General features: G+C 34.0%; 1 protein-coding gene across 1 annotated transcript; it reads left to right on the forward strand.

The window, feature by feature from the left end:
- Positions 1 to 29,238: 29,238 nt before the first annotated feature.
- LOC125823300 (uncharacterized) lies at positions 29,239 to 60,526 on the forward strand. The gene is made up of 9 exons (XM_049502693.1): positions 29,239 to 29,403; positions 30,275 to 30,380; positions 34,127 to 34,320; positions 34,985 to 35,130; positions 40,447 to 40,538; positions 41,810 to 42,135; positions 45,292 to 45,358; positions 54,871 to 54,930; positions 60,045 to 60,526. Exons 1-9 carry the CDS (start codon positions 29,270 to 29,272, stop codon positions 60,228 to 60,230), a joined length of 1,311 nt encoding a protein of 436 aa, XP_049358650.1. The 5' UTR covers positions 29,239 to 29,269; the 3' UTR covers positions 60,231 to 60,526.
- Positions 60,527 to 70,341: the final 9,815 nt, after the last annotated feature.

Here is a 70,341-nt window from a genome sequence, read left to right on the forward strand (position 1 = left end):
TCTCAAATCACTAACTTTCATCTCAAGAATTCATCAAAAACCCAATATAACAAGATTTAGAATGAACTTCAAGAACACTTATCAAGAACTCAATATATGTAAACTAATGGATGAAATTCGTAAAAGGAACTCATGATTGACGTGTGGGTGAATGAACCCAACACTATGACAACTTACATACCTCTTAGGGATCAAACCCTTGGAGAAACGATCCTCGATTAGCAAAACAACTCCAAGAACACCTTGACTTTTCTCCTTTTCTCCTCTTCTTGAACTCTTCTCAAAACCCTAAGCGTATATTGGTTTGGGAAAACTGAACCAAATCAGTTTATACCCCTAATTAATTACTAAAAATGAATTAACCTGATTGGGTAAGGAAAAGACCAAAATACCCCTCTTAAATCCGGGTAAATTTCCTTAATTGAACAATGTGACTTCAAACAGTTATATCTCCCTCGTACAAGCTCGAAAATTTGGTGGCGTTGGGAAGACGATTCCAAGACTTTTCATTTGATATCTCATGGGCCACCCAACTCATCATATGGTCGTTTGAAGTTGACCTAAAACTTAAAGGAACTTGGGAATGAATTCTCTTTAGTTCGTCTTGGAACTCAAGATGCTACATCTAGTGACCTTAACACTCAAGAAATTTTAAATTCCTTCATAAAATCCTACTCACAATGAAGGATAGTTCGAGTCTTAGTTAAAAAAAATCAGGGTTGTCACATATATGGACATGAAGTTTTGAACAAGATAGACATAAGGTGAGACCCCCAAAACACATAGCATATGCTTGGTTTTATGCAAACTCTGCAATACCAAGAAAGTGATTTTTATGGTCATACACACACGCTGGATATCATGAGTTCTCTTGAAATATGTCCCAAGCCTGTCAGAAAAAGCGACCACGTCTTTACACTCACATAGGTGATTCCATCAAGTCGATCCCAAATACACCACCTTAAGTCTATGGAATTGTTAAGAGCAAAATAAGCTCAACCTTATAAAATATTATTATACGTCATAGGGATAAAAAATGTAATATATATTAAGAACTTATACGTAATGCTAGGCATAATATGGTTCGAAACAAAAAAACTGACTAAATCAAAAAAAGATTTAATTTCAATTACGATTTTTCAATTTGTTCTGTCTGTTTCAATTTGGAATTCTAAAAGTTCAGTTATTTGGTTCGATTTTTGGTGTTTAGCTTTTTTAAATTGGTTAACCAACAAACTAAAACTGTTTATATACTTATAGGTTGTCTTATTCAATTACTCACTTATTCTCTAGTAGAGGCTTAATTTGCCTAGCCCAAATATTAAACTTCCCAATTTGCTCGACCCAATTGGCTAATTCCTAAATGTGAGATACTAAAATCCCTAAACTCTCGATAGTTGACACTCGACAGTCGACAACAAAATATAACTCACATGTCATCAACTTTCACCGTCTCACTGTCGTAGGCTACATCTTATCTCTCATAGTCGTTGGCTCGTCGCGTCATTGACCATCGACTTCTCAAATTGCAACTCACCTCTCCAGTCTCACTCAATAGTTAACACTCACCATGTAGCTTCATATTAATTTATCTTATTTTCTATTATTCTGCTCTTTTGTTCTTGGAGTAGTTTTTCCTATTTGATCAAGGCTTATTATGTATGCAATTTGGGAGATGTTGGTGCAAAATTTACTTTGTGTTATAGTTGAAGAGTTGATGAATGGTAGATTTGCACTCATATAAGGTACATTTATCTCAATAATTAGTGTCCTGAATACCTAATTTTTTCCTATTCTGATAAAATGTTGATGATTTGCAGTTATGAAGGCAATTGGACAAGACAAGGATTTATCTTGGAAACTATGAACAAAAATGCAAAAAAAAGTGCAAACTATACATTGTTGATCGCTTAATGAGAAGGGCAGGTCACCAATTGACCACGACCTCACCCAAAATGACAGTGCATAACATTTGTGTATATCAAGTCAGGTTGGCAGACTACAGTAGATAAGGCGATGCGTTGAATGAGAAATGCGGCCTTGAAGAACATCACCCAAAGAGATAGTGTAAAAAGTAAAGATCACTCAATTGTATGGAGCACAATCTAAAACAAATTGGACCATGGCCTACCTGAAAGTTGAACTGCAATCTCGAATCATCCACAAGTTTCCTGCCTCATGTCTATGTCCTCTAAATTCCATGATACTACCAACATCATAAAGTATGCGTTACTATAAGAACAATGATACCAATATTGGTATAGTATAACTCAGACCTAAATCGGGTAAAAATAGGCATTTTGAACTTGTTAATGAAATTATAAAATTAAACCTATTACTAGGACCCTAATATCACAAGTAATTTGTGCCCAAAAGTTGAGCACAATCCATTCAGAACCCCAAAAAAAATAGTCCCACAAGATTAGAAGTCAAGAATCACCATTAAATGGCAAAGAAAGGTTTAGGGGACAAGATTTACCTTATTTAAGATCCCCCCCCCCCAACTCAATCCTAATGACCCGAATGTGAAGCTCCGGTAATTCCCAACAATATACACAAAAAATGAGCTCAAACGAAGCTCTAGAGATCAAGATATTGAATTTATAATGTTGGACATTGCACTAATTTCGGGATTTAACTACCAATGATGGCACCTGATTTGGCGCCCCTACCACTAAAGAGGCAAGGCTCACACTAGAAGCTTGTTAAAGCGGATCCCTGATTGCTTAAGTGGTCACCGCCTAAGCTAATCCACGTCCGCTAAAGCGATAAGCCCTTAGCTGGCAGGCCTCGCTTAAGTGGCACATTTTCCGCTAAATCGGCTACAGCTTAAGCGGTGCTAAAGCCGCATGAGTAACTACCCCAACATAGTGCTCCAGCTAAATGTGCTAAGTCCCAATAAAATCTTCTTGGGTGCTCGGGATTGGTTTGAAAATTAGTGCATGAAAATAAAATATGCCACCCCCACTAAAATTGAACAATGAACTAATTTCGAGATTTAACTACCAATGATGGCAACTGATGCGGCGCCCCTACCACTAAAGAGGCAAGGCTCGCAATAGAAGCCTATTAAGGCGGATCCCTGACCGCTTAAGTGGCCACCGCCTAACCTAATCCATGTCCGCTAAAGCAACAAGCCCTTAGCTGGCAGACCTCGCTTAAGTGGTACCTTTTCCGTTAAAACCGCTACAGCTTAAGCGGTGCCAAATCCGCATGAGCAACTACACCAACATAATGCTCTATCTAAATTAGCTAAGTCCTAATAAACTCTACTTGGGTGCTCGGGATTGGTTTGAAAACTAGTGCATGAAAATAAAATTTGCCACCCCCACTAAAATTGATATTCTGGACTCAATGGAAATGTCAAAACTTCCAAAGAAGGTTGTCTCAACAAAAAGTGGGTCCCACACCTAAGCTATTTTTTAAGCAAAAATCTACAAAATAGCTCAAAATAAGCCTGGAAGCCTTATAGCCCACACCAAAAGTCCTTTCAGTTTAAACTTGACATTCTAGATCTAGTAGAACCATCAGAATCGCATTCCGAGGTCGTTCACATAAAATTTTGTCTGGAGTCAATCGTTCAAACTTTAAAAGATACAAAATAGGAAAACTTGCATCACAAGATTAAAATGAATTGTCTGATGACTAGACCATTAATCTCAACAAGTCATAAATGACTTGGGCTCACTATAAAAAAGCTCTTAACGCTGAATAAGCTAGATAACAAGGGATATGACTTGAAGAGTCATTAAATATATATGCTAACAAATAAGGGGTTGAAAGTTAAACGATTATACCTAAGTTTACAAATAGTCTTATAATAGAAAATTGATTGGATTGACTATATTAAATGAATTTCCACCATTATCGACCTTGGAAGGTCTATAATCATCATGACGTGGTACATTCAGATTCTAGTGTCTTAATTTAAGAGTATATATAATTGAATAATATACTATAATTAATGGCCCTTAAAATAAGTCCTATTGCAATTTGTTTGTCTCATAACCAATATTTGATTCCTCAAACACATGTATCTCAAAGTTGTGATATATGTTTGACTTGTAAATACACTCATCTCATTGAAACAAAATAAATTAACAATGGTCGCCAAGAACCAAATACCCAAAAGCTCTAAGCTTTTCAAGGGAGATTACAAAAGAAGAAAAATCTTCAATGTCATTATTATGGACTTTCCAAATGTGATTATGGTGGAAATTTTTTCATGATCGTCAATCAAACCCGTTTTTCGATGTAAGATTGTTTGGAAACTTTGGTATCATCTTTTAACTTCCTATCCTTTATTTGTTAACATGTATCACACAACATCACCTAATTTTCCCTAATTATGGTTTCGTATAATCATTCCAACCCTTGGCTTCTAGAACACAAAGCAATATATGATTATTATTCTTTCTCAAATAACAGAGTCATTGAGTTGAGGCCTAATTACTACCTCCCTACGGTGGAATCAACAATGTATTTAATTGGTTCACACAATGGGTTCATTTGTTTGTTGAATAGTCATTTAGTAACTTAAATAAACAATCCTCTTTTGGGTGAGTATTTCATAAGTACATCTACATTTACATTATATATAGGTTCACTCCAATGGATAGCTAACGGCTAGTTAGTCTTTCATTAATTACTAAATATTAAGTAGGTACTAAATGACTATTCAACAAACAAATGAACCCATAATATTAGAAAAAAAACTAATATTATCTAACGGCTAGTTTGACTTCAATAATTGCTTTTAATTAATGACTCTGCCTAGTTACTTGTGGAAATTAGAGTAGCCCCTATAGTCATTTTAGCTTGAAATAAATTTCCACAATCTTGGAGCACACTATATATGAAAGTCCATCCATTCCATAAGACCAAAACCCCTAAAACTAGCTAGCTTCTTTTTTGTTCAAACTAACTGACAGCCATGGACACCAAAAGCTTTGAGATTTTCATGGGACATTGCAAAGGATAACGGATATCTCATGCCACGAGGATTATGGACCTTCCAGTGCAGATTATGGTCGAAATTCTTTCACGATTGTCAATCAAGTCCATTTTATATTTTAAGATTGTTTGTAACTTTGGTATCATCTTTTAACTTCCGACCCTTTGTTTGTTAACATGTATCACATGTTAACAAATAAATGGTCGGAAGTTTAAAAAATTTACCATATTTTAGAAACAGTTTTACAAAATAAAATAGACTTGATTGGCAATCTTGAAAGAATTTTGATCATAATCACCATTAAAAGGTCCATAATCCTCGTTACATAAGATATGCTTTATCCTTTGCAATGTCCTTGAAAATCTCAATGCTTTTGGCATCCACGGTTGTCAGTTAGTTTGAACAAAATGGAAGCTAGCTAGTTTTTGGGGTTTTGGTCTTCTGGAATGGATGGACTTTCATATATAGTGTGCTCCATTGTGATGTGTATATTCAGATTTGACGATTTAATCCAGGAGAGAGTGATAGATATAATGTTACTTGAATAAGGGATGATAATTAATAGCCCTTAAAATAAGTAGTTATTGTGATTTTTTACCTCCGAATCAACAACTAATTCCTCAAACACATGTCTCTCCATGTTGTGATATGTGTTTCATTTATAAATAAACTCATCTCACTGAATCATAATTAATTAATCATGAACTCCATGAACCATTATAAAAAAATCTCTAAGCTTCTTGAGGGAGATTGTAAAGGAAGAAGAATCTCAGATATAACCATTATGGAACTTCCAAATGTGTTTATGCTAAAAAATTTATCGTCAATCTAGCCAATTTTCTGATGTAAGACTTTTTACAAGCCCTGGAATAATCTATTAACGTCCGACCCTTTATTTGCTAAGATGTATCACACTAAATCCCCTAATTTTCCCAGCATATTTCTTTTCAATGGACACTCGAACCCTTCGCTTCTAGAACTCAAACAAAATTATGATTATTATTTTTGCCCTAGTAGTAGACTCATTAATTTGATCCCTAAATTTCACATCTATCCAATGGCATTGAACATATCTTTAATTGTTTTGTGTAATAGGTTCATTTGTTCATGGTCATTGTGTTTACATCAATAATCCATTTTTGGGTGACTATTGTTTGGAAAATTACTATAATATTGATATAGGACAGGAATTAAAAATAATATATAAATTATCACAAATATTGTGTCGTGGCAAGACACAGCCTTGAAAGCGATTACAGCTACTCTCCGATGCAAATAGTTAAGGCCAGTCAATCCCCAAGGTTCCACAACTCTTTCAAATACATGCACTCATGGCTAGAAGTTTGGATTTGCACAAATACAAATGTCGAGAGTTTGACAATAGAAATGATCACTATTTGAGATAATAAGAGAATTGGTGAAAGAGAGACTTTTGTTTCTCTTCTGTATATTTAACTCACAAATAATACTCCTAAAATAGACAGATCATTTAAGTTTTTATCCATCATAAGAACGTAAGAATTTAAAGTAGAATAAATGAAATGAAACATTACTCTTGCTTTAGTGATAAATTTGTGATAATGCAAAGTAACTTCAAGTCTTTTGAATAGGATAATATTTTTTACAGGGCTAAGGAATTGTCACTTGAATAAATGTGAATCATTTATAAGGAAGTAACTCTCCTATTTCACATATACTTATAGCTTAGGAATGTTCATATAGGTTATTTAAGGAGAGTTATAAGATGTTGTCATTTGCCTTAAATAAAAAGGAATGATATCCATAATCCCCCTCTCTGCACTAATGTAAAGATAAAGAATAAGAATAATTTCAGGGTAAAAGAAAGGAATGTGTACTTAAATATCAATGTCTTTCAATTTGAATTGACACGTAGTGAAATGAGGCAACAAAAATATCCATTAAGTGAAGTACTCTTGAACTATATTGTCACGACCCGAGCCTACACCCTGGACGTTGCCGACACTCAAGAATCATTGTTAGTCCCCAAGCGAACCCTCATCCTGGCAGACTACAAGCGGAAGACTAACTCAAACATACAAAGCTTACAACTTAAGAGAATTCATTGAACTCAATTACAAAATCTTTAACTCAAAAGATTAACTCTGAATAAAATAGTATATTCAACTCGCTAGAAATTAGCAACTCAAGTCTTTAAAACATTTAACAAGATAAATACAAACAGACTTCTCAAACTCTATTTTCTATCTATGAAGCCTCTAAATGACAAATATGGAAGTTGGGACAAGACCCAGGACATTCTGACAAAACTAAAAGTACATTTGGAATCCTTCAGAAGCAAGGAGGCTCACCATAGCTATCTCGAACTGCAAGTGGTATCAACGAAGCTTCTGTTGATGTGCCTGAATACTTTTATCTTCATCATAAAATGATGCAGGACAAATGGATTCAGTACATGGAATGTACGAGCATGTAAAGGGAATTCTAACGCATAAACATAAGCTTGAACTGATGGAAAAGAAACATACTTACCTCTTCTCAACTCACTCAACTCAACTCAACTCAAAGAAACATAGTTCAACTCAACTCAGAGAAAATAGGGGCTCGACTCAATGATAAGATTTTCAACTCAGTAAAATAAGGCTCCACTCAATAATAAGATATTCGACTCAGTGAAATAAGGGTCAACTCAATAATAAGATACTCGACTCTAAATACTCAAGAAATAAGAAACAATAAAATATGCAATATATGGAAATCTTTTAAAACAACCGGTCACAACTCAATGCATTGATAAATACAATAATAACTCAGTTTGTATATAAAATACAATATAACTCTGTGTGGGAGGTTCTCTAACCGACAACCATCACTATGAGTTATGTGATGATACATCGTCTCGCCCACGCTGCCAGAACTGTCCTATACTTTGCCAGGGTATAGGATCTACTCACTAAGTGTGTAACATCCGACAATTTGAAATGAATATGAAGAAGCTTGAAATTGGAAGTAGTCATTTTTGGAAAAAAAATTCAGAATCTGTAAATTCGGCCAAGTGTGGAAATCAGTGAGTTTTTGGCCAACTTTGAGCAGTCATAACTCCTAGCTCAGGATGATCCAGGAGTAGTTCCATTTATGTTTGGAAAGCCCTTGGAACGATCTTTCCAACGCCACCAAGTTTTCTCGATTCCGAGTTCGTATGAGCGAGTTATGCCCTTTGAAAGTTGGGCAGTTGGCAGGGAGTCCGTCCGGGAATTTAAGGGCATTTTGGTCTTTTCACAAATCATTTCTTTTGAGGTTATATTATTGTGTTAGGCTGATTGTGGATCATTTTTGTTCCATTTTAAAAGAGTAAGAGTTAGGGTTCTTGAGTGAAGAAGAGAAGAAGAGAGAAAGAAGAGAGGAAGAAGAAGTGGGAGCTAGGGTTGTGGATGCAAGACGTTTTCTTCATCAAATTTCTTGGGGAATCTTAGTAAAGGTATGGGAGTTCTTTATCTAGGGCAAGCTATCACCCTAGAGCCAATTTCAAATGGTTTTCAACTTTTCCAAAGTTTGTGAAAAAGCCTAATTTCTACTCAAACTCATGGGTTCTTGCATGAAATGATTTCAAATGATAAGTTATGATATTATTGATGTTTATTTGATGTCTTAAGATGAAAAACTCCATGAATCCTTGTATTCTACAAAACCCCAAAATGTGTTTATGAAGTGGGTCTATTTCTATAAATTCAAAGTTGATGGAATTATGTGTAAAGTGAATTGTATTGATATCTCTTGTGTTGTTTAATGTTTATTCATGATTAATTGTTGATAATGGGTGAATTAAGGGTGGTAAGCCTTATGAGTGAAGTATTGGTGATTGCTTGGATTTTTGGTGATTTTGGCTATGGCTTTGAATTATGGTAAGAAAGCTTGAACTCTCTTTATTGAATTAATTGTTGTTGGTAGGTTGAATCCACCTTTGGTGGAAGTGTTATATCTTGTTCTTGTGTGGTATTATTGTGAATTGTAGCCATGAAGGCATTGGGGAAGTTGTTGCATAATGTTGGAATATTGTATTATTGTGAATTGAGGCCGTGAAGGGCATTATATGAGTGTTATTGTATTGTTATATTATTATATATGAATGAGGCTATATGTAAAGTCCTATATGAAGCTATATGTAAAGTTTTATGTGAAGCTATATGTGAAGGTATGATGTGAATGAGTTTTATATGAAGCTATATGTGAAGGTATGATGTGAATGAGTTTTATGTGATCTTGTGATGATCCTATGTAAAGTGGATAGCATTGTGAGTTAAAGTATGATTTCTCATGATGTATATATGAAATGATGTTGGATTATGAAGTATCCTTAAATGAAAATGTTGTGACTTGGTTGGTAGACTAAAGTGTCCCTCCTTGTTACTTAAAGTCTTGAATGCAAGAATGTGTGAAATGGGCAGAACTAAGAAATGGTGCCCTTTCTATAAATGCTAAAAGAGGAATTCTAGGCCAAGACTTGAATCGGCAAAACTAAGAAATGGTGCCCTTTCATAAGTCTAGCTTTCCTAATTAAATGTAAAACCATGAAATCGGTAGACCTAATGGTGGTAGCCCTTCTCATGTGTGAAATGATGAACCTTGGACCGGCAAGCTTAAGGCACCCTTAATGAAAAATCGGTAGGCCTAAGGCACCCTTCCGGGGGGATTTAATGAGCTATCCTTATGAAACTTGATTGGCCATGACTAAGAAATGGGGCCTTTCTTGGGAAGAGGTACTATGAGTTGGTTGAACTAGAAAAGGAACCTTCTCTAAGTACATATGTGATTGAATACTCTATGGGAAACAAGGCTAGCACCGAGTGGATGTGGTTAGGAAGGTGGCCTAGTTGAGTATGAGATTAGGCACAATGAACTTCCTTGGACATCCCCTAAACCATGTGCCTACATGGGTTGCTTACTAGTTCTACCTTTGGCAAGTAGAACAACCTCCACGGAGTAGGATAGACTCCAGATTCCATACCTAGCTAGTATGGTCTATGTCGGTTATGCCTATTCCCATCATGTGGGATGCGCACTCTAGTTATTGGATAGGTTCTACAACGTGTAGGTAGTAGTATGGGATGCTATCTACACATGGCACGAGTAGGCTTTGAAGATACTAAAGTGAGTTCCCTAAGTCTAACGACTATTATGTGAAAGTCCCCTTATGTGCTTGAATGTCTCCAAAAATGGTTTCTTAAAGAATGCTGGTCTATTGATGTTATATTGTAATGGTAAATTTCCTTATTTATGGTAACCCTTAGGAACACTTAGGTGTATATGAAGAGATTGTATGAGCGGTCACTTCATGTTTCACTTAAGTGTGGTTTTGGGTAACTTGAGATAGAGGTCAAGAAATTATGAAAAGGCTTACTTGTCAATTATGTTCATGTGTTGTACATTGGTACTAGTTGTGCATGATGGCTTGTGATATGAAGCATGATAAGTGGTAAGTTCACATTTGGTGGCCTTAGGATGATGCTTTAGTGTGGATGGTGGTATGGGACGCTATCCATACATTGCACAAAGTGTTGTCCAAGGGTTACTTGAGGTGGATGGTTTAAGGTGAAGGAATGGGTTATGTGTGGAGTATGTGCTAACCCCTTTCTTTCCCTTTTTGACTAAAGTGTAGGGATTTGGAGATGGTGACATGTCATGGCTATTTGATAGGTTTCTAAGTGTTGAAGATGAAGACTTGGTGAGTCCTCATATATTCGAGGACAATACCCCATATGTTCTTTTATGTCTTTTTAGTATTGTTTAAGTTGTGTATGGGATTGGTCCCGAATTTTGTACTCTAAAGTATTAGATGGTTTTGAGACATCATGTATAAAGTCTAGAAAGTCTTCCGCTTGCTATTGTTTCTTTTTATGAAATGTTTTCTTGGTAAAGAAAGTTTTAAATTCCTTATGGTTTTAGTGTCTATGCGATGAATGAATGCTAAGAGGCTTGTATTAGACCTCTTCGAGGTCGAGTACGCCAGTTACGACTAGGGGATGATCCCGGGTCGTGACAAAGTGGATCTAATAGTCTATGCTAAAAATCATTAAGGAATCATCTAAAAAGTATGACTCTTTCTACCCACGTTGGCTACATGGTTTATGGGGGCTGTGAGTTATCTGAACTCTCCCCCATATCGGTGCTCAATACTACTCCCAAAATATAACTAGCTCATATGTTTAAAAACATAACTCTTTATCTGGTTTGAGATTATTACTCAAAAAAATTTCTCTTAAAAGAGGGGGTACTCAAAGATGCTCAAAAGCTCTTTTGGAAATCTCAGTTTCCTCATCTTTTAAATGTGAAAACATTTACTCTTGAGAATACTAAGTTCCCATATATTCATTTTGGAAAAAGAACTCAACTCTACTCTTTCTCAAACTCAGCTGCTCAAGTCTTAAAACAAGTTTAGAAAAATTTGTAAAACACTTCTCAAAATAGGGTTCATGCCGAATTATGGACACGAATGACTCAATTTGAGGTTTTCAATAACCATACATAGAACTCAATACTCGGAACTCAACAAATCAGAACGCAAGAACTTCAGTGAGACTACTCATTTTTTGAATGCTTAAGTCAGAGGGTTCATGAGGAATTATGGGCATGAACAACTCAACTCAAGGACTTCATGGGTAACATGTAATAGTTCCATGATTAGGAATATAATCTCAAGATGGTTAAAAGCTCAATACTCAAGACTTAGATCTTGAAGATACTACTCCTCTCAAAGATACTCATCTTATGGAGTTCATGCGGAATTTATGGGAATGAACGACTCGACTCAAGGGTCTACCTAACAATATGGAACTCGTGTATATGTCACTTCTCATTCTCATACTTACTTCCTCAAAACTTAGCTCAAATCAATAGTTGATCTCAAAGAATTCACAATTGAACTCAAAGACTTTCTTGAACTCTACTCTTAACTCTCTCTTGAATTTAAATTATGGATTCAAGAGTTATGATTCATGATAAGAAGGATCTCTTGATGATAATGTAGACTCATGAATACATTCTCCTCATTCTCATACTCACTTGCTCAAGTCTTGAAAAAAGTTATTTAAAATTATAGAAGACTCCTCAAAAAGACTCAAAGGGACTTTCTCAAAATGTTCTAAAGAACTCTCAAGACTCGAATTTGATAAGTGGTAGATTTTCACTCATTTAAGGTACATTTATCTCAATATTTAGTGTCCTGAATACCTGATTTTTTCCTATTCTGATAAAAGGTTGATGATTTGCACTTTGAAGGCAATTGGACAAGACAAGGATTTATGTTGGAAACAATGAACAAAAATGCAAAAAGAAGTGCAAACTATACATTGTTGATCTCTTAACGAGAAGGGAAGATCACCAATTGAGCACGACCTCACTCAAAATAACAGTGCATAACATTTGTGTCTATCAAGTCAGGTCAGCAGACTTCACAAAAGATAGCGATGCGCCAAATGAGAAAGGTGGCCTTGATGAACATCACCCAAATCGATAGTGTGAAAAGTAAAGATTGCATGCTCAAAAGGTGAACTAAGGTGGTACTGGTGATTCACCGAATGGGAAAGGCTGACTCAATCAAGTTCGCCAACTAAGGTTCAAACACTCGAAGCCTAGAGTATCAAAAGGCGAGCTGAGGAAAGAGAGGCGATTCGCCGAACGAGTTCGGTGAGCCCAACTAATGTCACCGAGTTAGTCGCATAATGGATTTTGGGCCAAATTTTGGGAAAGTATAAATAGCCCAAAGGGGAGAGAAATGATATACAATTTTCTAGAATAGAAAAATACCAAAATAGAGTGTGTGAAGAGTAGAGAGAGAAAACACTTCACCTTTGAAGAACATTTTTCTAGCTTTTGGGGTTTTACAACTTGGTGTTTGAATTTGATAAATTGAAGTTGAATCCAAAATGGATTTACTTGTAATTGCTTGATTTTAAGTTTCCCATTGTTGCTTTCATGGAAGGTATAATCTATTTACTTTCTATAATGAGTGGCTAAAACTCCAAGATTTAGGGGTGCAAATATGGGGTTGAGTGTTGATTTAATGTAGTGGGTATTGTGATATGCTCTGTTTTGCTGTTTTTCTTACATGAATTTGGTCTAATTATCATAGGGTTAACTTATGGGTTAAGGTTGCAAACTTAATTCCTACTTCCGATCTCCGCTTGATGCTCGAAAGAGATTGAATGAAGTGGGTAATTAGTCTGATACTAGCAATTTAGGTTTGATGTTAGAAACTTGCTTGAAAACAGAGGTTATGTGTCGGATTTATTTGCCCTATTCTTAAAAGAGAGAATAGAGTAAGGTATTGAGTTGTTTAGGTTGGAATTTAGATGAGACCGAAATGATATTCTATGCATAGATGCTTCAATATCAAACGATGATTAGCGTCAATGAAGATTACTTAGCCTATTTATGAATGTTCATCACTATAGAGCAACACAATTACCCTTATGTGGCATTGATTCCCAATCCCCGCACCCCTTGATTGTTTGTCAACTCTTGATTTCTTCGTTATTTTAGTTTAATTGCGCTAATTGATAACCAAAGCTTTATATTAAATTGGTGGAATTATCCACCCACTTGCTCTTACTATTGCAAATGAGTGAATTTAAAGTCCAAATTTCTTAATAGGAATTCTGCACGATATACCATTCTCTGTGGGATTTGACCCACACTCTTCGTTGGGTTTTTTATTTACTACGACTGTTGTCCCATTTAATTAGTTTTAATGAGGATATTTGAGCGTTATCAAGAGCATATGGTGGAATTGTAGTCTTTATAGTTAATTCTTTGTTTAGTGAGGATATTGTCATCTTGCTAGTTTTTCACAAAGGTTTAGGACGGAAGTCAGTTGTGCAATTGTGCTTATGCTTATTCCATGTTGATGGCTTGTGTTGTGCATTTGTTCAATTAATCTCACAAACCAAAAACCGAACTGAAATAAACCAAACCAAAATTTTTGAAACTGAACCGAACTGAATTTATTTTAGTTTGGATTAACATTTACCAAACTGAAACCCAAAAAATCAAATCGAACAAATCGAATACCCAGCCCTACATAAAAGGATTTGTTTGACCACAAGTGGTATTCACCATATTACCTCAATCTGTGGGCATTAGTCACATCCACCTCGACGTTTCAAGGGTTACTTTCCTTGCCAAACCCTTGATTAAAGGATCCGCTAAATTTCTATCGAACCTTACATATTCCAAGGAAATAACACTCTGTTTTAATAACTATTTAATTGTACCATGTGTGATGAACATGTGTCTTTTTTCGATTGTACACATTATTTTTGGCAATCCCAATTGTTGCATGTGAGTCATAATGACGAGAGACTGATAAAACTTGTATGCCCCATTATTATACATCTACCAAAGGATTTCTCAGCCATTCAGCTTCTTGCCCTCCAACTTGGGAGCAATGAATTTAGATTTCATGGTAGAATATGTTATACAAGTCTGGTTAGAATACTTCCATGAAATAGCACCTGCACCGAAAGTAAACACATAGTCACTGGTGGAGCCAACTTAATCATTATCAGTTAGTTTGCATCACAAAACCCTTATATTTCAGTAGGAAAATTATTAAAATTCATATACCAATCCATAGTACATCTCAAATACATTATTCCAGTGCTCATTACTAGGATTATGAGTATATCTACTCAATCTGCTAATACCATAAGCTATATTAGGCCGAGTATAGTTCATGAGAAATATTCTACTACCAATTATTTTAGCATATTCAATTTGAGAAACACTAGATTCTTTATTCTTTCTCAGGTGTATGTTAGGATCATAAAGAGTTCTAACCAGAACTACATCAAAATAAACAAAAAAATTCAACATATTTTCAATACAATGAGACTATACAAACAGAAACTATTAATAGTTCTTTTAATTTATATCCCCAAAATCACACCCATAACACCTCGTATCTTAGAAAAACCAAAAATGCAAATTTCAGAAGTTGCAGGTGCAACCCACGGTTTCCACCCACGGACCATAGGGTGACCCAGGCCCATGCTAGTGGTCCGTGGATGGCCACCTGCGACCCTTCCCGAGAAACTCCCAGAAATCTTTCTAAGTGTCGACCCACGGTCAGACCTACAGATCGTAGGTCGGGCCACGGACCGTGGTCCACTTTCGTGGATCAGACCCCCAGCTACAGCCTCTCAGTTGCCAAATGATGGTTGACCAGCACGGACCGTCGGCCCAGCCACGGTCCATCGGTCCCGTCTGTCAGTTACCCCGACAACAGTTAAGTTAGGGGTCTTTTGGTCTTTTCCTTATGTGTTGGACCCCTAAACTACGTCGTTTAACCCCTAAACTACATAGTTTTGGTCAGTTTAAGCCAATCAACCTTATTAGAATCTACCCTAACCAAATTATTCACCAAACCTTAGAAAAAATAGAACGCAGAAGAAGAAAGAGTTGACCAAGCCCTAGTCCAAGAACACAGCGAGTCTTCATCAGTTTCATCCACAAAATCGAAAGATTTCTCCGTGGAATTCGTCACCAGGTATGTGGGTTCCTTTCACCCATTAGGTCCCTAGATTTCAGTCAAAATCTTAATTCCCTTAATATTATCTAGACACAGGGTTTCTTAAATGTTAGAAATTGTTGGGTTTTAGTTGTTATAATGATCCAAATCAGATTATCATGTTATTGCTCAGTTTTTTTGTATGATATTCAGAACCCTGGTTGTATATATTCGTTTAGTTCATGAATTATACATGCTAGGTCAAATTATTCAGATTATTCAGATATACACATGCTTCAGTTTACAAATGACACATTATCAGTCATAATTGTTAGATTCTCAGAGTTTGCATGACAGTAATTGAGCTATACATTACTTCATCATTTCAGTCATAACATTGCTTATTTAAATTCTAATTGGGAGTAGATTAATACCGAGTGGACTAGGGTCAGTCACCCTCAAATCCTAGAACTATGTGCCCTGTAGGTTGTAAGTCCCTTCTGTGGGCATCATTTTAGTGATCACGCCAGCATGCCTCTATACCTCTGGTTGTGTATATTGGGTCCTCTCGATAGGGTGTATACATCGGACTCCACATTTAGTTCATGTGGTTTGATGTCAATTATTAGTAGTTCCCACGGTTCAGCCAGATTCGATTGCATTGGCCATGTTATCAGCTTTAGTTCACACTTCAGTTTCAGTATGCTATAAACTTGGTCATTGCATTCAGTTATTTCATGTTCAGTATTCTCAGCTTAGTATCATGTTTATCTCTTATCATTGATCAGATATATGTTTTGATTCAGTTATGATTCTTGTTCAACTTTATTCTATCATGCATGCTTAGTACCTTTCAAGTACTGATGCATACTTTGCGCTACATCTCTTCGTGATGTAGGTTCAGGTCCGCAGCAGTCAGATCACTTATAGATCGATTATCGATCTTTAGTTCAACAACATCAGTGGCAAGTCTTCATTCCTTGAGGACAGTTGACATGTTATCTTCCTTTGCTTTTAGTCTTTAGTTTTCAGTATTTTCTAGACTTAGCTGGGGCATGTCCCAGCACTTCTAGTCAATTAGAGGCTTATTTCAGACATAGTTAGATTCAGCTATAGTGTTAGAGTTTGACTTTTCATATTTATTCAACTCTCAATTTCTTATATTCAGATTTAGTATATGGGTATTCCACATCATTTCATATTATCTTATTATTTAGCTTCCACACAGTATTTCTTTACTTCAGTTTATTTAGAATGCTTATGATATGCCAGCAGGGTTATCTTGGGGTCACTCGTGATCCTAGGTCCCATGTCCGCGTCCAGGGGGTAGCCTCGGGGCATGACAACACCTGTTTTCAAGGTCTGTCATTTCAAACTTGGAAGACAAAAATTTCTTAGTCTTATTCATAACTTTCACATTGGGGCCAAGTATTAACATGTCATCTATATATAATCATATAATCACTCAATTTGAACTTATCACTTTGTAATAAACACATATATCAGATGAATTTACAACAAAATCATTAACCACTAATGTGACATTAAACTTTTCATACCACTACTTAGATGCCTGTTTTAGTCCATACAAGAACTTCCTTAATTTTCGTACTTTATCCTCTTGTCCTGGAACCACAAAATCCTAAGGTGAGTCATATAGATCTCTTCCTCTAAATCACTATTTAAAAATTATGTTTTGAGATCCATTAGATCTACCACTAAATCATGAATAATAGCTAAAGCAATAAGAGTCTTAATGGTCACTATATTAGTCTCATGAGATAAGTATCATAATAATCAACACCTTTCTTTTTGTTAAAACCCCTAATCACAAGTCTAGACTTATATTTGTCAACTATACCATTAGTTCTCAATTTCTTCTTAAATATCCACTTGTTGGATATGGGTTACAACCTTTAGTAAGATCATACAAGTCCCAAGTGTGACTAGAAATTATAGAGTTTAATTCACTTTTAATACCCTCTTTCCAAAATATCACATCTACCGATCTCATTATTTCATCATAAGTCTTAGGGTCTTCTTCAATTAAGTAGATAGAAACTAATTCATCATTTAAATATCAATATCAAATTTTTGAGTCAAGAAAGTAGTGATAAAATCAAGACCAAAGTGAGTCTCCATTCTACATATTTTACTCCTTCTAAGTTCATTTTCATGCTAATTAGAAATGACATCAGAAAAAGGAACAACATGAGAATAAACTAACATAGATATAGAATTATTATTTTGCACATCACTAGACACATTATTTTTCAAAGGAAAAATATGCTCAAAATATTTCGCATCTCAAGATCAACAAATTTATTGATCATTCAAAGCCATGAATCTATATGCAGTACTATTTTGAGCATAACCAATAAAGATAGTGTCAAAAGTCTTAGAACATATATTCACTCGTTCAAAATCAAGTAGACCAACCTTAGCCAAACACCCACACACGTTTAGAAATTTCATGTTAGGGGAAAACTGTCATGATCCAATCCACTGTGAGAGCACCCACTCTTAAACCCCTGATGGAAGAACATCTTTTTCTTAACCCTCCCTAGGAGCTCCCACCCATTTTGCTCCCTTGGTGACTCGAACTCGCAACCTTCGGGTTGGAAGTGAGGGGTGCTTACCATCTGAGCAACTGCTTCTTGTCCGATGGAAGAACATCTTGTCTACTAACAAGTAATAAACTAAAAAAATAAAATGAAAAAGTCTTCCTTAATTAAAAACAAGTTTGCATAACCAAAAACCCATTATCATAACCAATCGCGAAAGAACCCCCTAAAATCTGAAAGTCATGTAAGAAAATATATTCATGTAGTCTAGAATGCGGGAATGCAACCCCAAAACAACTGAAGTCGAAGTTCAAAAAATGGACTAGAAAGAAAAGAGGAACTCATAGTAGCTCAAAATAAGCCGTCTCAGAAGAAGCTGTCTCAAAAGAAGCAGCTCACCCTTGAATTTAGTAAATTTTAGACTCACAACTAAGGTCGCGTAGCAGCTACCGAAGCATGCCCATTATTTAACAAAGAAATAACAAGTGTAGTATCAATACACAAAATCGACAGGTTACTCGTACGATCACTAGCCAATTCCCAATATATGAAATATAAACAGAAAACCGAAACGAAGTAAAATAAGACAATACACAAATATAGCCATAACAAATTGTTCAACAACATTACAATAAACATGTCCTGGTTCATTCATTGAACCCACACACAAACAATCATATCTACTAAGCGTGGTACCCGATCCAATAGATAAGAAACATGTGCCATGCATGGTACCTGAGCCAACCGAATAGATATTTGTACCATGCGTGGTACCAGAGCTAACCGATATATGTACCAGGTGTGGTACTCAAGCCAACCGTCAGTATGTACTAGGAGTGTACCCGATCTAACCGATAAACACACTTCACACGATCACATTCACAATAAATACAAGCATACGAGTAATCACAAGTAAATAGGACAAATTCATTGCATGAGTGTAACAACAATGATCATTTCAAATTCCTCCCTTTTCAATTCCCTAACCACATATTGTACAAATATTACTAGCAAAACAATTAATCATGCACATATGACGTAATAGGGAAACAATTCAATAATCACCTACCTCTAATTAAGCCTGAAAGCTCTACTCAACACGCGTCTTCCCCTTGTTATGAAGCCTAGCTTTGCTTTGGTCTATAAACAATCAATAAAACACAAAATCATACTAAAATGGCCTAATTACACGTGGATTATATCCTAATCCCAGACCCCAGGTGTCATGACCAGAAATCAGGTCATGATGACGCCTACTATAAACCATCAATAGGCAAGTCAAAACCCAAAACTTGTGGAAGATAACAATTTTAAAGAAAATAATAACCATAAATAGAAATAAAGACAAAAAATGGGCTCCCATATCATAGATATGTAAATACGATACTAGATATACAAAACGGGCTCGAAAGTGACCGAGAAATACAACTATACACAAGAACCAATCCTCGAACCTGATGTCACTAAGACATGAGCATCTAAGTACAAATGGCTATATACATCAAGTTTGTCTAATAAAAATACAAAATACAGAGACATGTACAAAAGAATGAAAAACAACAAGTCTCTGGATGCCAAGAGATCACCACAATTCGAGTCTACAATGGCCACCGAAGATCAAACACTCACTAAGGGTGGCTAGTACTGTGCATCAAAAAAAAGATGTTGAAGTGTAGTATGAATACCAAATGGGGTACTTAGAAGACATCATATGTCGACCGAGTTCAGAAAGGTCATATATATAAATAGAAAGCATGATGGTACTAGCAAACCGATTAATGGATGCGAAGTAGAGATAATCAGCTACCGAGAATAATGAGAGGATAATACAATTTAACTAGCATGAAACACTCAAATACAGGACAATCACAACCAAACCAATCAAAACAAGGTGACGTAACGTAAGGTGGCCAAATTAATAAAATTAGAAGCCCAAAAGTAACCTCGAGTCGCCCAAAATAATACCTCAAATTTGTCAACAGATGAAGTGCAATAGAATTGTAACCCAAAACTCAGTCAACGAGCCGCTCGGAGTACCTCCTCAAGCTTTTCAATGGAAATAAATAGTTTTTCAATTTATCCCAAAAACTTTATAAAACCAAATAATTGCCACAAATCCAGACCTCAAACATGAAATCAACAAGTTATAAATTATTTGTCATTTGAGCCATAAAAACTTCGAAAGTAGTGCATTTCCCATAAAACTTAGTTTTCTCTCTATTAAAAACTATAATCCAGTCTTTTGGAGTTCAAGAAGTGGAAACACTTAGTAAAAGACATTTAAGTTCCTCAAATACACCTTTACCCACATTTTCAAAAATAGACAACTAAATGTAAATATCATACACCTAATTACATACCAAAAACATAACCAACTCAATCACATTACACATCAAGTCGAGTAGCACCCGTCATAGTACAAAAGTACTAATCTAGAACTCCAACTTATCCAAGTCCACAATATATAACACTTAAGCGAAAAAGCTCGAAATACAACAAAGACACACGATCGTACCAAGACAAAGCAACATGTCAAAACCTACATTTCACGCCACCTAGTAGCATTCTAAAGATTATATCACGACAATCAAAATAAAGGTTTAACCTAAACTAAGGCTTATTGACTAAAGCTAAACCAACTAACCTAAAAATGGCCAAAATAGAGTCTATAGATCATGAAAGCTTAAATTTCAATTCTATAGACTTTCTAATGATCAGTACAATAAACCAACTAAGCCAAGTAAAAAATAAGGAACCATAAACTACCTCGAGGTTGAAACCTCACCCAAACTTCTATTTCAAAGCTTTTCCTTTCTGAAGGGTCTCCGAATGATGCCTCACTAAAAAATTAGTGATGAGAACATCAAAACAAACAAAATGATATCCACATTGAAATTAATGATTTTGAAATGAAAATTGGGTGAAAATATGATCGTGAGACACGTGTGTGGAATCACAAAATTGACTCATCACAAGGTCCAACTAGCTTTAGGAACTTGTGCCCTGAAAATGGGCACTAATAGAGCCTAAAATATCCTTACCAATTTAATCTCATGAGGGATCAAAAATGGTAATTTAAGAGAGAATTTGATGGAATTTATAAGTTTATAGGAAGAATTATTGTAACACCTCTGATTTGAAAGGAAGGAAAAATGCAGATTTTCTTAGTTGGCGTGTATGTATCTACGAACCCCACTTATGAATCGTAGGTGGAAATCGTAGGTAGTATGATAAATGATTTTTAAATGTCAAGTTCCAGTACCTTTTTTATGGTTCACCAGGACAGTTCGTCATCCTATGTACAAGTCCTAGGTAGGTCTTGTAGGTGAGTCCCAAACTTAGTGAAATTTTGAGGGTCAAAGTTTTGTAGATTGGATGACATGTACGGACTGTAGAAAGACCAACAAACTATACATGAGATTCATTGAAAGTGGGTAAATTTTGGTGTCCTAATAACCCATCTACTATTGACTCGTACGGTCCGTCGAAGGACCTATGGATCGTAGATCAAACCATAGATGGGGTCAGACAGTTATTTTAAAAGAAGGGGTTTTGGGTCTTTTCCTAATTATTATAACTCAATACTATGTCGTTTTACCTTCTACCTTAGACCCTATATAAACATTTTGACCCTCGAAATAACCAAATTGAACTCATTCTCCTAAAATCCCAAAAGTTGACCACCTCCCAAATTCTCTCAAGTCTAAGGAAGAAGAAGGGCTAGGGTTCCATTAAAGTCTCCAAATTCTCCATTTGTTCTTGGGCTTTGGTATTAAGGTATGTGTGAATTCACCCATGGAGTCCTTTTCTCCACGAGGTCCCTAAAAATTTCAAGTCTCCACTTCAATTTTCTAATTACCAAATTAGGGTTTCAATTAATGGAATGTGGGTTTCTTCCCATTATGATTTCTTATAATCAATTAAGTACTCTAATGCATTGTTTGATGTTAATCTATGATATATAGTTGAAATTGCACTTGACCATGCTTATCAACCATGATCTTATTAAAAACCCATGAACTATGAAATTATGGAGATATGCATGCTTTTATGAAGTTGTTTTAAATGAGTTAATATTACTTTGAGAGCGATGTTGCTGATTGTGAAAGGTTATTCTCACTTGAAGGATTATAGGGTTGAAAGGTTTTCTCAACTAAACTTAATCAAGATTTAGGAGCTATTCTAGTGAACTCTAGCTCTTATTGGCCACTTGATTGTACCTTTCCATGGATAATAAGATGAATATGACTAATGACTATTTCGTGGGATTTATGCTTAGCACCGAGTGGACAAATGATGATTACCCATGTCCCAAAAGTGTGTGCCACCATAGGTTGTTTTAGATAGACCTTAGCTAGTGGATCCACTTTAGTTCAAGCCTATGGTTCTTACCTTTTTTGCTGTAGGATAGACACTGGATTCCATGTTATAGCTCACATGGTCTACGTCGGTTAATGGCAAACTTCCCACAATAATGAACTAATGTTACTTACAGAAGTATCTCCAATGTGTTATAAAGATGTTTAGCTTGCATTGACCATGATTACGACTTATGTCTTCTAACTTGTTATTTTATGATTTAGATTGGTCATTGCATGTCATGTAAAGTACTTTTTAGCATGATTTCATAACTCTTATGTTTTGCTATCATACTTAGTACATTTCATGTACTAATGCATACTTGTGCCTGCATTATTTCACGAATGTAGGGTCCGACGCTTCCATTCTGCACACTTGTGGCTAGTTGATTCTATTGAGTTTTGAAGATTGGTGAGTCCTCATATTCCGAAGACCGAGACTCTTTACTATTATATGTCATTTTTGTTTTAGACTCGATTGTGATGTATGGGTTATATCCCAATCACTTTCCTTATGATGTATTAGATGGATTTGAGATTCATGTTAGACATCCGCTTTTTGCCAAACTCTTGATGATATAAAAATGTCTTTTGAACTCTTTAAATTTTATTATCTTGTATGATACATGCTAAATGGCTTGTATAAGGTCTCTTGGGGGTCCTATATGCCATGTTACGACTAGGGTGTACTTTGAGTCATGACAATTATAGACCCCAAGACGTGCCCATGCAATTCCCTGACGGAATCCCACAATCTCCCATTGATTTCCACTTTAAGAAACTCTCCACATCATCTAAGTACTCTAATTGTTTTAAGAATTCATGCAGAAATTTGAGATGGGTTGTTATAATTGTTAGTCATTTAACTCCACAAACATGGGGCTTGTCTGTAAATGAGGAACTTCACCCATGATCGTGGGGACCAAGGCATCAGACCTCCAGGAACTCAGCCAAGGTCCAACAAACGTGGAGACTAGTGCCTTGAACCTCTACGAATGCGACACAAGTCCTAAAAACTCAGAGAACTACTCTCTGAACCTCTGTGAATGTGGAAAAAGGACCGTGAAGCACTAGCTACATCAGCTCAATATTAAGTTGGGAAACTGCCCCGATGAGGTCTCAGGATTCATTCGGAACCCCACAAACGTAAACAAAATATGCTACCCTACTAAAAATGATGTTCTAGATTCAATGGAGTGGATAAATCAACCAATTAGAGGTTGTGTTGTTAGAATATTAATATGAGTCAACACTTACAAGGAAAACACGACAACATAATGATAAATGCCACAAAATCATCTTGATCACCTCGGGGTCTAAACCATAGGTCATTCTAAACCAAACTCGACATTCTGGAGCTAATCGCTCTAACCAAATTTTCACCCAAGCACATTTACCTAGAATAGTGACCGATCAGATAGGAATTGCAATTCACTGTTCAAACCTTTTACACATAGACAGATCCTCTCCTCCTTAGTGCCCAACATTTAGGTAGCATAGAGAGATAAGGCATGAAACTTAGCCTCATAGGCTTCAACAAACATGCTACCCTACTCAAGTTCTAGAAATTCATCCTTCTTTTGATCTCTGAGGGTGTGAGGTGCATACTTCTCTAGAAAAAGGGCATGAAACTAGGTCTAAGTCAGCCGAGACAAAACAGACGAACAATACTCCATATGAGCCCGCCATCTCTTCTTAGTATCCCCCTACTGCTGAAAAGTTACAAACTACACCCCATGTTTCTGCATAATTTCCAACCTATGAAACCTCTCATATCAATCCAAAATGAACTCAAAAGCATCCTTATTCGCAGCACCATGAAATGGCGGAGGCTTCAACTTCAGAAACTTGGTCAATAGCTCATGCTCAATATTGATCATGATAGGGCCTAGTATCGAACATAAGGACATAATAGAACTCAAAACTTATATATCCTTGAGTGATAGTAGCAATGAGATGAACACCTAGCGACTGAGTAGCCAACAAAATAGAAGTGGATCTAGTTGTTGCTATCCTATTCAAGTAGGCCAACACCTACTTAAAAAACCTCAGAAGTCATAGGGCCCTGCTCTCCCAACATGTGTTTCCATCTTGGGTTCAACACACTCCTCAACATGAGCCCGAGGTAGGGTAGGGGTCATTTGTATCGTCCCAACCGTTGTTTGAGCTCCAACCTTGGCGGGTGTTGCTCTTTTTTTGCCCAACCCCTTTCTCTACACTTGCACCTTCATTGCCCTCACATTGTCGGTTCTGCAGCTGGAGATAGTACCCTCACTTTGTTACGCATGGTGTTGACCATTTGCGGACAAAGAATAAAGGAATTCATATACCAATTTGGATCGCCAGATAACAATTGGAATCAAGTTATAGCACAAAAGAAGAAAGTAGATATATAATTTACTAAAGTCTTGTAGCCTCTCAAAGAAAAGTACAAATGTATTCGTATCATTCACAAGACTCTACTAAAACTATTTTGGTACAACGAGATCAATGAACCTAGGGGTCTGATACAACCTTTGTCATGATCCAACCCAATATATGAGAAGTGGGTGAGTTAAAGGTCGAGTCCAATTTTTATATCCAAGTTGTATGTTTCTTTGATTATTTGCATGATATTATGTGATGAATTCGGATCGATCGATGATGCCTACCAGTATGTATTATTTGCATTGATACTACTTTTTCTATGCCACTTGACGTAGTATGGTTGCAGGATTCAGTAATATTTCTTATGTGAAAGTGATGATGATCTTCAATTGCTTCTACTTCTCTTTCCTTATGATGAGAGTTGTGTCTTAAACTCTCTCATACATTATACTCACTTAGTAGTTCTTATACTTGTTTAGACTAGTTCCTTGGGAGGGTTTGCGGTTAATTGTATGAAGATGCTTCTTATATTTGAGTTTTATGTGTATTTCAAAGTACTAAAGAGATTTCTTATGTTTAATTAATTTCCACATTGCTATTTTAAAATTGGATGGTAAGAATTCTCCTATATAGGTGTTAGAGTAGGTGCCCACATGAACCGATGAGTTTGGATCGTGAAAATAACATAATTTTCAAGAACAATAGCAAAACCATCAAACAACAATCAAACCACCAATGAACAACCAAATCACCAAAGAACAATCAGAGAGATTGTTATTTATTTAAGAATACACATATGTAATAATGAAATATGTAAATTACTAACACATTTTTAAGTTGTTGAAGCAACTGCTACATCAACCTCAACAGTTGTGTAAATTTAATCACACAAGTTCCTAAGTTGTTGTAATAAGAACATATTTTTTAAGTACAACAACCAAACCACTGTCACAACCCAGGGATACCCCCTAAATGTGACATGATGTAGAAGATCCCGTGAGGCCTCATACAAGCCACTTAGCTTTCATAACATAAGGTAATATAAATGATGCGGAAAATTAAAACATTTTTCAACATAATCAAAGTCTTTATAAAACGAAATGGAAGTCTAATACACTTTGTCTCAAATCATCTAAAACATGAATATATTTGGGGCACATCCCATACAATAGTTCAAAACATAAAATGAAAAGACATAAGGAAAAGGTGGTCAAATCCTCGAATGTTATGAGGACTCACCAATCTTCAAATCTTGCTCTACTATGATCCTAGCCATGGGGATGAGAGTCGATATCATCAGACCCTACATTTGGATAAGAAATGTAGGCAATAGTATGGGTTAGTACAAATACGTACTAAATATGATAGCTTGAATAAACATCAACATAAGCATAAAAGTTAAACAACATAAGTCATAAGAATAATCAATGCACATAAAACATCATAACATAAGAGGAATACTTCCTTAAGCAACCTCAACTTGTCCTTTATCAAGACTTGGATCACCCGCCTCTAGTCTTACATCTCATTGAAGGCAACTCTAGCAACAATCCAAGCTAATCATCCATCATAAGAAGTAAATCTCATCTTAAAACATACTTATGATACTTTATTAAAGTAACCTCAAAGCATACTTAGACAAGGCATAGGAAATCCTCTATTAATCTTATTCGTCATAGAAGGCAACCTTAAGCCATCATTCAAGCTCATCACCTATCATAATATGTTTAGCTTATCTTTTATAGACAGGGGGAAATCACCCCATTGCCTTTCTATAATGGCCCATGGTTAGTCGCATCTTGCCTTCCATAAAGGCTAATGGGTAGTCGCATCTTGCCTTACTTATATGGTCATAGGTATTCGCCTTTATGTCCATCTTATGGGATCATAGGTATTCGCCTTCATGCCCATCTTATGGGATCATAGGTATTCGTTTCCATGCCCAACATCATATGACACGGGTATTCACCTCCATATCATGTTATATAAGATACGGGTATTCACCTCCACATTATTCTATAAGGATCATAGGTAGTCGCCTCCATGTCCTTGCTATAAAGGCTATTGGGTAGTCGCCACTTGCCTTGCTACTTTGAAATCATGCAATAAGGGTAGTCTCCTCTTTACTCAACATCACACGACATGGGTAATCACCTTATGTTTTCTAACTTAGAAATATAGGAGATCACTCTATATTATTCTCATATGGAGGTCATCACCTCAAGCCTCGTCAATTTCATAGTCTTTTAACTTAGATTCATTTTAGATGAGTAATCCTTTCAACCTAGAATCATTCAATGTGAGAAAACCTTTCACATTCATACACACATAAGGAATCATGTGGGTAAATCTCTTCCACAACAATCCTATCTAATCATCAACAATTCATGCTTAAGCTTTACTCTCAAAGCCCTAATAATCATAATTCATCATACATGCCTCAATCTCAAGACAATTCTAATCATAAGTCATCATATGTGCTTCAATCTCAAGCAATTCATGTTTATATACTTCAATCTCAAGCAATCTATAATGCCCTATATCAATCCTATATGAATACATCTAAATCCTCAATTTCCCCTTTCATGGAGTAAAACCCACATACATCAAATTCATCTTAGAATCATGGGTTAGGCATGTGTACATGTAAATTCACTCAAAAATCATTGAATCTACTCAATTCAAGTATAAACAATCATAATCCACTCATTTGGATCAACATTCATCAAGACCCACAACATAGGAGAAAACCCTAACTCAAATTGGGGAATTTCTACCTTTTCAATTGGGGAATCTTGGGGGCTCTATGGATAAAATGAATATATGGATGAAAAACCATCATACCTTGATAACAAAGCCCACAAATGCTTGAGGATTGGAGACTTGACCTTGATCCTAGCTTGAACATTTTCTTCTTCTTCAAGTTCTAGAGAGAATTATTTGAGAGAAGAACATTGGGATTTCTTTTAGGTTCTTGAGAGAATGAGTCTTAAATTGGGGGAATTTTAGAGTAGAATGCTTATATAGGTCTTTAGATGAAGGGTAAAACGACATAGTATCGAATTAAGAAAATTCTGAAAAGACACAAAGGACCCTAACTTAATATTGACGATGTTGCACGCTAAGGCTCGCCTAAGGGCACTTGGCGACTTGCCAAGTGAGCCCTTGGCTCACCTAATTTTACAGTGTGTCAACCTAAAAGGCAGACCACTTTGGCGATGGGGGAGGAACTTTGGCGAGGCGCCGACTGGAACGACGAGCCCGACCTAGTTTGCCTAAATTTCCAGAATCTTGGGCCATGGAAATAGGACACTAGGCGATGGTAACTCCACTTGGCTAACCGCCAAGTCACTCGGCGATGACACTTCACTTCGTTGAGTTGGCTAACGGAGGAAATGTTTTCCCTCAATAAATCAGAGGTATTACAACCACCAAACAACCAATGGGAGATTATTATTTATATTTATTTAAGAATACACATGCATGAAATAACAACAAATTATGTAAAATCCACAACAATAACAACAAATACACTATTTATTAGGACATGCAACAACAAAATATGTAAAATTCACAACAATAACAATAAATACACTATTTATTAGGGCATGTAACAACAAAATATGTGAAATTCATGATTATTTTTTTTTTTAAAAAAAGAAGAAACCTAAATCACCATTTTCACTTCAAAAACACAAAATCCTAACCATGAGGAGAAAAGAAAAGAATTTTACATGTAAAAATTAAAACTCTAACTTTAGTGCGGCAATAAAGATATACAAAGATGAACAGAGAATGATAAAATGAAAAGATATTATAGATTTATGGTGGATTGTTGTGGAGTTGTTGAGGGTTCTTGAGAGAGAAGGAGGTTGAAAAGTGAAATGCTGAAATAAACGGACAACAATGGGACACAATTTTGAATATATTTGAAAAAGAAAACCATCATTTTCAGTTGGGGTGTTTTTATATTTTATTAAAGTTTAACAAGTTTTAAAAATTACATTTCACAACCATTTAAACTTAATTAGTAGAAGCTTTGACTTAAACTTAGTCAACTTGTCACTTTTTTTAATCAAGAACTTTGTTGTCACCCGTTACTCAATTTTCTCACGTTTCTAATTATAAGGAATTGCATTTACATATTTCTTTAGATGTCCAACAACTCTGTCTTCATTAAACGACTATACTACCGCTATGCTTTACCAAAATGTATGCTCCTAAAACCTAAATATTTCCTTGTCCTACTTTAATTGAAAATTAGAATACTGAAACATAATCTTTCAATAGAACTTCACAATCTTTCTTTTTTTTTGTGTGGGGATGAATTCTTGTTTTAAAATTATTATTAAAAAGAAAAACAAAACAAAATTAACACGTCCAATATTAAGATGAAAATAGTCCAGAAAAAAAAAAAAAATTTGGGGTATAAACGTAATAAACCAAAAAGTATTGGGTATTTAAGAAGAAGAAAACATTTTGAAAAGACACTCCACTGCATCCCGCCGCTAGTTTTTCTCTCCGGCGAGTGGGAGAGGAAGTTATGCTACGGTACCCAACGACTGCAAGGACTCTGAGAAATCTGATGGAAAATCCATCTCAGACTGCTGCCCAGCAAAAGGTGCATTTTCACTATAACCACACTGATTCGTGTAAGTTCTCCAGATGGACTTCCAGGTAAATTTCCCATAACACTTCACTTTTTCTCCTTACTTTTTCAGAAAATTTCTGAGGATTCTTAAAATTATAATTTTGTTCTGAAATGGGAATTTAATTGCTAATTGCGAGGTGAATAACGTTTTTTGGTTTCTTTGCTTCCAATTGTATTCAAGATTGATTATTTTAGTTCTATATTGGATTTTAATTGCATTCAACTATGTGGGCTGTGTTTGGTTCTTTCAGTGGATTTATTTGATTGCTGGTTCAACTGGACTGCTACCTTTCCAAGAGGATTTTGTCAAATGCTGGTTGCTGGGATGTGGTTTTAACTGTATAATGTTGTATTTATATAAAATAAAAAGAATGTACTGTGATGGGTATTCCATATATAGTGGCGTACACAGTTTTTTCTGTAAGCGGTATCCACATTTAATTAAAAAAGGTAAACAAATGAGCAAACCTTAGAACAGCCTTATATTAACGGAAAAGACGGTTATTGTATTAATAAAAAAAGCATGTCATATAGATTACACGTCTTGTATTATTTTTCATCTAAGTTTGATGAAAATGAATGTTGGATTGGCTTGTGTATTTGGTATCGTTTAAGAAGGTAAGCCTCACTCGCAACCTAACTTTCTAGAAGATAAAATGGTGAGGCATTTAACTAAAATTAGATGAATGTTCCAGATCCCATACTGATATTCGAACTCTCAACTCTAAGTAGATAAGCAAGGTGCTTTACCAGCTAGGCAGGGAGCTGTTTGTGAGAAGCAATGTCATATATATATCGGATGATACCTCTTAGCATTTCGTGCGTCCACCCTTTTGCATATAGCTACTTCTATGATTTATATGCACTTTAGCCAGTGGCTTATATTTGATTTGACAGGGAATGTTACGAGTTCATGTATGCAAGGCAGTGGCACAAAGTTGTTGACTTTTATGCAGACATGGTGAAAGGCCATACTTCATTGTCAGGATTATTTGGAAAAGAGGTACACTTTGGCAAGCTTTGTAGTTGAGCATAAACTTGTTGTTTGTATCTCCATTGCTTTTGTATGTACTTATAAGTTATTTGGAACGGGAATACTGTGAAGAACTTTCCCAAGAGGAGCTAACAACATATCCAGTGTAATCCCACAAGTGGGTCTGGGAGAGGAGGATGTATGCATACCTTACCTCATCGAAGTAAGACTTCAAGAAAATATAACAACTAAATAGCACAACACAAAGCAAAAAAAGCAATAAATAGTACCACACATAGAACAATAGGAGACTACGCAATTACTAAATACTACTACCAATAATGAAAAGAGGAAAAGGAGGCCGCCAGCTACTTACTAACCTTCTACCCTAATCCTCAATCTCCATGCCTTCCTTTCTAGGGTCATGTCCTTAGTAGACCGGAGTTATCAATACGCTTAAAATACACCTTCAGTTTTGATGTATGTGGTTGTATATATTAATAGTAACCCACCTAAATTTGGGCTTGAATCCCATAGAAAATATGGGAAAACTTTTTTAGTATACGTATAGGTACTTTGGGTTACAACTATGCACTTAGTCTCGTGCACTACCACTCAGTCTCTTCCGAGTTCATGAATGATTTATCTACATATGATGCTTCCACAACTATGAGTTATTGACAATAAGACCGGCCGAATATGCCAATAGATTCAATTATGTCTAATCTAAATGTATCAAACAAAGGTTAACGCTTTGAGTTCATGCAAATCTTTTTCTATCAAATCCTAACCCGCACTTTTGGGTCAGATAAGATATTATGACGTAGGTTAATGTTTCCAATCACTAAGCCTTTTAATTAAGAACAAAAAGAAATTTGATATCTTACAACCCTAGTAGCATATGGTCACACGAAAAGCTTATGAACTTTTACAATCTTATTAGGTTTCACAATCTCAGTAAAGGATTTAGGTACTCATACTTATAATAAATAATAAGAATATAAATTGAAAGAATGCATTAACTTTCTAGGAATCTTGAAAGCTTGAACAATGTTGAAGACTTTATTGAAGAATTAAGGAAACTGTAACTTGGATGACAACAACCACAATTATGCTTAACCTACGGAAAATTGTCGACTCTTTCAATAGAAGCCTAACATGTCTATTTATAATGTTCCAAGAAGTAAGTATCCTAAATAATAAGGTAAGTCCACCGACAAGCTTTGCAATGCACTTCATGATCGTCAAATGCTTTACGGTTTGTGGAATCTGCCTTGCGCTGTCGGCGATTGCCTTTTAGTTTTTTCGGAGCTGCTTTGTGGAATACTTCTGCAGGCGTGAATTTATTTCATGATCCGTCTTCTTCAGTTTGCAGGTTCTTTTGCAGTGGCAATCTCCTTCTTCAAGTTTTGGTTGTCAAACAAGTCTATGATTGTATTCTGCTTCATATTTGGACCTTCCTCTGCAGGATCTTGGATACAAGTCCTTTGAATCTTTTCATGCTCTGATTTGTGCACTGTTAATTGATCTGCGGTCAAGAACACGACCGTAAATCACCCAAAAAAATTCGCTGTGTTTTTTACTTTTGGCCATTTAGACATCAATTTCCTTCAAAACAATAATCTAACATAAAAATCCAAGAAAACATTATAAACAAGTCTAAGAACATTCCAAACACTAAGGAAAGGATGGAGAATATGTGCTTAATTTTAGGCACATCAGTTGTGCTAAGTCATGTCTAATCACCTCCCCCAGTTCTTTTTCGACCTACCTCTCCCTGTCCTAACTCTTACTACAACCAACCTCTCACACCTCCGGTGCATCCTTGCACCTTCTCTTCACATGCTCGAACAACCTCAACCTCGCTTTCCTCGTATTGTTCGTCACGGAGGCCATTTCCACCTTGTCCTGATAAACTTTATTCCTAATCATATCTCTTCTAGTGTGCCCCATATCCATTTAAGCATCCTCATTTCCACTAGATGTAGGCTTTCTTGACTGACTAATATTCTGCCCCATATAACAATGTTGGTCTAACCGCCACTCTATAGAATTAACCTTTAAACCTTGGCGACACATTCTTACCACAAAGTAGGCCGAAGGGGAGCCTTCATTTCATCCACCTTGTAGTGATACGGTATGCAACATCATCATCAATCTCCCATCTCCTTGGATTATAGACCAAGATACTTAAAATTTCCATTCAAGAGGAGCTAAACTAAGAGGGTGTTTGGATTGGCTTAAAAGTTCGTCAAACCTACTTATAAGTCAGTTTTTTACTTTTGAAAGTGTTTGACAAATATAAAAAATAACTTGAAATAAGTTGAGAATGACTTAAAATAAGTTAGGAAGTGTTTGACAAGGTCAAAAATGACTTAAAATAAGTCAAAAACCAAAAGTAGGTCTCCCCCTACTTTTTATTTTTTGACTTAAAAGTCATTTCAAATTGACTTTTTATTTTTGACTTAAAGACTACTTTTTTTTAAGCCAATCCAAACGGGCTCTAAGATTTATTTCCATAAAGATTTACTCGAGATAAATTCAAATACTTTATGGGTGTGATACTATCAAAACAAGTGTTTCTTTAAATCTTAAAAGCTTCTACTCATTTGGTTCAAAAGGTTTATCTTTCCAATGCAATTTTGTTCTTTCTCTTAATTATAAAATTAAGTGCCTTATTACATGTTTCTACTTTGTCATTTATCTCATTTTGTGTACTTCTTATGCAAGTTTTTTTAGAACAATATTTAGTGGTATAGTACACTTACAGGTCGTTTGGTAGGATGCATTAGAAAAAATACATGCATTAGCTTTGTATATTACTACTACCTTGTTCGGTTTTTCAACCTATTTATGATTAATTTATTAGTTATGCGCTCTATTTGGTACTATGCTATGCATAACTAATATGTAGCAAACCATGGTATTAGCAATGCAAAGGTTCTTAATGCATACATTAACATGATTAAATACATAATTACCTCTCAAAATTAGAAATTTTTCCACATCATATCTACCATATTTGTGGAGGACATTTTTGTGAACATTTCTTTTTAGGAATTATGCAATGCATGTTGTTTTTAATACACCACACCAAAAAATGCATAAGAAATAATCTCAGCATAACTAATACTACATTACTAATGCCATCATTACTAATACATCTTATTCAAGACTTCTCTTATAAAATTAAGTGCCATATTATATGTTTCTACTTTGTCATTTATCTCACTTTGTGTACTTCTTATGCAAGTTTTTTTTAAAACAATATTTAGTGGTATAGTACACTTACAGGTCGTTTGGTAGGATGCATTAGAAAAAATACTACATGCATTAGCTTTGTATATTACTAATACTTTGTCCGGTGCACCTTTTCGACCTATTTATAACTAAGGTATTAGTTATGCATTTTATTTGGTACTATGCTATGCATAACTAGTATGTGGCAAACCATGGTATTAGCAATGCAAAGGTTCTTAATGCATGCATTAGCATGATTAAATACATAATTACCTCTCAAAATTAGAAATTCTTCCACATCCTATCTACCATATTTGTGGAGGACATTTTTGATAACATTTCTTTTTAGATATTATGCAATGCATGATATTCTTAATACACCAAATCAAACAATGCATAAGAAATAATCTCAGTATAGCTAATACTACATTAGTAATGGCATCATTACTAATACATCTTATTCAACACAAATCTTATACACCCTATCAAACGACCCCTTATTGTATTTATACTTATCTTGAAAATTTCCACCTCAGACACCTGCTGGCCATGAAGATGCTGAAATTCGAGAGGACCATGAGAAATCTGAGTTAGTGAATATTCCAGTTAAAGATAAGAGCAGAGATAAGAGCGGTAGATGGGCGAGAGCAAATTTTATGATTGTCCTTTCTTACCATGGTGGTTCTTTTGATGGATGGCAGAAGCAGCCTGACTTGAATACCGTCCAAGGGTAAGTATTTTCTAACATAGCCATTCATATAATGAATGAAGTGAACATATGCTCTATGGCCTTTCATGTGGAAACTATCTGGAGTTCATGATAGTTTTCGACATGACATTCTTTTAGCAGTATGTATGCTCTCAGTTACTTTATAGTTGTGCATGATAGTCTCAATGGTTAAGTTGAAGTTGATGGATTTCTTATGACATCTTGAATGAGCAATTCTGTATCTTCAGGAAATGACTTCATTTTGCAGTGTTTGGTTATCTTACGGAGACATGGATATGCTATACTCAGCATTGAGAATTGTTTCTTAAACTAGATTCTTTTGGCAGATCCCAGCAGAGTTATAAAAAAGGAATTATTTAATGATATAAAAAGAAAGAATGTAAAAAACCATAGATCCTCATAGAAGACATCCATTGCAAGAACTCCAGAAATAAGGTCACGCAGAAACATACAGAGGTGGTGCTGGACTTCTGGCTGCCTTATTTGGAGCTCAGATCATCTAATTGGATCATTCATACCAGGTCCAAAGGGATCTTCAGCAAAATTATCATGCATGTCTATTTCTCTTTTTAACGTGATAAAAGCTGATTTTATTTGAGGCTAATCCAACTGATAACTTCTGTTGGATATGGTATTCATGTGTATTGTACTCGGTTTTATTCAGATTAGTTGAAAGATCTCTCGGTGAGTTTGTTGATGAGAAGAAGGCTCAATTATTAAAAGATAAGAACTTACCATTAGAAGCATGCGCTTTAGTTGCTGGACGTACAGACAAGGGCGTTTCAGCCTCTCAACAAGTTTGTTCTTTCTGTAAGTCACCTTGCTTGGTGTACATCCTTTCAGTTATATGAATCAGTTTCCAATATTCACCTTTTAATGATCACTGTTGTTAAAGGCACGATTCAGCACTGAATGTAGGTGCAGTTTGAGCTGGGCGCTTCTACTCGCTTCAGTAGTGCTTTTGTGCAGACACTAAGGCACTTTGGTGAGAGTGTCAGCGTCCCATGAACTCCTCTTGAACAGGGTAGTCTAAACACTAAATATAGCTCACGAATCGACATATCAATAGTTAAAGAAACGTAATAGTTGAATATGATATAGTGATTTGGTCATTAAATCGGAATTGAAACATAAATTTTCATCATTGCATTTTAAATTTCTTGTTTATGTTTATTCTTGTATTCTTCATGCATTGCAGATTTACTTTTTAATATTTCTTCAACTCTCCTTTCATCACTAAAGCACACACTTCAATTGCAGTGCATGCTTAAAGCTCTAGCATATCTTGGCTCTAAGAGTGGGATTTTCTCTTTCTGATTTTCCCACCAATTCCTTAGATCCCTAGTCTTTGAGGTAAAGGAAATCTTCTAACTATCTAATTCTTCGAAGAAGAAGGCGGAGTTAGCTTTCCTTTGCTATCAATAATAAGGAATACCAGGCTGCTGTTAAGGTAGTTCACTCGGCTCAACAATAGAAGTCCCTCTAGTTCAGTCAACTGCAGCTAATTTGACTCACTCTTCTTGAAGCTCTTGTGAAATTGTTTCTGTCCTTAGCTTTCCTTCTTTCTTATGGTAACTAGGCCTGGCAACATCTTTGCTAGTCTTGTCGGACTAGGAGCTCTACTAGCCTTGAATGTGGGAAATTGTTTTATTTATGAAAGAAAGAATGGCCTAGGGAGATAGAGGTAGTAGGAAATCCCTTCAAAGGGAAAATGATTCATTTAGAAAAATATTCGATACCAAGTAAGAGTGCACTAGCTGGTCGGTGTGAATGATAAAGGCGTAAGTTGCATTGCTATACGCTTCATCTTTGAAAACACTATTTCTTGATGTCTGTGTGCTTCACTTTTTATGCATCTTGTTTTATGCTTGCTCTATCAAGGATATGATATCGACTTTAATTTAGCAGTTAAGTAGTTTTAAACTTTAAAAGAATGCAGTTTACTGTCTTGTGAAGTTTGGATGCAATTCCTCGATTTGTTAAGGGTATAATTTGGTGTTTCGCATTAATTTTTTCTCCTACTTCAAATCAAGACGGCCACTTGCCCATATATATGATTTTTTAATCATTAAAAGTCGTGTCATTGATGATTCAGCAAATAGAAGGTGCTGTAGAATATGTAGAAAGGAACAACACTACAGCCTATGAAAAGAACTCAAACAATCTACTATGACTTTTGTGTCATGTTGTCATTTGAAATAGTCATGTTAGTTGTTACACAAAAAGTAAAATAAATAATAGAGATGCATTTGTACTGAATATTAATTACAGATTCACTTTATTTCAGAAGAACTCTGGCGTTCTTTTTACCCCTCCCTCGGAGCTAACCCATTTTTCTCCTTTGGTGACAAAAAACCATAACCTCAAGGTTGGAGGTGGAGCTTCTTACAATCTTACCACTTGAGGAACCCTCTCTTGTCAAAACTTAGTGTTCTTTTCCTTCTAAATGGTCCATAAGACAACTGAGGGGATGACATTTTTCTTCTTTCCCATCCCTTTGAGATACCAACCTTGCAACAAGTCCTTGTTGTTCTCCGCATAGTCTAGTTGACACCAAAGATGTTCCGGACCCAAATTTCTTGGTAAATGAGTAGTGGATGAAGAGGTGATTTATGTCCTCATTTTGACTTGCAACAAAGAACATCTACTTCCAATGTTGACTCCCCTCTTTTGAAGATTCTCATGAGTTAGGCATGCTCCATGAGTGACTAACCAAGTGAAGCAATCCACCTTCAATGATGGCTTACTCCTCCAAATACACTTCCAAAGCCAATAGGGAATGATGGCAATGAATCACTTAGAAGTTTGTAGCAATTTGTGACGTAGAAGTTGCCTTTTGTGTGTCCTTTCCACCTAAGGGACTCTTGTCAGTGAAGTTTCCTATTCATATGATTTTGGGATTGTTACGTCTCATGCTGCAGCTAGTACGAGTATTACTAAAAATACCCTCTAGCTATATATGTTGAAATCTTTTTTAACTCTAAAATAACCCTTGGACCCAATCTTTCTTTTTGCATTTTGATCACATATCAACAGGTGATCTGCCCTTTCTTGCCTTACTATCATATTGCATGGCCTGACTTTGCGAAAAAAAAGTTCATGTGTTTAGGTCCATACTTAAAGAATTCATAAACTATGGAAAGGCCCTTTGAATACTTTTTCAAACATTCTTTATAACAAAACCACGGAGAATCCAACGTGAGGTGTCATGGTGTATGTTATTTGCAGATAACATAGTTCTGATTGACGAGACTCGCCGTAGAGTTGATGTTAAGATGGAGGTTTGGAGATAGACCTGGAGTCTAAAGGTTTCAGGTTGAGTGTAACCAAGACAGAAAACTTGGAGTACATGTTCAGTGACGTTATGCCTGAGGCTGGAGTGGAAGTGAGGCTTGATGCACACGTCATCCAAAAGAAAGAAAGCTTCTAAGTATCATGTGTCTATTATCCAAGGAAATGGGGAGATTGATGATGATGTCACACATTTTATTAGTGCATGGTGGATGAAATGGAGGTTCACATCTGGAGTATTGTGTGATAAGAAAGTACCACCTAAATTTAAAGGCAAGTTCTACCGAGTGGTGGTTAGTCCAACTATGTTATATGGAGAGGAGTGTTATCCAATCAAGAGTTCTCATGGTCAAAAGATGAAAAGTTTTGGAAATAAGGATGTTGTGGTGGATGTGTGGGCATACTATGAGTGATAAAATTACAAATGAAGATATCTGAGACAAGATAGGAGTGGCTACGATGGATATAAAACAATATAGCACGAAGAGTATATAGTCAGTACTTTTTTTTTGATAACCGAGAAATCCGTCTGTGACCCGCTCTTTGGACCAATCACAGCCTTCTAAACTCGGTGGATAATGGGGCCGCCCCTCTAATATGTAGTCAGTACTTTGAATGTACTGAGTATGTGAAATATGCATGATAAGACTAATAAACTGAACATGATAAGTTTGAAGTGTTGAGCTGAATAACATGAACTAATGCAATTACCAAGTAGTAAAAACATGTAATTAGTGAATGCTAAAAATTGATATAATTGACTACAAGGTCATGCAACATCTGAGAATGGACTGTGGGAGATACTAATAACCGACATATAACCATGGGAGCTAAACATGGAGTTCGATGTATAATCCCCAGAGGGCCCAATATACCTTGCTAGGTCATGGAGGCTGATCTGAGCTAATGTGGTACCACCAAGCTGATGACCATAAAAAGGACTAAGGAGTCGGTCCTGATGTGATGGGTGACCCTTATAATCCTATTGTGACACCTAGTTCTAGGACTTAAGAATTGCTACTAAAGGTCTCAGTCCTAACTGACGGGTCAGTTTTCATCCCTAAATCCGCCCAGTGCTAAGTAATTCTTCCAATTGAATGTAAGTTGATAAACTTAATTATACTAGTAACTGAATAGCTCATAAACACTAAAACGGATGTTGAACTGATAGACACTTTATTTGAAAGCATCTTATACATGTAGAATTGATATATTGAGTATTTAACTGATCATGATGAATTTCTACTATTCTTACTAGAAATCATGCAATTTAGTTATCATAGTTTCAAGACATGATTTTCCTATTCTAAGGGATCATGAGGATAACTATATATGTATACTGAAATATAAGTAAAACATGTAATTAAAACGACATAGTGCAGGGATTAAAAGAGTGGGAAAAGACCAAAAGGACCTTGAAGAAAAAATGACATCAGCAGATTTCATGAGGCCATCTACGGTCCGTGGTTCCATCTACTGATCGGAGATCGTGTCTGTGGAAATTAGGCTAAAATTTAAAATTTTGAAGTTTGATTCACGAGACCCATCTACGACCCGTAAAAGGATCTACAATCCATGGTTTGAGTTCGTGAAACTCAGTCTGGTTTCCCAATCTCTCATCTTGATTTAAGGACGTCATTTACGGTCCGTGGTTCATTCCACGAGTCGTAAAGACCATCTGTAAAAATCTGAAACGTTTTCCTGTTTCTGAACTTAATCTATAAACCTCATCTATGACCTGTGGTTCCATCTACGGTCCGTAGATGCTGCTCGTGGATTCCTGTTTTCTGCAAAATTCTCAACTTCTCACGATCGAATCTGAACTTAGAATTTCTGAGGTGTTACAGTTCAGGCATGTGAGGAGAGACACAATTGCCTTTATACATAGGTGTGAGAGGTTGACTATGGATAGTTTCAGGAGAGGTAGAGGTAGACCAAAGAGTATTGAGGAGAGGTGATTAAATAAGGCATGACATAGTTGCAACTTACTGTGGACATGACCTTAGATAGAATATTGTGGAGGACACGGATTATGGTAGAAGGTTAGTAGGTAGTGGATTTTAATCTTGCTGATTCTTTCATACTGGTAGTAGTAGTATTTATCATCTCGCTTCTTATCTTTCGATTTCTGTTAATATTCATTGTCTCTTGTACTTCGATTATCACACTATTTTGTTGCAGCTACTGGTCCTTTTTTCTTTAGAATGCTTTGTCATGCTTCCTATAGTATTTTGCCATTATTTCTTCTTTGATCTGTTTTGATATGTCTTTCATTGAACCAAGGTTCTATCGGAAACAAAACCTCCATCTCCCAAGGTAGGGGTAAGGTCTACGTACGCTCTACCCTCCCAAGACTCCACTTGTGGGATACACTCCACTTGTGGGATACACTGGGTTTGTTGTTGTAGTCTTTTCTATTTATTTTTAAAAAAAAAAAAACAATTCTCAATGCCCTTTTGAGGTAACGAAGAGTTAAACTACTCATTTGGCACCCAGTAAACTTATTTCATTCTGCTACTAGGGTTTCAAAGCTTTCTTTAGCTCTAGTTTCTATAAATACCTTTTCAACTCAAGAAATGCTTAAGCTATTTAGAATTTGAGTTTGTCATAAAAATAGTTTTCTAGAGTTTGTCTCTATAACTAAGTAGCCAAAGTAGGGCATTGTGCAAGAGCAACTTGAAAGTACTTTACTTCGGTCCCAGTTTTGAAAGATGTGACTTTAGGGCTTGTCATTAAACCATGAGTACATTCATATCCAAAAAGTTTAATGTTCAACTTGTGAATTTTTGCCCCCTTTTTTTTGAGATAAGAATATTGGTTCACTTTTATGTCTAGACACTTGGCGAAAGGATGTTAAGATTGAAGATGTAAAAGCTGCTCTTGATAAGGCAGCACCAGGAAAGATCAGGGTAGTTTCTCTCACCAAGGTAACTGATTATTTGGTTTATTGTTTTTTCAAGCATGAAGATGCAACTTGCTTTTTTGTCATCTGTTGGGGAAAAAATATTTCAATCTTTTCTGGTTAAATACTGCTGTTACCATTTGGGTTTTCATTTATTTGGTGAATGCCCACTAAAGTTTTAAAAGTTGCTTTAAATAATTTATGGTTCAAAGTCATGTGGAAAGGTCGTTCTAGCTGAAAAGCTGTCTAAATCCCGTGGGTAACTGAGCATCGTGTAATCGCGGGGAAAAAAGTGAGAACAGAAGTACTTTTTCCATTTATGCATGCACGGACAAAAGGCTGATCAACAAGACGAGAAGCCTTCAACTGAGAAGTGGAGTTGAAGGAATATTCCTCTTTTCAACTTTTGTCACCCACTCACCCTTGTCACATTGTTATTTCCATCCATGACAAACAAAGGAAAGCTGGGAAGAATGGTCAATATTTAGGTTCTGCATTCTGTTGTGGGACAATTCTCATAATCTGCTGTGCTGGACTTACCAGATCCTTTTTCCAAGATACCCATGGTTGTTCTACTAGTCCTTATGCTTTCTGAAATGAATTTTTGAGTAGAAATTTCTGTTTTTGGTTTTTGTTTTTCCTCTTCTCGACAGCTTGCATGGTCTCTTCATCACTAGTTCTAGTCAGTTAAATGGTGTTTTTAGTCCTGGTTATGCATAAAGGGGGTTTCTTGGCTATCCATCTTTCCTCACTAGTAATTCAAATCAGTAAAAATTTCATTTGCTAAGCATGGTTCCACTGCTGCCAAATTGTCATTTAGCAGGCTGACACTCACATGCACCAATCTCCTATAGGATTTGGACTTTGGAGTATGATTGGATTTTCAATTTGTGAATAGCTAATAGTTTTATTGCAATCTTTTTGGGTTTATTGGGCAAATTGCACATGTGTTTCTTTCAGACAATTTTGTTCGAGAGAATCAGTATGTTTGAAGGGAAAGCACCATCTGCCTTCCCGGTAAAATCTAGAATGTCTTTACTTGTTGAATTTATGTGTAGGACGGCTTTTGGAAATTATGTTGATAGCAATTTCGGGTTGTTAGACTCCCTGCATAATTAAAGGGATTCAGTCCATCTTTTTGTACACAAAATCTGTACTTGTTGCTACAGAAATCGATAGAATTTTTGCTTTACTTATCAAAATAAGGCGTACTACCATCCACATATTGTTGGTTTCTCCTTATTCTTTTTTATCTATGAATAAGATGTAACAACAAATAATTTTTTCCTGCTATAGGTATCCCGGGAATTTCATCCCAACTTCTCAGCAAAATGGAGACACTATTTGTATATATTCCCTATTGATGATGTATTAGGCGAAAAGCAAGGGGGTCAAATCTGGATTGACGGTAGCACTGATGTTCATCAACAGAATGAATGTGGTAAAAGCGATGTTGACAAAAGTAACGTAAATGAAATCAATGATGAAAATGACGAGCTGGTGCATGGAAATAAACCAACCAAGTTTGAAGTAGGCAAGGTTAACCGGCTTTTAGGTCACCTTGAAGGGAAGCTTTTATCTTACAAAATGTTTGCACGAGATACTAAAGCTTCAAGGAACATGTAAGAATTTGTATTTCAGTATGGTTCTTTTAGCAATGATTCTTTATCCCTGTGAGAAATATATGAGAAGAATATTATTGAATTGTTGTGTTGTTAACATTATTACATTGAGACCCTATTTATAGACCCTAGAATACAATCCTTTCCCAAGTAGGATACTATTTAGTATTCCTATTTCTATTTCTATTACTATTCCTATTCTAATAGGAGTGTATAAACCTATTCTTATTCAAATAAGATTGTATAAACATCAAATAGGATTGTATAAACATATTCCTATTTTAATAGGATTGTATAAACCTATTCCTATTCTAACACTCCCCCTCAAGCTAGTGCATACAATTCATGTACCTAGCTTGTTACAAATGTAATTAACACGAGGACTGATGAGGGGCTTGGTGAGATATCTGCAAGTTGATCACTCGACTTCACAAAATTGACAATCAATCTCAATGTGTTTGGTCTTCTCATGAAATACTGAATTTGATACATAATGCCGATAAAACACTGAGTGATAAAATTACAGTGTTGGAACTTCCCAAGCCAAGCTTGCAAGGACTGTTTCAGACCATAGAGTGACTTACGTAATCAACATACAAGGCTACTAAACTCCCCCTGAGCAACAAAATTAGGTGGTTGCTCTAATAGACTTCTTCACAATGCAACGGTCGTTGTAAGTGCTCAAAATCTAGTATAAAGTATATGGATCATGTTGAAATCAATAGACGAGTCGATATCAAACAAGTCACCGAAAAACTGGCCAGAACATGCTCATATGTCGGAGTATTAGATTTGATGGCTAAAAGTGGTCACAATCTAAGAAATAAAATTACATGGGTAGGGTCAGAATGATGCCACAACCCAACTAGAAAATAGAAATAATATAGGATAGTTCGAATTGATGGAACAACCCTATTGAAAAAGAGAAATAATATGGGTAGGGTCGGAATGATGGCACAACCCTGCTGAAAAAGAAAAATTATACGGGTAGGGTTGGAATGATGGCACAACCCTACACAAATCAGATTTGAGGAGTCACTAGAAAGACGAATGAAACTATGCAAATCAAATTTGAGGAGTCACTGAAAAGACACATGATGCTATGCAACTCAGATATGAGAAAATAGTTCGGAAAAATCCACGGTACTACACAAATTAAATATGAAAAGTAGTTCGGAGAGATGCACAGTGCTACGCAAATCAGATATGCAAAAAAAAGGTAGTCACCGGAAGGATGTCACGGCGCTACACAAATTATATATGAAAAAGTAGTCACTGGAATGATGACATAGTGCTACATAAATTAAATATGAAAAAGTAGTCACCGGAATGATGACACAGTGCTACAAAAATTAAATATGAAAAAGTAGTCACCGGAATGATGGCACGGTGCTACACAAATTAAATATAAGAAAGTAGTCACCGTAATGATGGCACGGTGCTATACAAATTAGATGTGAGAAAATAGTCACCAGAAAGATACACGGTGACCCAACTTTTGCTAACATAATTGTTGGCCAGATGGGCGGCATATATGAGTAATAGCCGCCCGCCGGCAGCGGAAGCTCTTAGATTTTCTACCAAGATCGTAGAGGCTCTGATACCATGTGAGAAATATATGAGAAGAATATTATTGAATTGTTGTGTTGTTAACATTATTACATTGAGACCCTATTTATAGACCCTAGAATACAATCCTTTCCCAAGTAGGATACTATTTAGTATTCCTATTTCTATTTCTATTACTATTCCTATTCTAATAGGAGTGTATAAACCTATTCCTATTCAAATAAGATTGTATAAACATCAAATAGGATTGTATAAACATATTCCTATTTTAATAGGATTGTATAAACCTATTCCTATTCTAACAATCCCGTTATAGACTAAATCACAGATGATGTTAAATTCTGTTGATCTTCGAACCCTACAAGTTTGACATCGTAATATCTCATTCTAGATGTTTACTGAATGACTAGTATTACTGAGATTTTTGTGGATGAACTGCACAAGCTTTTGATCTTTTGAGTAGCTACCTTATCATTGCTAGCTCCTAATTGAGTATATTCATGTATGATACACTCTTGATCTTTATTCCTATCTTAGCTTGTTGGGGGCTCCATGTTCATTTCCTAAGAATATTCCATGTAGGCAGCTTTTGTGATTTCTTTTGTTATCAATATTACATGTTTATTTCATGGTGTTGGATGTCGCATATTCTTTGGGTTTTTTAGTTCTTTTACAATACTATTTCATGGATATATGTCCTAATTTTAACTCGAAAAAGGATTTGGCTATTCTACATAAGGTTAATAATCATTGTGTTTTTTTCTTGATATAGTTGAAACAAAGAGAACAATGCAAATAGGATCATGCACTTAGGCATTGTAGTAGTATTATTGTTCTGGTTGTCATCCTCTTCATCTTAATTATTGCTAAAAAAACCATTAATAATATTTGAAATTATTACCACTACTATTAGTAAAACACTAGTGTTATTGTTATTGGAGTTGTTATTATGATTGTTTACAATTCGTGATGATCCTTGTTCATGGAGAAGAAATAATAATAACTTAATACAAAAGACCCAAAAGGTGTCTCTATGATCAGCTTCTAGCATTAAAAAGTGCAGAAGAGAACTACAACTGATCTTACTTAATCTATAAAAAGGGAAAAAAAGATCTACAGCTTTTCTTTATTACTTTTGGTTGAGTATGGATGATGGATACAGTTACATGTTCTTGTAATTTGCTTATTACCTCTATTTTGTCCATATTCCTTGTATCACACTTCACAGATTACATTACTTTTTGTTGAGAGAAATATTACAGATTACATTACTTAAGTGAAGTTTGTTCTGTTCAAATTTGATAAAGGATCTCACTTAATTACAAAGAAAATGATAAAGGATCTCCAATTCAATCGTTCTGACAAGAAGCATCATCTAAGTTAAATCATTTTAGCTTTGGATCATTGATTATCTCCCTAGAAAAGTAAAATGAACTCACTGAAGAAAGAAAAGAAAAATGCACTTTTGTGATTTTCAAACACCAAGCCATAGAAGTAGCATGCTCAGCTATAAAGTTAGGTTTCTGTTGTATTCAACCTTGATGGTAGACTGATCATCAGATTTTTGTATCATTATGAATGTTGCAGTGGTCCACCAACAGAGTGTTTTGTCTTCCATGCTAGAGCAATTGAAACTTCAATACCGTGTGCAAAGGTATCAAACTGTTACTTACTTCTAAGCTTGTTGGTTTTGCTGTTTCAAATTGTGGATTTTCACATGCTTCATGTTGAGAACACGTGTCTTCATATGCTTGAAGATCCATGTTCTTTCATCTGAAATAACTTTTAGAAATCTGCTTTATTGTAGTGTGGCTGTTTAGGATCTGATGAATATATTTTTGTGAAAATTTCATAAATAGCTAAGAGATGAAACTTAATTAGCCTCCTTAGCTACAGTTTGCCTAATTATGCTTCATAGCTATAGTTTCAGTTGCTATGGGTATTTCCGTTTGTATATTTCGCTTGCATTTGATATTTTATACAATTTGGTTTTCAAAATTTTTAATGAAAATGGGCGGTAATTTCGGTTGGAAAAAGGAAAACAATCCAATAAATCACGGTCATGTGAGGGGATTGAATTGTAGAGATAAAAGGAGACTTGTTAAAAGTATGGTGTTTGATTGGAAAGCAGACATTTATTGTTTCCAAGAAACAAAGTTGGAGGGGGACATTACAGTGTTAGTAAACCAAATTTAGGGAAATAGATGGATCAACTATGAGTACTTGGAGGCCAGTGGAACAAGAGGGGGTATATTGATGATGTGGCATAGCAGAATATGGAAGGGAGAAGTTCTCTAGATTGGTTCATAGACCCTAACTTGCAAGTTTGAAGCTCAACTCCAAAACTTCTCTTGTCATATTACTGGGGTGTACGCACCAAATTGCTACATTGAAAGAAGATCAGTATGGGAAGAGATTGGTGAAGTCAGAGGTCTGTTCCAAGGGCCTTGGGTTGTTTGTGGTGATTAAAATGTTAGTAGGTTTGTGTCAGAAAAAAGGAGTTGTGTTAGAAGAACAATAGGGATGAGGGAATTTTCAGATTTCATTGAAGATATGGGGCTAATTGATCTTCAAATGGAAAATGCAACATTCACCTGGTACAAAGGGGACAACCATGAAGTAGCTTCCAGAATAGATAGAATCCTGTTTTCAAAAGAATGGGATGAAAGCTTCAACGACTTGAAAGTAATCCCACTTCAAAGGATTATTTCAGATCATGTACCATTAGCTCTACAAGGTGGGACCTGGAACAAAAATAAAAGGTATTTCAAGTTTGAAAATTGGTGGCTAGATACTGAGGGGTTCACAGATAGAGTCAAAGACTGGTGGAACAAATTAAATTTTGGGGGGAGACCTGACTATGTATTGGCTTGCAAAATGATATCCCTTAAGAATAAACTTAAGGAATGGAGCAGAGAAGTTCAAGGAAATTTAGGCATACAGAGAAAGAAATTGTTAGAGAAGTTGGCAGATTTTGATTTTGTGGTTACAACCAGGCCTTTATCAGAAGAAGAATCCACAAGGAAAGGTGAGGTAATACTGGAATATGAGAATCTAATAAAAAAAGAAGAAATTGCTTGGAGACAAAGATCAAGAACCCTATGGTTGAAAGAGGGGGACAGAAACACTAAGAATTTCCACAGAATTGCAAATGCCCACAGAAGGTACGATAAACATTGATCAATTGGAGGTGGAAGGTGAGATCACACAAGATACAAACAAAATTGAAAAAGAGGTAATTGATTTTTATCAGAGACTTTACACAGAAACGTCCCAATGGAGACCAACTAGCAATATCCCAAACTGTCCAGTCATTTCATCAGAGGAGAAAGAAATTTTACAGAGGAACTTTGAAGAAGATGAAGTATTGAGATGTCTTAAGCTATGTGCAATGGATAAAGCCCCAGGACCTGACGGTTTCACCATGGACTTTTACATTAAATGCTGGGAGATTGTAAAACATGACATAATGAAGGCATTCCAAAATTTCCATGAGCAAGAAGTGCTGGAAAGAAGCTTCAATGCTACTTTCATTGCTCTCATTCCCAAGAAGAAAGGTTCCACTGAGTTGAGAGATTTCATCTATAAAATCTTCTCCAAAGTCCTAACAGAGAGATTGAAAGGGGTGATGGAAAAATTGGTGGATTCTCATCAAATGGCATTTATTAAAGGTAGACAAATTATGGATGCAGTCCTAGTGGCAAATGAAGCAGTAGGCTCAAGAATGAAGTGGAAGAAAGCAGGAATATTGTGTAAGCTTGACATTGAAAAAGCTTATGACCATGTTAACTAGGGATACTTGCTGAATGTTCTGGAAAAGATGGGTGAAGTGGATCAAGTGGATAAAATTTTGTATATCTTCAGTGAAATTCTCCGTTTTGATTAATGGTGCACCAACAGGATTCTTTGGAGCTCAAAGGTGGCCTCAGGCAGGGGGATCCTCTGTCCCCTTTCCTGTTTTTACTAGTGATGGAGGGACTTAACAACATGCTCAAAACAGCTAACACAAATGGCTGGTTGAGAGGTTTTGATGTGGCCAACGATGGAAAGGAAAGTTTAGAGGTAACTCATTTGCAATATGCAGATGACACACTCATCTTTTGTGGGGCAGAAGAAGAACAACTCAGATATCTGAGAGTAATATTGGTCTTGTTTGAAGGAATTTCTGGGTTGCATATTAATTGGAGAAAGAGTTTTCTTTATCCCATTAATGAAGTACATAACATGGAGGCACTAAACATAATCCTAGGTGGACAAGTTGGGGCTCTCCCAACTACATACCTTGGGATGCCATTGGGTGCTAAATCAATGTCTAAAGAGATCTGGAGCAGTGTAATAGAAAAGTGTGAGAAGAAGCTGGCTAGATGGAAGGGTCAATACTTGTCTCTTGGAGGAAGAGTTACTCTAATTAACTCAGTCCTAGATGCTATGCCTACTTACATGATGTCTTTATTTCCCATTCCAGTAGGAGTCACAGACAGACTGGACAGAATCAGAAGGAAGTTCCTATGGCAGGGAAACAAGGACAGGAAAGGTTACTGTTAAATTAGGTCTTAGGCCTAACTCACACCCCAAAAGCTAGCTCAAAGGGAGGAGGATTGCCCAAGCCTTATAAGGAGTCCACCCATCTCATTAACCACCGATATGGGACTTTTGTCATTCTTTAACACCCCACTGCTTAAGCATCTGGTGCATGGGCAATTTTTGATTTTGGGGACCCCAACATCGGATGAGACGGGCCCTGCTCTGATACCATCTTGATCATTACCGATGATAACAATATCATCAACGTAAACAACCAAATAGATACATCGACTTGGTGCAGAATGCCGATAAAACACAGAGTGATCAGCTCCACTACGAGTCATGCCAAACTCCTGAATTACTGTGCTGAACTTCCCAAACCAAGCTCGAGGAGACTGTTTCAGACCATAGAGTGACCTACGCAATCGACATACAAGGCTACTAGACTCCCCCTGAGCAACAAAACCAACTGGTTGCTCCATATAGACTTCTTTCTCAAGATCACCATGCAGAAAAGCATTCTTAATGTCCAACTGATGAAGAGGCCAATGACGAACGGCAACCATAGATAGAAAAAGACGAACAAATGCTATTTAGCCACAGGAGCGAAAGTGTCACTATAATCTAGCCCAAGTATCCGAGTATACCCTTTGGCAACAAGGCGAGCCTTAAGTCGATCAACCTGACCATCTGGACCAATTTTGACTGCATAAACCCAACAACAACCAACAGTAGATTTACCTGCAGGAAGGGAGACAAGCTCCCAAGTACCACTCTTATGTAAAGCAGACATCTCATCAACCATTGCCTGCCTCCATCCAGAATGAGAAAGTGCTTCACCTGTAGTCTTAGGAAGGCAAATAGAGGACAAAGACGACACAAATGCATAATGGGGTGATGATAGACGATGATAACATAAGAAGGTATAATGTGGGTTAGTATTTCGAGTGGATCATATTCCTTTTTGAAGTGCAAGCGGTTGGCTAGGAGGAGGCAAGTCCGCAGTAGGAGCAGGGTCCCGCGCATGACATGAATCATCTGGGACTAGGGTTGAACGTGGACGGCGATGATAAGTTAGTAGTGATGGCACTACAACTGGAGATGTAGAAGTAATCGTAGATTCCTCAAAGGTTGGCACAGGTAAAACCTGAGGTATGGGTAAGACCATAGATACATCAGGATGATCAAAAGATGTATAGTAAGGTTGAGACTCAAAAAATGTAGCATCAGCGGACATAAGGTATCGATGAAGATCATGTGAATAACAACGATACCCTTTTTGAACTCGAGAGTAACCAAGAAAGACACATTTAAGGGCACGAGGAGCTAATTTATCTTTCCCTGGGGCTAAATTATGAACAAAGCATGTGCTCCCAAAGACACGAGGGGGGATACGATAGAGATATGACTGAGGAAACAGTATGGAATGTGGAACCTGATTCTGAATAGAAGAAGACGACATTCTATTAATTAAATAACAAGATGAAAGGACTGCATCACCCCAAAAACGCAGCGGAACATGGGATTTAATGAGGAGAGTGCGAGCAGTCTCAACGAGATGCCTATTCTTTCTTTCTGCTACACCATTTTGTTGAGGAGTGTATGGACAAGTTGTTTGGTGAATAATTCCTTGGTGAGACATAAACTCCTGAAACTGGGATGATAAGTATTCTAAGGCATTATCACTATGAAAAGTACGAATAGAAACACCAAACTGATTTTGTATTTCAGCAAAGAAACTTTTGAATATAGAAAATAACTCAGAACGATCTTTCAACCTAAGACCTAATTTAACAGTTACAATCTGGTTAAGTGGAATGATCTGATAATAGAAAAAAAGTATGGGGGTTTGGGTATTAAAAATCTGCAGAATCATAGCAAGGCAAGGCCCTCAGAATGAAATGGTTGTGGAAATATGCTAACGACGACAAACATCTGTTATAGAGAAAAGTCATCAAAGTCAAGTATGAAGAAGAAAAGAGGTGGATGACAAAGGAAGTATTTTCCCCATATGGAGTGAATCTGTGGAGAACTATAAGGGCCTTGTGGGATGATTTCAAGATCAAAACCAAGGTTAAGGTTAGAAATGGGGAAAAGACAAGCTTCTGTGGAGATGACTGGCATGAGATGGGGATTCTGAGGAATATCTACCCAGATATCCACAACTTAATGTTAAATCAGCAAAGACAATTGCAGGAATGTGGACACCTAATGGGTGGGAAATCAGTTTCAGAAGACAAGTAAATGACTGGGAAATCACAAGAGTTGCAGATTTCCTTAACACTATTGGCCAGTTTAAAGGAACACACGAAGGGGAAGATGAGCTTTGGTGGCAAGGCAGTGACAGAGGAGCCTTCAGGGTAGGCAAAGCATACAGATGGTTGAATAGTCACAATCAACAGAATGTCAACCGGCCCTGGAAAACTATATGGAAAGTGAATATACCCTACAAGGTATCATGTTTTATTTGGCTCCTATCTAAGGAAGTTGTCCTTACACAAGACAATCTGATGAAAAATGGGATAATTTTATGTCCGAGATGCGTTTTTTGCGGAGAACAAGCAGAAATTGTTCGACATTTGTTCCTTCACTGCAAGATCACATGTCAGCTTGGGAGGCTATTCATAAACCTTAAAGGTTTCTCCTGGACTATGCCAGGAAAGGTTACAGAGGCCCTTCAAAGTTGGGAAGAAGTTGGGGTTCTAGCAAGAAGCAGATGTAGATGGAGAATCATACCAGCCAGCATATGGTGGACAATCTGGAAGGAGAAAAATTCTAGGTGTTTTGAGAACATAGAAAATAGTATAGAACAGATCAAATTGAATTGTATCTTGATTCTATGCTTTTGGTGTAATCAGATTCGGTCTAATGATCATGTATCTATTATTGATGTGTTAGATTCATTATAGACATGGGATCATAGGATCTGGATTTACTTGTAAATATGGCCCTAGTACAACCCATGTACTGATCTGTTTCTATCAATAGTCACAAAGTTACCAGTTTCAAAAAAAAATCACGGTCTTGTATCTCGTTAGAGTTTCATACCAAATATGACTTCTTTATACGAACAACACAATTCTGCTTGGGTTCATGAGATCGATGGGAGTAATCCAAAAAATAAATCAATTGATTTCTTTGTTTATTATACAACAGGTATATGATACAATCAATTCACTTCGTCCCTTCTATAATTCCAAATCATTCCAATTAATTGAAATATACAAATCAGTAAATGTATACAAATGCTGAAATTATACAAGTAATAGTTGGAACGTATACTTGCAAATAATATACCAAATACAAAAGAAATAATTGTATATAATTGTTGAAAATATACAAATAAGGTCTGAAAAGTAATGTGAAATGTGAAATATATCGATAGAAATACAAATCACAAAAATACACAAAATAAATTATACAAATACCTCAATAATGCTGAAATTATACAAATAATTGTTGGAACTTATACTTGTTTGATAATATACAAATACAAAAGAAGTAATTGTATATAGTTGTTGAAAATATTCAAATAAGGTCCATCGACCCAAACTCAACATCTTCTTCTTCAGATGTTTAAGAACATGCATAAGTTGTTGCATTTTCACTGGGTCATTGCAGTGTTTGGATCTAATTTCTTGATGATTAACTCCAGATTTAGCAAGAGATCCTACAATTTCTTTGGAACTTTTGAGTTAAACCCAAAGAAAAAGATGAGAAATTGTCCAATTTTTGTGCATGCATTCGTATACCTCGAATGATTCTCTTGGAATGAGTGATTCGCTTGGAAGAAGTTAGTCATCCATGATTTGTATGTATCTATGGAGATAACTGAAATACTAAAAGAAATCAGTGGCATATACAAATACAAATAAAAAACAAAAGATTGAGGCCGTCGGAAGAGAAATAAAAGTAATATTAAAAAAACTGCAAGAAGTTACTTGAAATTGTAGGAGCACTTTGAGAGGGAGACATGAAATTTTTGAAATTTGAAATCTGATTGTGCTTGAGTGAATTAAGGAGAAAAATCAGTAAAAAAAATTAGGATGAGAGAAAGACTTTGTATAATCGGAAAGGGCCAAAACTACCCTTGAACTATAGGAAAAGGTCTAAACATACCCTCCATCCATCTTTTGGTCTAAAAATACCCTTCCATTCACCTTTTTGGCTCACTTTTTGACTCACTTATACCCTTTCATTCACCTTTTTGACTAACTTATACTTTTATGACTAACAACCAACGTTTATTTTGTTTTATTTTTAAAAAAAATTATTATTTGTCATTTTCTTATTAGATAAAATAAAAATCTCATCTCTATTAAATTTTTTTCCCATAATCTATTCAAATAAAAAAATATGTACCTCTTCAAGACCCCAATTTTTTTTAATAAAAAAATCTAGTAATTTTTGTATTTGCTCTAAAAAAAATTTTAAAAAGTTTTTTTTAAATAATTAATATATTATAAGAATATAATAGTGCCACAATATCTATCTTCCTTTTTAAAAAAATAAAATAAAAATTGTTAACTTAATTTTTTTGCTCTGTGATAAATACTTTTCAAAGAAAAAGTTCCACAAACAGTTTCCCTTAAAAATCAACTCATTAATAAAAAAGAAAAAAAAAAGCAGATGGACGGTCGTAGCCATAGGGAAAATTTAAGTAGGAAAATAGAGAAAAATGTGTGTAATGTATTTATGGATAAGCTAATATATTGTTATGATTATGACATAATAAATTTGTTTATAAAATATTAATCATCTATATCATGTTTAGAATCTTGATTTAATTAATTAAATATTTGCCGTTAATTTTTTCTTATGTCATGAGTCTTCAATCTAAGTAAAAATTTGAGGAAATGGAGAGGAGTTGGATCCAAAAATAAATAAATAATAAAAAAACTACAATATTTTTTTATATAAAAAAAATTGGGGTCTTGAAGAGGTATATTGCTTTGGTTTGGATAAATAATGAGAAATAATCTAATTGAGGTGGGCTCTTTATATTATCCAATAGGAGAATGCAACATAATAAATATTTTTAAAAAATAAAGAATAAAGAGAGAATTGTTAGTTTCAAGGGTATACGTGAGCCAAAAAGGTGAATGGAAGGGTATTTTCAGGATGGATGAAGGGTATTTTTAAACCTTTTCTTATAGTTTAGGAGTATTTTTGGCCCTTCTCCGTTGTATAATTGGGAAAAACGGAAAATATGGTAGTATATGTTGGATATACAAATCCGGAAGTGGTTACTAGTAAACAGGATGAAATGTTAGTGACAAGCGGTAATTTCTTACAACTATAGCTATGGTAAATAATTAAGTTATATGTTTGCTTAATCGCGTAATTTTTCCTATATTTTTTTTAACAAGGTAAAGTTCTATTAATAAAAGTACCAAGAAGGAACAGTTACAGCAGACCTACAACGGCCAAAAGCATAACAACTGAATATCACCTATCTCCTCTAGGCAATCTAAATACTGTTCCAATTTCTGTAAAACTCCTTTTACACCCAAAAATAATTATTCAAAAGACTTCTATTTGTAATCTTGGATGCATGCTGTCTTATCCCGTCAAAGAAAATTTTGTTCCTCTCAAACCATACTGTCCCTAAAACACATAGCAGGATTGTTCTCCACACTGCCTTCTGATTTTTTGATGTTACCATGTCTCCAATAAAATCTTTACATTTTGTGGAAAAACTCACTTAATACTACACATATTAAGGAATAGCTCCCAACATTGTCTTGTCGTTTTGCAACGAACGACGAGATGATTGGCAGTTTCTAACTCTTCTTCACGCATGTATCATCTACTACTTGAAATTATTCCTCTCTTTTGTAGATTATCCTGGGTTAAAAAGCTTTCTTTGCTGCTTTCACTTCCATATTACTTTCAGTGGCAAATCTAATGTATACATCCCTTGTTGTTCTGTAACAGAGTATAACATCACTTAACTGTGCATCATCTGAGAAAATTCATCTACTTCCTAGTAATTGAGGTCCTCAGTAAAGATCAGCTACCAGCCAGTACTTGAGTAAAATCTGTTACCCTCCCATTCTTATTAGTGGAACATCTATATTAAGTCAGAAATTTTGATTTGAAACTTCCATTTCCAGTCATAATCAGACCAGAATTGGATATTATTACCATTTGCAGCTTAACTTTACAATCTGTCCATATTCACTCCATAGACTACTAATAGAGCTCCAAACTCTCCCCATTGGAAGAGGATTGGACTGTACAGGGAGTCCATAAATCTTTTCTGCCATATTTGACATCTCTTAGTTGTTTTCATTACTTGCACTTTCATCATTATACCTCCGAAGCCATTAAAATAACAGGGTTTTGTTATGCAATCTCAATACCTTACTCCCAGATCCCCTGGATATTAGTAATTACATGTTGATTAGAGATGGAAATTAGTTTAAGAATAACTTCTTTAAGATAATATGTTTCTTCATTTCTGATCCTGTTCTTTTTTATTCCTGATGCCAACATAGACCCTATATGTGCTTAATTGTCTGCTGAAGATATTGGATTCAAAGTGCTTTAGATATCTGATCTGATAGTTGTGCAGTTTGATTGCTATTAAATCTATTCATTCACTTTTAATCCTTTTCTTTTCTTGAATTGAAATTGTAGGACGGGAGTCATATGAAGACGATGTGCATTGAGTTAGTTGCTAACCGTTTCTTGCGGAAGGTATGGTCGTATTCCATAAATTCTGTATATGTCCCCTCATACTTGTAATTCACATTAACGTCACATGTAAACTCCAAAGTCAAGGTTACACTTACAATAGAGTGTTGAGAATTCCAGAAGGGGTTTGTCCCATATGGATTGTATTAAGAATTCCAGAAGGGGTTTACAAAGTTTCTCTCTCCATCTGTTGTGTTGTTTTAGATGCTTAGATTCTTTCACAACTATCTACTCACACCCTAGTCTATGTAACATAGGAGGTACGTTTTTGTTCCTTCTTTTTGCGGAGTGATTGAAAAAGTTTATGCAATAGGGTAGAATATCTCTCTACTTCTACTCCATCCAAAGAAGGAAGATTATCATTGTGTGTATCTAATACTTCCTTCGTATTATAGATGGATATAGTATTTGGATAGAACCACACACAAAACCCAGTCTGAGCGATATATATATATATATATATATATATATAAAAGAGAACCCTAGGCCCGCCTACGTGGCGCCACCACAAACCAGGAATCCTTTTTAAATTTATTTATTTCCAAAACTAGCCTTCCCCTTTCGTGAAACGTTGCGACTTTTATGAAAAGTTGCGACTTTTATGAAGGGTTGCGACTTTAATGAAAAGTTGTGAATTTTACAAAAAGTTGTGATTTTTATGAAGAGTTGTGACTTTTATAAAAAGTTGTGACTTTTATGAAGAGTTGCGACTTTTATGAAAAGTTGTGCCTTTCCGAAGGGTTGTAACTTTTCCAAAGAGTTGTGACCTTTCCGATAAAGCACAATAAACATTTGTTGGCATTACCCTTTGTTGTCTATAAATAGAGGGATTTCCTCTCATTTTAAAATAACGAAAATTCTGAACTTCTTCTTCTTCTGCACAAATAAATATTTGTGTACTTTGCTCACGTTGAGGGATTACTACACCATTGTATTTGTATCAATACACTGGCAATAGAATCGTTTTATCCTGAGAGGATCTATTCCTTTAAACCTCGGGTACTAGAGGAGAATAATTTCCTTAAAGGGATACTGTGCATTCAGTGGGCTCAATTTTTTCCTTTTTGTTTAATTCTATTGTTACAGATCCTGGTACGTTTTTTTACAGTCATTAGTTTATGCTTATGTTATTAATATAGCACTTTAAGATTTCGGAGGAATGCTTTGCCTTGAGATAAAATGTTATTGACAATGTAAACTATGTATCGAAAATACAAATATTACTGAATAATCATATGTAAGCTTAATAAAAGAGTTTAATCCCGTGCGAAGCACGGGTAATTTACCTAGTTATATAATATATGTACATATGTATGTAATGTATCACAAAGTATTGGTGGATGCAGATTGTATATTGCATCTGCTGACTTAAATTTTTAGATCACTCTCTACTTCCTAACACTTGCTAAAATAGGAATAGCATTGTATAGTCTCCTACAAGAAAAAGGATTATAATGTAGTGTCTATAAATAGGGCTCAATGTAATAACATAGAAAACCCAATTCCATAATACTTTTATCCTTTATTTCTCACATGGTATTAGAGCATTGGTGAGAAAATGTAGTTGTGCAACCAGCTTCTTCCAGGAAAGAATATTTCACACTGTGCTATTTTCCGGTTACCTAAGGGCTAACTCCGTCAACATCCCTTTCTGGAGGTGTTTCCCAAAAACCAACACCACAAGGCAGATCAGCCTCCAGTGACCAAACCTCGGAAAAAATCTCAAGCAGAAGACCTGTCATGCGTCTCCACCCGTCGCTGACAATTAGTTTCCCCACAAAGTTTTCGACCCATGTGCAATTTTCAACCACTTTTTTGGGCAGTCAAAGTTGGTCCAGATGGCCAAGTTGATCAGCTTAAGGCTCGCTTTGTTGCCGAGGGGTATCCTAGAAATTTTGTGTTGATTACAGTGGTACTTTTGCTGCCATGGCTAAAATAACATTTGTCCATCTTTTTCTATCCATGGCCATTGTCCGTCATTGTCCTCTTTATAAGTTGGACATTAAGAATGATTTTCTCTTAGATGACTTTAACGAAGATATTTATATAGAGAAACCACCTAGTTTTGTTGTTCAAGGGGAGTCTAGTAGTTTGGTATGTCGATTGCTCTGAAACAATCTCCTCAATCTTAATTTGGGAAGCGTGATGCAGTAATTAAAGAGTTTGACATGATTCACAGTGAAGCTGATCACTCTGTGTTTTTATCAACATTCTACTCCAAATCTGTGGATTTGTTTCATGTTTATGTTGACTATATCACCGACAGTGATCAGGATAATATCTCTAATTTAAAGCAACATCTCTTTCAACATTTTCGGACTAAAGACCTTGGCACACACTAAGTATTTCTAGGTGTTGTGGTTGCTTAGTCTAGATTACATATTGCTATTTCACAATGAAAGTATGTCCTTGACATTCTTAAGGAGACAAGAATGGTGGGATGTTGATCAATTGATACCCCTATGGATCTAAATGTTTAACTCCTGCCATGACAGTTGGAGACGCTCAGTGATCCTTGAAGATATAGGTGGCTGATTGATAAGTTGAATTATCTACGGTGTCTAGACCTGCCATTTCTTTTCCTGTGATTGTTGGAAGTCAGTTTAAGGATTCTCCCTGGATAGTCTTTGGGATGCATTTGTCCGCATTCTACGATATATTAAGTCAGCTCTAGGCAAAAGAATACTCTCTGAGGATTGTGCATACGTTTTCTTGCTCCGTTTCCTTGGTACCCGAACCGGAGAACTATCCACAAGACCGCTTCATGCTCCAAACTCCAGAAGAAGCTTTCGAAGGTGCATGTACCATTACTTGTACTTGTTATTCCACTAGTGATTTTTGGCAAGATCAATATATAGTGATCAGTTATGATTGCTCAAACTACGGTACATAGTTCCAGTCTGGTCTCCTCTCCCAGGTCTCAGCTTCAGGCTCCCACTGAGGCTGTGATCAGACCATTGGATATACAGATGCTAATTGAGCATACTTTCTGATAGACATTCTACATCTCAATATTGTGTTTTCGTAGGAGGTAATTTGGTGTCCTGGAAGAGTAGAAATAGAATATGGTTGCTCAATCTAGTGCAAAGGCAGAATATCGAGCATTGGTTTGGATCAAACAATTGCTTAGAGAATTAAAATTTAGAGAACTTGTATGTGATAATCAAGCGACCCTTCATATTGCATCAAATCCGATATTTCACGAAAGGACTAAGCACGTTGAAATTGACTATACACACTCTCAGGAGATGTTATTAATAAACTTGTGAAGTCAAGTGTTCAACCTACAAATGTTTTCATCAAGTCACTAACTGATGCTCGTTTAAGTTTCATATCTAACAAGCTTTGTACATATGGCTTATATGCACCACTTGAGAAGGGGGGTGTTAGTATAGGAATAGGAGTAGGATTGTATATAGTCTCCTACGTGGAAAAAGATTATAATGTAGTGTCTATAAATAGAAGTGTGTAATAATGTAAAAAACACAATTCAATAATACGTTCTCCTTTATTGGTCATAACACTTCTTCTTTGCACTACAAGTCTACACAAACAACAACAGAGTGTACGATTCATGCATAGAAGCACAATACACGAAGAGTGAAATAGTAGATGCATTATCAAATAGGTTCCCCAAGTTAAAAAGTAAAACAATTCTAGACAAAGAAAAGATGTGAACATCTACACATGTTACCTGTTTCTAAAAAGGATGTGAACGTCTACCCAAAACCTTAAGAGATAAGACAACAAGTAGAGTGGCCCAAGAGCTTTATAAACTCCAGTGTATCTCATTACACAACCTATATGGGACAATACTATAACTCATCACCCCCTGGCCCCCAGCATGTGTAATTCAATTTTTGGGTTCATGCTTGAACTTTAATGTGAACTTACGGGTGCAAGCATGGGCTTGCCAAATATTAGCTCCTATACTGTATGAAAGAATTTAAACATCCAAAAGAACTTTAATGCAATGAAAATCCTCGCACAATCGATGTGGCACAGCAATATAACTTAACTCAGACAATTATTTGAAACAAGATGAAAAATAAAGAGAAGTGTTTGCCACTTCAGTTACTCTTATGAAGAAGTTGTTAGATATATCATGCTTTGATCTTCCCTCTTTTTTCTCCATACCGAAGGTTAGTTTATATGTAACTGAATAATTGTATAACAGCGGTGGGCATCAGGTAATAACACAAATTGCCCATGTAATGATAATTTATAACTAATCCAAAACATTGTTCTCTAAGACAAGCCTCTGACCAATTTGTACAACTAGTAAGACCCAAAAAGGAAAATGGGTCCTTTTTGTGTTGCCATTCCCCTGATTGCATTCTCGTCTGTGCCCTTTGACAAGGCCCTCATTTTTTATATCAGATACATGATACATAGAAATAAGTTAAAACAAAGATGCATCAACTTATTTTTCACTTTTTTTCGTTTATAATTTCTAAAGGCATCACTATGACGCCAATGAATAATGAGGAAGCTACTGAATGTAAAAAACAGAAGAGGAAGCTATACAGAACTTAAACTTGCCTTGAGAAACATATGAGTCCGCTTTCTTCCTCAGTAACTGCCTCGCCCAATTTCAGCCAAGAGCAGTTTATATCCCCCACTAATTTGTAAATAATTGACGTAATAAAGACAGACCTTCATTTTTCCAAGTTGCTGCCTGTTAGATAAAACTCTGAAGGACCAACAGAGGAAAGTATCGTGAGGTCAAATAATATTAAGCCTTGCGTGTAAATTTCTCTTGCTTACTGTTTGGACTACTTAACTTTGTTGAATTTGGAAACGGCGCATAGTATTTTATCATTCCCAGTGGCGAGGCCATTAAAATTTCTTACAATCAGAGTGAAAATATAAGGTTATGTTCTTCAAGTTGCCTCTGGACCATTCAGATATTTGGTTGTGCTGTTTTCTGCTGTCTGACTTGTACTCACCGAGGTATCAGTAATGATCAACTATTACATGAAAGTTCATTGAAAACATGAGAGTTTGATTTTATCTAGATCTTACAGATAGAGAGAGAGAACCTGATTCCATAGGAACTTTGGGTTCATGTCCTTTAAACTGTTGCAACATGTGTAATTACTTACTATGCTATGCAGATGGTTCGCGTTCTTGTGGCAACTGCAATTAGAGAAGCAGCTGCTGGAGCCGATGATGATGCCTTGCTGAAGCTGATGGATGCCACCTGCAGGCGCGCCACTGCTCCACCTGCTCCACCTGATGGTCTTTGCCTGGTCGACGTGGGTTATACAGATTATGATATAAGACACTGCCTAATTCCTTAAAGTGACAAGGCAGACGAATTGTCAGCTTACAAGCATTTATCTTTCTCAAAGGGAATGTACGAGGAGCGTTCTAACAAATAGCTTCTTTCTCCTGTCTAGTCTCCCCTCTGATTGTAATGTAGCAGTTTTAGCTTGGAACTTGGGATGGCTGCATCAAGCCTCTCAACCAAAACAGAGACTATCATTCACTTCATATTACATTTCCGAGTTCCTGTAGTTTATGCTCTTAAACTGTTGTCTTTTTAAGTTGGGTTGATCTCCACTTCAGTGTTTCAAAGAGTTATCATTTGATTTCATGTCAATGGTTTGTTTCATATTGCAATTTTTACTGAGGGATCTTTTGATTGTACATTTCCAAATTTTCTTTCATTAAGGTATATGATTTTACCCCCTTTTTTCACTTATACAACAAGATAATAGGGATAACAATTGGGGTGACAAAATCAAACTCAATCCGCCCGATCCGGTTAAGTTTGGGTTGGTTATTGACTTACCCATTTCATTAGCTCAACCTATTTCAATCCAATCCATTAAGAATTGGGTTGATATGTAATCCGAATTAGCTCATGACAAATCTTGTCAAAATATTTTTAATTTTTTTTTGATATGTTATATATAGTCATAATAAAGAAAAAAATAATTTATTAGGTACTAAAATAGTTTAAAAGAACAAATAAAACAATTAAGCTTAGTAAAAATTGAGTTGGGTTGGGTTTTGATCTGTTATATAATCCGTTACCTAACTCATTTGATCCAAGCAAATTTGTGTTGAATTGGGTCTTGACCTGATTATTGTCTTAACTCATTATAACCCGTTCAAATTTAACCCAATCTATCCAATTACCACCCCCGGATAACAAAGAGAGTGAAATAGAACTTGATTTGGATATATCAGCTAGTTCATATTTGAGTAATTAAATAATTGCATGGCTCAGACTTTTGAAACCAAAAGATAATGTTACTAATAATAAAAGGGAAAATTTTCAAAATGTCAATATTTTAGTATTTAATAGGATTCTTTAGCCACACTTTCAATATTTATTAAAAATATCAATATTTTAGTTTATTATGTATCTGATTTATGTTTTTATTATCTATCTATATGTAATAGGAGAGGAAATAGTGTCACATGTACGCACCATATAATTTCTAGATTTATTAAATAATAAATACAACAATTTCTTATTTAATATATTAAATCTATCTATATGTAATAGGAGAGGAAATAGTGTCACATGTCAGCACCATATAATTTCTAGATTTATTAAATAATAAATACAACAATTTCTTATTTAATATATTAAATAAAAATAACAATTTAAAAACTGTTTTTAGAATTCGTGCACGTCAAAAACTATTGAAGTGGTCTCTTTTTATGATAAAAAATAAATTGAATATATATTTATTCCTAATAAAATGCAAAACTAACCACGGTTTTCATGTTTGAAATCACTAAAATTTCTCACAATTTACTTTATTTTTTAAAAATAGAATATATAAAATTGTCAGCATGACAAAGAAATCAATAAAATTATAACCATAAAAAACGGAATCAATAAAATTATTACTAATTTATTTCGTTTTTAAAATAATATTAATAATAATAATAATAATTTCAACAAATCAGCATGACAAAGAAATCACTAAAATTATAACCACAAAAACGGAATCAATAAAATTATTACTAATTTATTCGTTTTTAATATAATAATAATAATAATAATAATAATAATAATAATAATAATAATAAATAATATTTTCAGCGTGACAAAGAAATCAATAAAATTATAATCATAAAAAACGGAATCAATAATATTATTACTAATTTATTTCGTTTTTAAAATTATAATAATAAATAATAAATATTTTATTAATTATTATCCACATCCTACAAATTAGCAACAACTGAATATAAACCGTTTATGATTATCATTATCCTTAATGGTAGTATATCAGTTCATACCATTAGTGTTTTCTCTCATTCAAAAACGCTCTTACAATATTAAACAATTAAAGGCTTCTCATGATTGCCTTCCTCATCTACGTGTGAAAACTCAAATTCTCATTTCGTAAGGTAATAAAACATTTTCATTTTTTTTTATCTTCATCAATTGTTACTGTTCAAAAATTAATTAATTTTAACAATTTATCACTCTAATATATCAATATGCATGTGTCTTTCCCAGGAATTGACATTCCTGGCAAATTCAATTAGTAACATTTCTTCCTTTATGTGTTTGTATATATGAATTTATGTATAAAATCCTATAATCAATATAATTTTTCTTAGTTGCTCTTTGAAAATTTATTCTTAGTTATATGAATAAAAAATAAATGATGAATAGGGTTTATGTCTTTTTATGAATTTTATGGATTAGCCTTTATTTGTTTCAATAACACATTTATTTAGCATGTGTATGTGTATAATTTAATGTTAATTTTGGCGATTCAGGATATTGTTGAAATTTGTTGTCTTACTATTTCAATTCAATGGCTATGAAATTTGAATTTTATATTTTTAAAAATTCATAATATCAAACGATGGATAGATACTTGATAACTATAACAAGAAATAAAATCTATACTGTGTTATTGGAGAACTAATGGGCCATCAAAGTAAATTAATATTTTATAAAATTTATGATAATGATCTGCAATTCAATTTTATAGTTTTTAAAAATTTGTATCACTAATTATATGAGTAATATGACCATTTGAGTTTTTATTAACCATCCACTTTACAAGGAAACTTTAACTACATCTTATCCTGTATCTTTAAATTCACGTATTAATTTTTTTTTTAATTTAAAATAATTAACCAATTAAAATGATTAGTTTCCACGAAAATGTTGGAAACAAATAACATGTTAAAAATAAAATTTATAATTAGAATTAAATTTTCTTTATTTAATAAAAAGAAACAAAAAATAATAAAATAAAAATATCACTAAATAATAATAATTAAAAAAAAATAAAATAGTCTGAAAATAAAAATAAAATTAAAAGAAAAATGAACTGAAAAATTGACGTTAATTTTAAAGCAGTTCTTAAAATTAATACATTTAGGGTCGTCAAAACGACTAAAATCATAACATAAAAATGCATTGTGGAATACTCGAAAGCTTCTTTTTTTTAGTCCAGCAAGATGGTAAACATAAAATCAAAAAGCAGAAAGAGAAATGAGACTTTTTTTTTATCGAATTTTCTATTTCATATATTTTATTTGACTTTATATAATAAAATATAAAAAATGGGAATTTTTTCTTGTTGCTTGAATATTAACTATTAAATTAAAATGAAATATTACAACTATAACAGATAAAACAAACTTAAATTAATGAATTTTAAAATGAAAAAAAAAACATTGTCACTTTGATTATATCTTTATATTTTTCCAATTAACTTTTATTTTTTAAAAATACGTCGTGCATCAACATTTTAAATTTTAAATAAATAGTAAAACTGCCCACTAATTAAAAGTAACGGTTCTGAAGATATACTTTATTTTTTAATTATAAAACTGATTTTAAATTTAACTTTTTCAAATTGAGTAACCAACTCACATAATATTATTATATTTATTATTCTAAAATGGCAAGTTGGTTCCTTTTTATATTTGAATTTAAAGTGGTTAAAAATTGCTCTACGCATTACCTTTTTCTCTGTTGCTATTTATATACAATTAAAAAATTCAGAAAATCAAAGACATCAACGTTTTCAGAAATACATGCAGATTCATAATTTGGCACAATTGAATAAAGATACTTTTACTGATATTGCTTTTATCCCATGGCTGCTTTATATTTAGTTTGATCTTTTTCTTCTTCTTTTTCTGATTTATTGAGACTTAACCATATTTTCGCAGATTTTGAGAATCTATTTGGTGTACAATTTTATAGTGTGATAAATTTATTTTTCCTTGCACTCTCAACATAGATTATGTAATTATTATAATTTATTTGTTAATTTGAAATTTAAGATATTCTTATGATTTTTACCACAACTATATTTTGATATTTTAGACTTTCCGTCATTAGACTATATTAGTGATAACATTGATAAGAAATTAATTGCAATAGTTTAATAAATGATGGGGATATTATTATTTGCATATTGATCATAAATAAAATTATTATCTCTATAATACCGATTTATTACAAAAAATATTTCTTCACCCTCTTTTCTTTCTAAGTAATAATTAATTGTTTGTCAACTATTATTTTGTACATTTTTTAAATAAGATATTTTCATCTGTTACAATATTATATATGTATTCTCGGTCAATATCAACATAACCTATTTTATGAATTTCAAGCTTTATATTATTGATTTTTATATGAATAACACTTATCAATGCCTTCAATACACTTTAAATGTGCATTTGTTTATATAATAATCATAAATACTAATTTTTTTAATTTTACAAATAGAATAGATAAACATTTAATAATTATAAATGCTAATTTTTTTTAATTTTACAAATAGAATTTTTAAAAATAAATTGCAAAGATTTATCTTTTAAAAAAAAACAGATGACAATTATATAAACAAATGCACATTTAAAGTTATTAATTAATGGACTAAAAAAATATAGTAACTTTGTTTCCCCACAAACTACGATGATATTTTGAATGAACATTTAATAATTATAGAATTTAATAATAATAATTTTTAAAATTTAACTTTTCTAATTAATACTTCTGAATTTCAGATTTGAGTTAATTTTAAATTGTTTGTAAAAATTTTGAAAAAAAAAAACTTAAATTACAAAAGAGGCAGACAAGGAGAAGATGTAGGCCTGGGATAAAGTGGTGGGGTCAATCGATATTTACATGATTGGGGAAAAGATTTTTATAGTTATCTACCTAACTTAAAAATAATTGGAAATAAATTGTCTAAAATGTAAAATAATAATTATTATTAATTGAATAAGTAAAATTATATATAATGTAAACGTTTTTATTCTATGACTATATATATTAATATAAAAAATAAATTGTCTATGAATTTTAAAATCCTAGAATTTAAAGTTTGTTTTTTTAATGCAAAAGAATCTATATACTCTAATAATAATAATAATAATAATAATAATAATAATAATAATAATAATAATAATAATATAATAATAATAATATTAATATTAATATTAATAATTATTATAATAACAATAATAATAATAATAATAATAATAATAATAATAATATGTGTAAACATTGAAAGAGAGAAAAAAACTCCCTCTCATCAAGTGAGGCTTAAATCATATGCATTGCTCAAAAAGGGACGAATAAGGAATTAAAAAACTATTTCAAATTATAAAAATTATTTTTTTAAAAGAGTTACATAATATTTTTATTTTATACTTTTTATTTGAGAGTGGTTAATTAATTTTAAAAATGTAAGTTTAAAATTAGAAACAAAATAGGTAGTTTCAAAACTTACCTAGACAGTTTAAGGATACTAATTATTATAATCTTATATTTTAACATTTCTATTTGGATTAGTTAATTAATTGGTTTTAAGGACCACACATTATCCAATCTTTTAAGCTTTCAATCTATTTTGTATTTTTTTTTTTATATATATATTTCACGGCCTTTTAAGTAGTATTGTTGTGACGAGTAGGATGTTTTAACAAATGAAATTTACGTTTTTCCATAAAATTCGATAAATTTTTATTTGACTTATTCAAATGGGATATCTTTGATAATACTATTTTTTTTGTTAGAGCATATTTTGATATATTTATAGCTTATGGGCTATGGCTTATAAGAGCAAAGTCAGAAGATATAATTTCTACAATCTTATAGCATCATAGAAAAATATTTTTTCTTACTAAAATCATTTATTTGTAATTTTATTAAATTCGAAACTAAAATAGAAAAATTAAAATTTTGAATGATCCACTTTAAAATTAAAAAAAATAATTAATTTTCTTATTTAAATAAAACATGAATATAATAACCGAGTTACTAACTAATTTAACGTGATATAACCATTTTTAAAAAATATATAAATTTATGTAAACATAAAATTTTAAAAAATAAAATTTTGAATGATCCACTTTAAAATTAAAAAAATTTAAAACTTTAATTTCCTTATTTAAATAAAACATGAATATAAAAACTGAGTTACTAACTAAATATTTTCATGTGTTTTTTTCGAGAATTAAACATTTATTTACAATTAGAATTTAAATAGTCAGTTTTATAACTTTCCATTACATTTCCATGTACACACCAGCTCTTAAAATTGAATAACAAAAATCAATAAATAAACAAAATCAGATTATGTCAAAAATAAAAATAAATTAAAATTTACTTGCAAACTCACTAAATATGATTACTATAAAAGAGTAAATCGTGATTTTTTTGTCCCTTTTTAATAGCAACTACATGTCAAGCTTTGGTCTCTAATGGTGATTAAATTAATTAATTTATCTATAATTGTTATAAAAAGAAAGATGAATATGTTTTTTTCAAAGTAAAGGTTAAAGAAAATAAAACGTGCAACATATAAGTTGGGTTATTCAATTATGAATTTTGAATAGTACGTATTCTTAACTAAATATATTAATTTCAATAAGAATTATTTTTAAAATCAAATTTATTTATTTTAAAAAGTGGATAACTACCCCTAAATAAACTGCATACAAATAGTTAAATAACCTCATTAATTTATGGTATAAGCAAGTACTAAAAAAAAGGAAAAAATTATTATTGTTTATGGCCTAAATTTTTGTATTGATAAAAAATATAACAGATTTTATTTAATTTTCTCTTTTACAAATAACATAAATATTAATGGGAAGATAAGCTAAACTTAAATATTCTCTTTTTTAAGAAATTCAATTATAGTATTTTTTATTTATTTATTTATTTATTTTATTATTATTATTATTATTATTATTATTATTATTATTATTATTATTATGTTATTTTTTAGGTGGACGTGCAGCTTGGAAACGAAGTAATGGGATAATGTTAGAAGTTATTTAGCTAAAATGTAAATTTTTTTAACGGTTACTATACTTAAATTAATGAACTGTCTTTAATTTTTAGAATTTAGAAACCTATAAAATGTACATAAATTCTAAAAAGGAAATGGTACAAAAGAGACCAATTATTATAATGTTTCAAAAAATTGAAAATTATTTTGTCAAAAGTGAAATAAATAATAGTCCTTTAAATTAATTAGGAATTATTAAAGAAAAGATGAAAAAGATATCGGCCATTAAATAATATATTATACTACTAGAAAAAATTGTAAGTTCCTCGATATTTGTTTATTGATAAAGATATAGGTTGTTGTTTTTTTTCTGTGAAAAAATAAAATCTTAGTTAATAATTTTAAAAATAACATAACAAGCAACTGATTCACTATTTGTAATTAACTAATTTCAATGATATATATATATATATATATATCCACTCTATTTTATATTATTTTTCTATTATAATATTACACTAATTTAAGAATGTAAAATATATTTTGAACCTTTTTTATTCGAAGAAAAACATATGTAAAATAAATCAATATATCATTTAATCTTATGACATTGAACATTTCATGTGAAAATTTTGAATTAGTAAATAGTGATCATCAAAAATTATTAATATATTAATACAACATAAAAATAAAACATGACAAACGTGTAAAAATATTAGACCTTTTGATATTTTCTAAAATTAAAATAATAAAAGTAATATTATGCACAACGCGCGGATACATATACTAGTTTATTTTAATTGAAAGAATACAAATATTTATTAACAAAAATGAGAAATTTAGGGGAGAGAATATTTTAAAAAGGAACATATATACACAGAGCAACGTCCCCTTGTTGATGAAATTTAAGTTTCCATTGATAGTACTCAATCTCTAATGAAGTGAATTTGCTTAAATTATTTTTTTTCTGTTTGGGAAGAAGATTTAGAAACAAACCGGCCCAAAGTTCGTTGACAACCAGATTTGTAGAAGAAATTTATCATTGAGACTTTGATATAATCGGTGAAATATAAATTTAATTAGGTATAATTAGTTAATTGCTGGATCCTTAATCTGTTTTCAAAGTGATTATAGAAAGGGTATGAAGTTTTTTGATAATTGTAAAACGTATCTAGTGTCCTTGTAAATTGTATGTATTATGAAAAAGGTGGGAAGAATTAATTTTGGTGGAGTGTTTTAATTTTAGATTGGTTGATACAAAATAAGAATGGATGTAGTTAGTTGAAGATCGTTTTTTTTTCTGTGACTGTTTATTTTTGTTTTCCCCCCCCATAAAATTGTATCCATATCGAAAAAGCTATAATAACTATACTGTATTTTTGTATGTGTTTGATTGAAATACAACAAATATTTTTGATGAGGATACAAATATGTTGGCGATCATATAATACAATTGTAATGATAGGGATATAATTTTGATCAAAAGGATACAATTTGATAGCAAATACATACATTTTGTAACTTGAATACAAATATTGTTAATTAAAGAAGGTAAAACTTAATGATGTGTTAAATATAAAATTCATGGTATATAATTGTGATGACTAATTAATTTAGAAGAAATACAAAGTTGTATGATTTTAAAATTGAATTTCAAAATAGCCAAATACATAGAATGTATATCGTTTGGATGAATACAAAATTAAAAAGAACTGGAAACCTTTTTGGCATACAAAGTGAAAACTTAAATACAAGATGAGCAAAATGAAATACAAAATTAGTTGATGTACAATTATGATGAACTAAAAACCTTTTTGGCATACACTAACGACCCCCAACTTGTTTTAGTTTATTTTCAACCATAACCAGTTGTAATCAGTACTCTACGGAGAGATACAAAATAGAATGCAAGAAATGGAATTCAAAAATATAATATACACTAAAATGAATAATATATGTCAACCCTTTTTAAATGATAAATCAAAACTTTATGAGGTGAAAACGATGATTTTGCATAATAAACTGCTACAGAAATATAAATGTATAGTAGACAAAATATTTTAGAACTAACAAGATTAGCAAACCTAAAAATAAATAACAATTGTATTTCAATTGTTTCACTATCCTCGCGGACTATGTGAGACATGTTATGCCTTGGAGGTGCCTCCCTCTCACTAATGGCTCCGACATCATTTTTCTGTTGGACATAATTTCAAAGAAGTGCAGCGTATTTTGACCGTAGAAATATTGTATCGAAGTTACTGGTTGTATATAATGACCGAAACATATTTTTTCACAAAACAAGCTATACTGATGCTCAGAATGATGATCAGTCAGACGACGTTTAGTTTCATTGTTAACATAGCACTGCATGCGGGGTGCATTCTTGAGTGGATTTTTGCACACAAAGTCAATTCCCTGAGTAAATGAATTATGCAAAAAAACAAACATTTATCTTAGAAAGCATATAAATACAAAAAGTATACCATAATGTAACTTAGAAACTACACCACATAAATACAAAAGTATGTCATAATGTAACTTAGAAATCACATCAAATAAAATACAACAATTGTATACCATAATGAAAACAAAAAACACCAAATATACATATTTAGAATCATCTGAAATAAAATAAAATAAATACAACTTTATAGTACATAGGATACTTTGTTATGACAATTTGAATACAACCTTATTTAATAAACTAAACTGAAATAACATATAACTTATCATGAATACAAATACAAAGTTATATTAATGAAGTAACATGTAACTTAGAAATCACAAAACACAAATACAAAAGGTATAGCATAGTGAATATAAACTCAACAAATAAAGTAAGTATGAATACAAACTGAAATAGAATCAATATTCTTAAAAATCTTGAATACAAAATACAAAGAGATATTAATGAAGTAACATGTAACTTAGAAACCACACAACACAAATACAATAAATGTACCATAATGAATACAAAAATATCACGTAATAAAGCATGAATACAATCTGAAATACCATCAACAATCTTAAAAAAAAATACAACTAGATAAAGTAAATATGCATCCTTAATTGACTGAATACAAACAACACTCTACAATGTTCAGAACTAGAAAATAATACATATATATGATGAATTCAAATATGTGGGTTTAATATCAAAATT

Source organism: Solanum verrucosum, unplaced genomic scaffold (genome assembly GCF_900185275.1).
Source record: "Solanum verrucosum unplaced genomic scaffold, falcon-dt-bn FXZP01000214.1, whole genome shotgun sequence".
In the NCBI taxonomy this organism is placed as follows: domain Eukaryota; kingdom Viridiplantae; phylum Streptophyta; class Magnoliopsida; order Solanales; family Solanaceae; genus Solanum; species Solanum verrucosum.

Bases quoted from the DNA above. Each gene is read 5' to 3' on its own strand.
- LOC125823300 (XM_049502693.1), top strand. From the start codon at position 29,270: ATGCTACGGTACCCAACGACTGCAAGGACTCTGAGAAATCTGATGGAA. The intron at 45,359-54,870 runs GTATCAAACTGT...TTGAAATTGTAG, and splicing joins CTTCAATACCGTGTGCAAAG to GACGGGAGTCATATGAAGAC. The intron at 54,931-60,044 runs GTATGGTCGTAT...TATGCTATGCAG, and splicing joins CTAACCGTTTCTTGCGGAAG to ATGGTTCGCGTTCTTGTGGC.